This window comes from Gossypium arboreum, chromosome 10, assembly GCF_025698485.1.
Source record: "Gossypium arboreum isolate Shixiya-1 chromosome 10, ASM2569848v2, whole genome shotgun sequence".
In the NCBI taxonomy this organism is placed as follows: domain Eukaryota; kingdom Viridiplantae; phylum Streptophyta; class Magnoliopsida; order Malvales; family Malvaceae; genus Gossypium; species Gossypium arboreum.
This window is the reverse complement of record NC_069079.1, coordinates 78,510,125-78,582,213: the sequence shown is the minus strand read 5'-3', so window position 1 is coordinate 78,582,213 and position 72,089 is coordinate 78,510,125. Positions and strand designations below refer to the sequence as shown.

The 72,089-nt window shown below is 37.8% G+C and overlaps 1 non-coding gene across 1 annotated transcript; it reads left to right on the top strand.

Moving 5' to 3' along the window:
• The first annotated feature begins 36,354 nt into the window (after nucleotides 1-36,354).
• Nucleotides 36,355-36,461, top strand: LOC128283319 (small nucleolar RNA R71). Its single transcript, XR_008273660.1, has one exon. It is a non-coding gene; the product is annotated as a small nucleolar RNA R71 (small nucleolar RNA).
• The last annotated feature ends 35,628 nt before the right edge of the window (nucleotides 36,462-72,089 follow it).

Here is a 72,089-nt window from a genome sequence, read left to right as displayed (position 1 = left end):
CTCCAAGGAATGTTACGAAGTTAGGAGCTTTTTGGGGCTTGGTTACTACCGACGGTTTGTGAAAGGATTCTCGATGATAGCCACACCCATGACAAAAGCGCTTGAGAAAGATGTCAAATTTGAATGGACGGAAAAGTGTCGAAAAGTTTCGACCAATTGAAAACCCATTTGACGAAAGCTCCAATTCTAGTACTGACCGAATCGGCAAAGAGTTTGTCATCTATAGTGATGCCTCCCTACTTGGGTTAGGTTGCGTATTGATGCAAGAAGGTCGAGTTGTGGCCTATCGTCGAGACAATTAAAGCCACATGAGAAAAATTATCCAACCCATGACCTCGAATTGGCGCCATCGTATTTGCCTTAAAGATATGGCGACATTACTTATTTGGTGAGAAGTGCCAAGTGTATTCGGATCACAAAAGTCTCAAATATTTGATGACTCAAAGAGACTTAAATCTGCGACAAAGACGATGGCTCGAGTTGTTAAAAGATTATGAACTCGTTATTGATTATCACGGGAAAGGCCAATGTGGTTGCGGATGCCTTAAGTCGGAAATCACCTTTGTTTTACTGACGATGAATGTACACTTGTCTATTCTACCCGACAATGTGTTAGTAGCGAATTAAAGGCCAAACCATTGTTGGCTCATCAAATTCGGAAGCTCGAGAAAGTTGATGAGGAGTTGCTTGCAAAGCAATTTGAGTGTGTTCGAACAAGGAATCGAGTTTCAAATTGATGATGACGATTGTTTGAGGTTGAAGTCGTCTGTGTGTTCCAAAGAATTGAACTTATTTCGATAATTCTAAATGAAGCCCATTGTAGTCGAATGTCAATCCACCGGGTAGTACTAAAATGTACAATGACACAAACGCCAATTTTGGTGGCGGTGATGAAACGAGACATTTCGAATTGGTTTCAAGGTGTCCGATATGTCAACAAGTGAAAGCGGAACATCAAGTGCCATCGGGATTACTTCAGCCGATCATGATACTCGAATGGAAATGGGATCGAGTCACAATGGACTTTGTATCCGGACTGCCATTGTCAGTGAGTAAGAAGGATGCGATTTGGGTCGTTGTCGATAAACTAACTAAGTCGGCTCACTTTATCCCCGTACGTACGGATTTTTCAATGGACAAATTAGCGGAATTGTACGTTTCTCGATTGTGAGATTACACGGGTGCCTATTTCTATCGTGTCGGATAGAGACCCAAGATTTACGTCGCGATTTTGGAAGAAATTGCAAGATGCTTTGGGTACCAAGCTGCATTTTAGCACCGCTTTTCATCCCCAAACCGATGGTCAATCCGAACGGATAATTCAAATACTCGAGGATATGTTGAGATGTTGCATCCTTGAGTTTAGTGGTTCATGGGAGCGGTATTTACCTTTGATTGAATTCGCCTACAACAATAGCTTTCAATCAAGTATTAAGATGGCGCCTTACGAGGCTTTATACGGTCGTAAATGCCGTACCCCATTATTCGGTGAACTTAGTGAAGGTAAATTCTTGAGGTTGATTTGGTTAAGGATGCCGAGCAAAAAGTTCAAGTAATTCGTGAAAGTTTGAAAGTCGCCGGATCGCCAAAAGTCGTATGCGGATTTGAAAAGAAAAGATATTGAATATCGGGTTGGAGACAAGGTCTTTCTCAAAGTTTCACCTTGGAAGAAGGTGCTTAGATTTGGTCGTAAGGGCAAATTGAGTCCGAGGTTTATCGGGCCATATGAAGTATCCGAACGAGTTGGGCGATCGCATATCGATTAATTTTGCCCCCGAGCTCGAAAGGATTCTAGCGTTTTCATGTCTCGATGCTTGACGATATAGGTCTGATCCATCGCACGTAATTGCTCCATCGAGATTGAGATTCACCTAATTTGAGCTATGAAGAGGAACCGTTCGCATTATGAGGCGTGAAGTAAAAGAGTTGCAATAGGAAAATCCCGTTAGTGAAGGTGTTGTGGCATAAACACGGAATGGAAGAAGCCACTTGGGAACTTGAGGACTCTATGAAAGAGCGATACCGAGCCTATTTACGGTAAGATTTTCGGGACGAAAATTTCTAAGTGGGGAGAGTTGTGACATCCCTAAATCGACCCTAGTCGGAAAGTGGTTTCGGGACCACCAAACCGAAGTCATAATAATAATTAACCATCATAATTGATGCTCATTATATGTATATATGCATGTGTGAAAATTTAGTGTTTGGATTTTGTTAATAGTAAGTGAATTTTTATCAAATAGGACTTATGTGAGAAAATTTAGAAATGTGCTAGGCAATTGTAAGGTGGCCTATTAATACATGTGGGAAAATAGTTGTCCTTGCATGTCAAATAACCCACTTCCTAAGGTGAGTGGCGGCCATGACAAGAATATGGGCAAGGGAACATGTTTCCAACATGTTTAGTTAGTGGATTATGTAGAAAAAATAAAGAAATGAAAAAAATGAGCATGGATGCCCCCTTTGTTGCCGTGAGTAGAGGAAAAGAAAGGAAAAAAATTGTTCATCCATTCTCAAAATCTTGGCTGAAAATACTAAGGGAAAAAGGAAGGATTTTTGCTTCATGCTTGGTTTAGAGGAGAACTAGAAGGAGATTTGGTCATACTTGTGTCAAGATTAAGGTATGTTTGAGGTTGTGTCATGAGATTCATGCATGTTTTAGTTGCTAACTTGATGTTCATGTTAGCCCATGGTTCAAATCCTTGTTATGCCATGGAAATGGTATTTGGCCAAGGTTGATATTGTGTTAAAGCCATTGCATGCTAAATGTGAAGCTTGTTGATGATACATGTAATGATGGATTGACTACTCTTGAAATTTCTTTTAGCATTCTTGAGTAAGACATGGAGTTTTCTTTGTTTAACCATGACCAAAAATTGAAAGGGGGATGGTGTGGGATGTATTCGGCCATGGCATGCTCATAAGTGCGATTTATGCTTGTTGCATGATAGGTAAAATTTGTGTTTTGATATATGTGTATATGTGTTTGTACATGATGTTACAAATGGATGTGAAAATATATGCTAGATTGGGGAAATTTGATTAAATGTTCATGAAATGGAATTAGGTGATTAAAAGATGTTAGTTGACATTGTACATATATATATATTCGCCATTAAAGTGAGTATGTAGGTAATGTTGAATCAAGTTTTGGTGCATATTCGGTTAGGTGTATAATCGACCAAATGGGCGATTAGTAAGAATGGTTGCCGAATATACAAGCATACATATGCATGTGTAGTTGAATTATGAATGTTTAGCAAGATGGTTAAACTAGTGATTTATTGATTAAGCTCAAGGAGTTAAAGAAGGAGAATCAAGCAAGGGAAAGACGAAGGTCATCGAGTAGCCGACTTGGAACTATTTTACCCAACACGAGGTAAGTCATTAAGCACGTATTTGATATTGCTTAAATGATTGTAAAATTTATGCAATTGTGTTTAATGGGATGATATATATATATAAATGAAAATGTATGTGTATGGAGTGATGACAATTGTTGAATGTAAAAGAAATAGTGAAATGTGTAGAAAGTTTGCTTTCGGCACTAAGTGTCTTGGGCAATACGTGTGTGCGGTGACAAGATTGGCACTAAGTGTGCGTGCTGGAAATATATGGCACTAAGTGTGCATGCTGGAAATATATGGCACTAAGTGTGCGAGCTCGAAGGGCATGGCACTATGTGTGCGGGCTTAAATCGCATGGCACTAAGTATGCGAAATCGAGTATTAAGCACGTGTGTGCGTACACTATATATATATATAAATATCTCCAATCGAACAATTATATGGAGGGTGTGTCTCCATCGAGTGAGTATGGACAGCGGATCGGTAAGTACCTTGAGCTCATGACGAATAGGTAATACGTTCATGCTTGGGGTTGAATTTGGTAAGCCTTAAATCTATGTGATGATTGAAATTGTATGGTTGTGCTGGAAAATGAGTTAATGTGTAAAAATGCTTGATTATCTTGTTGTGTAGAATATGAAATGTGGATGTATGAATTGGTGCAGATTGGACCGAAAGGTCCGAGGTATTATGGTATAGATTCGATATGGACGAGTACCTAGCCTCATTTGTTGTACATGTAGTAGTAACTTTATCGGTGGATTGACGAATGCTTATGACTTACTGAGTTGTAAACTCACTCGGTGTTTTCTTGTCACCCATTTTAGGTCTCTTGGACTCGTATTATTACGTGCTCGGAACCGTCGTTGAAGTCATCACACCGGCTGAAATCTTGTGGTATTGTTTTTGTTGTTGAAGAACATTTGGCATGTATAGGCTATTATATTTTGTCGAATTGTGGGTTGTAAACTTTAAGCCATGTGAAAATGGCCTATGTGGTCGTCGAGTGGGATGCTAGAACCTATAGCCACGAGTCTTAGAAACTCAAATTTTGTTAAGGTGGCCATAATTTGTGTCATGTATGATGGATGATTAAGGCCAAGGAAAAATTCATGAAATTGGTATAGTCTACTGCAGTAACTGTTGCGGACAGCAGCAGTGAGATGAGATTGAAAAATCACTAAAAATAGTAGAAGTAGAATTAAATAGTGAGTAAATTATGGAACTGATCCTTGATGAATCTATTTTATATGGACGAAACGAAACGACCATATGAGCAGTATACTGGGAGATATTAAAGTTCTCGTGAGACAGGGCCAGAACGATTTCTGGGTCCCTGTCTCGACTTTGAAAATTTACCATAAATTATCCAGAAAGAATTAGGAGTCATGCCTTATATGTACAGATTCCATTTTGAGTCTAGTTTCATTAGAAACAAACGGAACCAGTATTAAAGCCCTGTACAGAAAGATATTCAAGTTGTAACGCGCGGAGGTCAGAGCAGTCGATCCCTGTAACATGGGTGACTTTAACTAATAAACTGTACCAATTGGCCCAACCAAAAATTCTAAAAATAAATCCATGGATGGGTATATGAGTCTAAATTCAGGGAAAATTTACGAAACCAGTTTCCGAGTTTTGGAACTCGAGATATGATTTTTAAGGCGACGGTGACGCAGTTTTCCAGCCTGTCCAGAAATGCCAAATTGGTCGGTACTTTAAGAGGATTTGTCTCGTTAACCCCTCGTGTCCGACACCGGCGTCGGTCACGAGTTAGGGGTGTTACATTATATTTGGTTTCATGATGTGATTATGGTTTGGAATGAGAGTGTTGGTCACATAATCAGCCATTGGAATGGCTAAGTATGATCATATGTGGACCTATGCTTGTAAAAATTATAGTTGGCCCATGGAAACCACAAGATAGGTAAAGGTTACCTTGAAACCAGATGCTGGCAGCAGCAGTGGTGTGGATTTGAAAAATCACCAAAATTTTTAGGAATTGTATTAAATAGTGAATAAGTTATGTAAACGAACCTTGACGAGTCTATTTTCATATGAAAGTAACGAAATGATCATATGAACAATATATCGAGAGATATTAAAGTTCTCGTGAGACAGGGCCAGAACAGTTTCTGGGTCCCCTGTCGCGAATTTGAAAATTTACTATAAATTATCCAGAAAGAATTATAAGTCATACCTTATATGTATAGATTCCATTTTGAGTCTAGTTTCATTAGAAACAAACGACACCAGTATTAAAGCCCTGTACAGAGAGATATTCAAGTTGTAACGCGTGAAGGTCAGCGTAGTCGACCCCTGTAACATGGGTGACTTTAACTAATAAACTGTACCAATTGGCCCGACCAAAAATTCTAGAAATAAATCCATGGATGGATATATGAGTCTAAATTCTGGGAAAATTTACGAAATCAGTTTCTGAGTTTTGAAACTCAAGATATGATTTTTAAGGCGACGGTGATGCAGTTTTCCAGCCTGTCTGGAAATGCCAAATTGGTCGGTACTTTAAGAGGATTTGTCTCGTTAACCCCTCGTGTCCGACACCGGCGATGGTCTCGGGTTCGGGGTGTTACAATTTTATTGGTATCAGAGCTACGGTTTAGTCGATTCTAGGACTACCGTGATATGTTTGGGATCTAGCTATACATGCCATTAAGTGATAATTGATAGTGTGGTGATTTCTGACATTCTGAATTTGTCTTTGTTTATAGCAATGGATCCCGATCCCAACCGAGCAATAGCTGATGATGTGGAGAGTGTGGCGCCTGCTCCCGCGCAAGGGACAGCGCCGGCGGACTCTCAACCTATGGCCAGCAATCCGAATGATGAGGCTAGGCAAGCCTTTTATAGTGTGATGAATGATTGGTTCAACCAATACATTCGAACTAACACGGCTGTTCCACAACCTCCATTCCCGACTAATGCAACCCCCGCACCTACAATACCTCCGGTAACTGACCAAATAAGGTCAAGTAAGCCCCCAGTCGACAGAATTCGAAAACATGGGGCTACTGAATTTAAAGCCACGGATAGCGACGATGCCGAGCAAGCTGAATTCTGGTTGGACAACACTATCCGGGTGCTCGATGAGCTATCTTGTACACCCGATGAATGCTTAAAGTGTACTATCTCCTTGCTACGCGATTCCGCCTACTATTGGTGGAGTACTCTGACTTCTGTTGTGCCTAGAGAGCAAGTAACTTGGGAGTTCTTCCAAACCAAATTCCGAAAGAAGTATATCAGTCAGAGATTCATCGACCAAAAACGAAAGGAATTTCTTGATCTTAAGCAAGGCTCTATGCCCGTTACTGACTATGAGCGAAAATTTGTTAGACTCAGTAGATACGCTTGGGAATGTGTTTCGTCCGAAGCTATCATGTGTAAACGCTTCGAGGATGGGCTGAATGATGATATAAGGATGTTTGTTGGCATTCTCGAAATACGAGAGTTCGTAATACTTGTTGAGCGAGCTTGTAAAGCCGAAGAGCTTAGAAAGGAGAATCAAAAAGTTGATGTGGGAACTGGAGAATTTCGAAAAAGGTCCTCGGGAAAGTCTCTTCAACATGCATCGAAGAGATTTCGAGAAGATGTGAGCCGGTCTAGAGGCGCTTCGGGCCTTTTTAGACGAGATCGCGACCGACCCCCTGTGACCACACGAGTCACTTCGATCGCCAGTGGTGGAAATGATCGTCGAGAGAGAGCGGAGTGCCAGTATTGTGGCAAATGGCATTCCGGAAGTTGTAGATTCCGTGACCGCTCCTGTTACAAGTGCGGAGCAGTTGACCACTTCATTAAAGATTGCCCAAGGTTGTCTGAACAAAATGTAGATCAGAGTGGGAAACCGGGTGCTACCACAACTCGAGGTAGGCCACCTAGAAATATGGGCAATGTTAGTGGCGGTCAGAGAGGATCTAGAGATGCTACCATCAGATCTGAGGCTCGTGCTCCTGCTAGGACTTATGCCATACGTGCACGCGAGGATGTTGCCTCACCAGATGTTATTACCGGTACTTTCACTCTTTTCGATACTAATGTGATTGCTTTAATTGACCCTGGTTCTACTCATTCTTATATATGTGAAACCTTAGCATCCTGTAACACCCCAAACCCGAGACCATCGCCGGTGTCGGACCCGAGGGTTAACAAACCAAGTTCACATGTTTTTGCCCACCAATTTGACATTTCCAGTCAGGCTGGAAAACTGCGTCACTGTCGCCTTAAAAATCATATCTCGAGTTTCAAAACTCGGAAACTGGTTTCGTAAATTTTCCTGAATTTAGACTCATATATCCATCCATGGATTTATTTCTAGGATTTTGGTCGGGCCAATTGGTACAGTTTATTAGTTAAAGTTACCCTGTTACAGGGATCGACTGCTCTGACCTTCGCGCGGTATAACTTGAATATCTCTCTGTACAGGGCTTTAATGCTGGTGTCGTTTGTTTCTAATGAAACTAGACTCAAAATGGAATCTGTAAATATAAGGTATATCTCCTAATTCTTTTTGGATAATTTATAGTGAATTTTAAAGTTGCGACAGGGAACCCAGAAACCATTCTGGCCCTGTCTCACAATGGCTTTAATATCTCTTAACCTGTAACTCCTATGACCGTTTCGTTTCTTCCATATGAAAATAGACTCATCAAGGTTCATTTACATAGCTTATTCACTATCTAATTCCATTCCTATGAATTTTGGTGATTTTTCACATTCAGGCCACTGCAGCTGGCAGCATCTGTTTTAAGATAGGACTTACCTATTTGGTGGTCTCCATGATTCAACTAGCCTTACCATACATAGGTTCATATATGATCATTTTAACCATGCCAATGGCTGATCATATGACCAACATTCCATTTCAAGCCATAGCCACATCATGACACAAAATATACACATACAACCCGAATTAGTCTAAGTTCATGCTTCCTTTTCGAGCCATTTTCGCACGGCCGTACATACTTACATTACAACATATTTAACAAACAAGGGGTAGTCCTATACATGCCATCTCAAGTTCAACCAAAAATTTATACCAAAATGGAGGCTTGATAGTGTGGATGACTTCGACTTCAAGATCCCAAATCCGATTGCCTCGAGCGAAATCTAGAAAACTAAGAGCCAAAGCAACGGGGTAAGCATTTTTATGCTTAGTAAGTCTCAAGGAATATAATGAACTATAAATTTACAGCAATACATTCACATAGCCAAATGCATCATTTCATTAATACACATTCTTACTTCATACTTCATCATTATATAAGTTCGCAAAGCATCAATCAATTCAATAACTGAAATTCATTAGTCGATTGAGCGAATGTTGCTCAAACACATCGACTTTCCAATGCACATATAACGTACCTTATCCTTTGGGCTTTCCGAGTGTACTAATTAAATTCATTTGACAACCAACACTCACCTCCAGCCCAAGATTCTTGAATGTAACGGATTTAATCACGTGCACAAATGCCTTTGGTCTTAGCCGGATAGAGTAACTTCATACGAATGCCTTGGGCCTTAGCCGGATATAGCCACTAGCACAATTGCCTTGGTCTTAACCGGATATAATTTCAGCATAGTTGTCTTGGGCTTAGCCGGATATCATTCAATTTCTCATGCACACATACATCAAAAATCATTGGACATACATATTTCATTTTCGTTACTAAGGCTCAAACACAATTATAATCATTAGCATATTCGCCTTGGGACTTAGCCGGGTGGAATTCAAATACTCATACACACATAATCAATAATCATACACATCCATATTTCATCTCACATAATTCAAGTAAGGTCACTTCTTGAGGACTTACCTCGGATGTTGTCGAACGGCTTTTTCGGCTATTCGATCACCTTTTCCTTCCCTTGTCCAATTGTGGCCCTCTTAGCTCTTGAGCTAATTCAAACAAATTCAATTTATTAAAATCTCATTGTGCTTGCTTATGGCGAATATGACAAGGATTTTAAATGGTCATATGGCCACTCTTTAGCTTGAATACACAATGGTCATGCACATTTTATACTACATCAAGCAATTCAATACAATTTATTTGAGCATCAAGGAAATGCTAAGGCCTTCAATAGGCTACCCAAGGCGAATATTCATGTACATGTTGAGGTCAATTTTGCACTTAATACCTCGCAAAAACAGCATGCAATCTACTAATTAATGCTTTGCACATTGTGGCCCAAAACTTATAATATAGCATCAAGCACTTATATGTGTGCTAGGCGAATTGTGCTTGCAATTTCACAAGCATTCTTCCACATTTTCTTCTTTAAATCAATATATTCATCACTTAGTTCATAACCAAACATAATGTGCAATCATATATATGCATATATGAGCATGGCGAATTTTCAAGGTGTCCATAGCCATCCAAAACACAAATTTTAACTAACATGCAAGAAGCATGAATCATGCTCAAGAATGCATCATGGCGAATATGACAATCATGCTCCTTTTCAACTTTAATCATGATAAAACAAAGAAAACTCAAAATCTTACTCATGAATAGAAAATCCATCATTGCATGCATCATCATCAAGCTTCACACTTAGCATGCAATGGCTTTATCACCATAACAACTTTGCCCAAATACCATTTCCATGGCATAACAAAGATTTGAGCCATGGCTAACATGCACATCAAGTTAGTAACCAAGTCATGCATGAAACTCCAAACACAACCTCATACATACCTTAATCTTGGTACAAGTATGGCCAAATCTCCTTCTAGTTCTCTTCTAAACCAAAAATGGAGCAAAAATCCTTTCTTCCTCCTTATGATTTTCGGCCAAAAGATGAGAAAGGATGAACAAATTTTTTGTTTTCTCTTCTTGGTTGCACGGCAATGGGGGAATGCTACTCTCTCACACATTTTTTTCATTCTTTTCTTACCCATGCTTATTTGTTTATGATTTCTCCTAATGCCCAACAAAACATGTTTCATGACATGTTTAGCCCATATCACTTTGTCATGGCGGCCATCATTTGTAAAAAGGAAATTTGACATGCAAGTCCATTATTTTGCATGCATGCTTTAATTAGTCATCACATATTTCCCTATCGTACTTTCAAAGTTCACTACTAAGTCCTTTCTTATAAATTAGCACCTAATTAATAAAAATCGAGACACGAAATATTTACGCATACCAATTCCACATACAATAAGCACGGAATATAACACTTAATTATTCTTGTGACTCGGTTTCGTGGTCCCGAAACCACTCTCCGACTAGGGTCACATTCGGGGTGTCACACATCCAGTAAGACTTTGCCTATTGAGTCTACTGAGTTTATAATTCGGGTGTCAAACCCCTTGGGTCATTACGTGCTTGTCAACAATGTGTGTAAGAAAAGTCCCCTAGTATTTCGAGGTTCTTGTTTTCCGGCGGACTTGATGCTTTTGCCGTTCGACGAATTCGACGTTATTCTTGGTTTGGATTGGTTGACCATGCACGATGCGGTTGTAAATTGCAAAAGCAAGACTATCGATCGAGGTCTTGCGAATAACGAGATAATTCGGGTTGAGTCTACGGACTTAAAGGGTTGCCACCGTGATATCAGCAATGTTGGCCCGAAATATGTAAGAAAAGGGTGCAAAGCGTACCTTGCGTATGTGCTCGATGACAAGGTGTAATACCCTGAAAATCTTTACAGTAATATATTATCCTTGATATAATAAAATAAGGAAATAAAGTGATAAAAAGGGAAGTTTTGAGTTATGGCAACATTGAGAAGTAAATTATGATATCTTGATTAGGAAAGGACTAAATTGTAAAAGTTAGAAAAGTTTTGTTGCCTAAGAGTAAATACTCAAGACTTAAAGGGTTAAAGTGTAAATATGAAAAGTTGAAGGACCAATAGTGTAAATATTTTAAGGGTAGAATGATCTAGAAACTAAGGAAAATGGATGAATTAGGACCAAATTGAATAAGTGAAGAACTATGAGGGACTAAATTGCAATTTTACCAAATTAAATGATGACTCAAGGATGGAATTCTAAAAGATCATGAAGGGCAAAATGGTCAATTAGTAGAGAGAGAATTCTAGAATGTAATGATTATGTTAATGATATTTTAAATTAATTAATTAGATAAATATTATTTTATTAATATTTTATGAGATATTTAATATTATTTTATTATTATTTATTTAGTATATAAGGAAAGAAAGATGAAGAATTTTATCATCTTTCCTTTCCATGCAAACTAACGTGAGAGAAAGAGAGGAAGAAAGAAAGTTTTACTTTCTTCACAATTTAGTTCTTTTACCAAAATTTACCATTTTCACCCAAAAATCAAATGAATTTCCATAGCTACCAAGAGAAAAATGTTAAGGAGAACATGGGGAGTTAGAATATCAAGTTGGATTCAAGAAATAGAAGCTGGAGGAGAGAAAATCAAGTTAAAGATTGGTATCAAGAGAATAAGGTAAGTACATCAAGATTTCAATATGTTTTTAAGTTTGTTATTGTTGATAAATCATGGAAATAATGTTATAGTAGAGTTTTATTACATAAGGTCCTATGTTCTTGATATGTTAGTGAAGAGAAAATAAGAGAAAGTGATGAGAAATGGTGTAGAAAAAGAAAATAAGGGTGTTATAACATGGTAATTAATATCTTGCACTAAAACAGTTATGGACAGCAGCAGTAGTCTAAATTTGAAAAATCACCATAAATTTTATAAATTGAATTAGAAGATGAAAAAAATATGGAATTAAATATTAATGAGTCTAGTTTCTCATAGAAGAAACAGTGTAAGCAATGAATTTGTAAATTTTGATATATAATGAATTTTGTGAGACAAGGTCAGAATGAATTCGGGTTCCCCTGTTCAGACTTTGAAAAATAATAAAAAAATTAAGAAAATAATTAGAGGCTTAAATTTATATTTATAGAATCCTGAATGAGTCTAGTTTTATTAGAAACAAACTATAACATCATTTGAATTCTGTAAAAGGAGATAACTAATTTTTAGTGAAGAAGGGTCAGAACTGTCAGACAGCAGAACAGGGGTGAATTTAATGAATAAACTGTACTAATTGGCTAAACCAAAAATTCTGAAAATTTTATGATAAGAATACATGTGAGTCTAGTTTCAGGAAAAATTAACGGATCTTAATTTCGAGTTCTGTAGCTTAATATATAAATAATTTAGTGACTATGACGCAAATGGACAGTTTTGAATGTACATATAAGTAAATAGTGAAATTATTGATAATGTTACTTGTTGTATGTTATATAAATTAAGGATGTGGAATGGAGAGGAGGAGGAGGAAAATATGTATGAATATTCATCTAGCATGGCTAATTTGCATGTTTTAGGCTCGGGGACTAAATTGAATAAAAGTAAAATTTTATGGGCAATTTTGTAAAAATGTCGAAATGACTAAATTGCATGAAATAGATTATTTTATTATGTAAATTACAAAAATTTAACGAAATTATCAATTTAGTTCAAGATCGGGAAAACATGTTTTAGGGATTAAATTGAAAAGTGTTGAAATTATGGAAAATTTTGATATTTTATAGAATTCATGGATTATTATCATTATATATGAGAATAATAGTTGGAAATAAGGATTAAATTGCAAGAATTTTACTTTCTGTCCCTAAGGATGAAATCGTCATTAATTAAAAGTTTAGGGGCAAAATGGTAATTTTGCCTAGAGCATTAATTAAATATATTAGAATATGAAATGAATGAAAATGATGATCAAATTTATTTATAAAGATCCGGACGACACAAATACGAGACTTGATCATGGAAAGAAAATATATCGAATAATAAAATAATAAACACAAGCAATCAATGAGGTAAGTTCGTGTAACTTGAATTATATTCGAAATGCTTGAGATTGTATGTTATTGATGTGAATATGATTTGAATGTTCATTGTATGAAAATTTATAAAACATTGATATATTTGATAAAATGGGAAGAAATCCGGTTGAATGAAAGGAAAATTCGATGGATTTACGAAAAGGAATTGTGGTAAAAAGGATCTAGCCGGACGGGTGATCCTATCTTGATATAGCCCTCCGAAGAATATGTGTAAAATGGATTTAGCGGACGGGTAATCCGAATTAGAGTCTGAATTTAGCTTTGGACTAGTAATTGAGATCCAAGCTCATTAGAGTAATTGTCGTTGCGAGGATTTAGCACGGGTGGTAATCCCGACAATACTCTATGAGTTTATATTGCAGGATTTAGCTGGATGGTAATCCTGCTGCAAGGATGAGGTTCGCGGGAGTGTGCTCTCTGATATGAAATGTGTAAGACCATGGTTGAAAGATACCATGGCAACCTGATATGAAATGTGTAAGACCATGGTTGAAAGATACCATGGCAACTGATATGAAATGTGTAAGACCATGGTTGAAAGATACAATGGCAACGTGATATGAAATGAACAAGACCATGGTTGAAAGATACCATGGCAACATGACGAGAAAATGAGTAAGACCATAGTTGAAAGACACTATGGCATCATGTCAAAGATAAATAAGACCGTGGATGGGAGGCGCTCTAGCATCATTGAACAATTGATATTCGGGTAATATGTATCGGATGACGAATGGTTATATGAAATAATTATGAAGATAGATAAGCGAAATAAGTACAAGTACATGAAATATAATTTATGTTAAGTTTGATATAAGCTATTAGGAATAAATATACATAAAATATATGGAAATGATGGAGCATGAAATATTGATATAATGAAATGAATGATATATGCTTATGAAGAAAGCGGTAAGAGCATGATATGTTTCATGACATGTACATATATGATTATTTTGATATGTTGATACAAGGAAATTATGTAATTGAGACTATTATTAAACTCAAGTACGATATGTCGAGAAAATAGATATATCGGTGTTGAATTTATATGAGATATGTGCAAGTATACTAACAATGTTCTTTGTTTGATGCTTATACAAGCTGTCAAGCTGTTGATTGAATGGTAATATATTTATTTATATGATGCATTGAATCGGTAAGTATTTAAATTTTTTAGCGATCTGTAAATGGTAGTAATGCTCAAACCCATTACGGCGGCGGATACGGGTTAGGGGTGTTACACAAGGAGTTAGAAAAGAAACCCGAATCTGCGGTGGTTTGCGAATACGGATGTTTTCCACGAAGAATTGCGGGTTTACCACCTGTTCGGGAAATAGAGTTTGGCATCGAATTGGTGCCTAGTACCACTCCAATTTCGATAGCTCCGTATCGTATAGCACCAACGGAATTAAAGGAGTTGAAAGCTCAGTTGCAAGAATTGGTGGATAGAGGTTTTGCTCGTCCGAGTTTTTCACCTTGGGGTGCGCCAGTGTTGTTTGTGAAAAAGAAGGATGGAACTATGAGGCTGTGCATCGACTATCGTCAACTTAATAAAGCGACGATAAAGAACAAATATCCGTTAGCGTATCGACGATTTGTTCGATCAAGCTGAAGAACCTCGGTGTTCTCGAAAATAGATTTGAGATCGGACTATTATCGATTCTTGAATTGAGATTGGACGTACCCAAAGCGCCTTCGAATGAGATATGGTCACTACGAGTTCCTAGTGATGCCGTTTGGGCTTACAAATGCCCCTGCGGTATTTATGGATTTGATGAATCGGATCTTCAGACCATATTTGGATCGGTTCGTAGTCGTGTTCATTGATGACATCTTGGTCTATTCAAGAAATGAGACCGAACATCTTGAACACGAGGTTAGTCTTTGCAAATTTTACGGGATAAGCAATTATATGCTAAGTTCAGCAAGTGTGAGTTCTGGTTAAGAGAGGTTAGCTTCTTGGGGCATGTGGTATCTGCATCGGGTATTCGAGTCGACCCGAACAAAATTTCAGCCATACTTAACTGGAAGCCTCCGAGAAATATTACCGAGGTTCGGAGCTTTTTGGGGCTTGCCGGTTATTACCGACGATTTGTAAAAGGTTTCTCAACGATAGCCACGCCAATGACGAAGCTACTCCAAAAGGATGTTAAGTTCGAATGGACGGAGAAATGTCAGAAAAGTTTCGATCAATGAAAACTTATTTGGTGAAGCCCCAATTCTAGTGCAACCCGAATCGGCAAAGAGTTTGTCATCTTTAGTGGCGCCTCCCTACTTGGGTTAGGTTGCGTATTGATGCAAGAAGGTCGAGTTGTGGCTTATGCGTCGAGACAATTAAAGCCACATGAGAAAAATTACCCGACCCATGATCTCGAATTGGCTGCCATCGTATTCGCCTTAAAGATATGGCGACATTACTTATTTGGTGAGAAGTGCCATGTGTATTCGGATCACAAAAGTCTCAAATATTTGATGACCCAAAGAGACTTAAATCTGCGACAAAGACGTTGGCTCGAGTTGTTAAAAGATTATGAGCTCGTCATTGATTATCACCCAGGAAAGGCTAATGTGGTTGCGGATGCCTTAAGCGAAATCCTTTGTTTGCTTTACAAGCGATGAATGTACACTTGTCTATCTTACCCGATAATGTGTTAGTAGCCGAATTAAAGGCCAAACCATTGTTGGCTCATCAAATTCGGGAAGCTCAGAAAGTTGATGAGGAGTTGCTTACAAAAGCGAAGTGAGTGTGTTCGAACAAGGAATCGGAGTTTCAAATTGATGATGACGATTGTTTGAGGTTGAAGTCGTCTATGTGTTCCAAAGAATTGAACTTATTTCGATAATTTCGAGCGAAGCCCATTGTAGCCGAATGGCAATCCACCGAGAGTACGAAGATGTACAACGATTTGAAAGCGTCGATTTTGGTGGCATGGTATGAAACGAGACATCTCGACTTTGTTTGAGATGTTTAATATGTCAACAAGTGAAAGCGAAACATCAAGTGCCTTCAGGATTACTTCAGCCGATCACGATACCCGAGTGGAAATGGGATCGAGTCACAATGGACTTTGTATCCGGACTGCCATTGTCAGCGAGTAAGAAGGATGCGATTTGGGTCATTGTAGATAGATTGACTAAGTCGGCTCACTTTGTCCCCGTACGTACGGATTTTTCAATGGACAAACTAGCCGAACTGTACGTTTCTCAGATTGTGAGATTACACGGGGTGCCTAATTCCATCGTGTCGGATAGAGATCCGAGATTTACCTCGCGATTTTGGAAGAAGTTGCAAGAAGCTTTGGGTACCAAGTTGCATTTCAGCACCGCCTTTCACCCCCAAACCGATGGTCAATCCGAGCGGATAATTCAGATACTTAAGGATATGTTGAGATGTTGCGTCCTCGAGTTCAGTGGTTTATGGGAACGGTATTTGTCTTTGATTGAATTCGCTTATAACAATAGTTTTCAATCAAGTATTAGGATGGCACCTTACGAGGCTTTGTACGGTCGTAAATGCCGTACACCATTGTTTTGGTGAGCTCGGTGAAAGTAAAATTTTCGGGTGGATTTGATTAGAGATCTTTGAGCAGAAAGTGAAAGTAATCCGTGAAAGTCCGAAGTTAGCCTCGATCGCCGAAGAAGTGTGCAGCGGATCTGAAGCGTAAAGACATCGAGTATCGGTGGGAGATAAAGTGTTTCTCAAGGTTTCACCTTGGAAAAGATACTCGATTCGGTAGTAAGGGCAAGTTGAGCCGAGGTTCATTGAGCCATATGAGATATCTGGCGAGTCGATCCGGTGGCATATCGTTTGATTTTGCCCCCGAACTCGAAAAGATTCACGATGTCTTTCATGTTTCGATGCTTGACGCTATAGATCTGATCCATCGCACGTGATTAGTCCATCGAGGTTGAAATTCAAGCCAATATGAGTTATGAGGAAGAACCGATTCGTATCCTGGCACGTGAAGTGAAAGAGTTACGAAATAAGCGGGTTCTGCTAGTGAAAGTGTTATGGCTCAAACACGGGATGGAAGAAGCTACTTGGGAAAGCGATAACTCTATGAAGGAGCGATACCCAACCCTATTTACGGTAAGATTTTCGGGACAAAAATTTCTTAAGTGGGGAGAGTTGTGACCCAAAATTGACCCTAGCCGGAAGTGGTTTGAGACCGCTAAACCGAAGTCACCGAAATGTTTGAATGTAAAATTTATTGTCTAGAATATGTAATTATGAATGTGTGAAAATTTCAAGTTCGATTTAGCCGATTGCATGTGAATTGAGTTAGTAGGACTTGTGTGACACTTTTGAAAAGTGAAAGGCTAATCTATAAGGACCTAATAGTGCATGTAGTCAAGGGAGGACTTGCATGTCAAATTTCCCCCAAGATGTAGTGGCCGGCCATGACAAGGAATCATGGGCTAAACATGTCATGAAACATGTTTTGTTGGGCATTAGGGAGAAATGATAAACAAATAAGCATGGGTAATAAAAAAGAAAAAAAATGTGAGTGTGAGTGTGAAACCCCATTGCTGTGTATTGTAGATGAAAAAAGAAAAAATTGTTCATCCAACCTTGCATTCTCTCTTGACCGAAAATACTAGAGGAAGGAAGAAATTTTGCTTCATGTTTGTTTTGGAAGAGGATTAGGGAGAGGTTGGCTAAACTTGCATCAAGATTAAGGTATGTTTGAGATTGTGCCATGAAATTCATGCATGTTTTAGTTGATAGCTTGATGTTCTTGGTATCCCATGGTTCAAATCTTTGCAATGTCATGGGAATGAAATTGACCAAAGTAAATGTGGTGTAAATGCCATTGCATGCTAAATATCAAGCTTGATAATGATACATGTGATGGGGGATTGAGGACTCTTAGATTTTCTTTTAGCATTTTGAATGAGATGCTAAGTTCTTTGCTTAATCATGACCAAAATTATGGTGTTGTGATGTATTCGCCATGGTACATCCATAATTGTGATTTATGCTCATTGCATGGAAAGTAAGATTTGTGTTTTGAAATTTTGTTCGTGTTTAGTTACAATCAACTTGAGATTCGGCTCTAGCATATATATATGTATATATGTTGTACATGATGTATTGGTATGACATATATACTATTTCAAGGTGTATATTTGCTTGTGATGATGTTTCGATCATGAAGGAAATGATAGATGTGTATTGAGTTACATTATGGAATGCATTACTTAGTAAAATGTATGCTGTTTTTTTTTTGGTGTGGTATAAAGTGTATAATTGGCCTCAACATGGACATGCATATTCGGCCACATGAGGGGAAATTGGTGTGCATGCACTCGGTTAGAGGCAAGCATATTGATGCCTATTCTTGGCTTAGAAAATTCAGCTAAGAGGAATATTAACTAATGTGTTGAGTTCGATTCATGATTTTGTGCATATGCGACTTTGATGCCTAATGAGTATATATATATATTGGCTAGGCATCTTGAATTCCTCTTTCGATGCTCAAATGATAAAACCAATTTATTTGTTAAATTAAGCTCAAGAGCAAAGGGAGCTAAATCCGATAAGGGAAGGAAAAAGTCGTCGAATAGCCGTCGAAATCGTTCGACCACGTCCGAGGTAAGTTCTTGAGTAATAGAGCTTAAATTCGAATTGATTAGATCATGTTTAAAGCAAATTAAAATCATGCTATTTGTGTGTGGCTATTGAGCGAAATGGCAAGTGTAAAAGTGCCTTGTGTTTGAGCTTCGCTATTGAAAATGAAATCTGAATGTGTCATAATTTATTGACAATTGTGCTCGGTTATTGAATGATGTCCGGGCTAAGTCCCGAAGGCTTTGTGCTAAGTGACTATATCCGGACTAGGATCCGAAGGCATTAAATGCGAGTTAATAAATCTGGGCTAATCCAGAAGGCTTTGTGCAAGTTACTAAACCGGGTTAAGTCCGAAGGCATTCGTGCAAGTCGCTATAACCGGGGCCGTCCGAAGGCATTTAAGCGAGTCGTTATATCCGGTTAAATTCGATGGTGCGTGATTCTAGAATAAGCAATCTTGCTGTAAAATTTCAGTTAATGCGCTTGAGAAAAATTCCAGCAATGAGGTATGTTCATATGAGCTTGAATCAGTTGATTCCTTGAATAATATTCGCTCGATCGAGTAATGAGTTTCGGTATGTGACTAAGGTGATCCCTTATGTATGATCATAGGGGTTGAAATGTGAAATGAGTATGATATTGAGAGTTTGTACATATGAAATTATCCGTTAGCTTTATGAATGCTAAGTTTTTGTTGTGCTGGAATTTCTTGCTCAAACTTACTAAGCATAAATTGCTTACTCCGTTTCTCTGTTTCTCTGTCTTATAGATTTTGCTCGTTAGCTATCGGATTCGGGATCCTTGAAGTCGAAGTCATCCACACTATCAAAGCCTCCATTTTGGTATAATTTTGGTTGAACTTTGAAATGGCATGTATAGGACTACCCTCGGTTGTTTTTAAGTACTTGTGATGTATATGTGTACGGCCATGCGAAAATGGTTCGTAAAAGTGGATTATGAATTTGACCATTTGTGCTTGTAATTATATTTGGTTTCATGATGTGATTATGGTTTGGAATGAGAGTGTTGGTCACATAATCAGCCATTGGAATGGCTAAGTATGATCATATGTGGACCTATGCTTGTAAAAATTATAGTTGGCCCATGGAAACCACAAGATAGGTAAAGGTTACCTTGAAAACAGATGCTGCCAGCAGCAGTGGTGTGGTTTTGAAAAATCACCAAAATTTGTAGGAATGGTATTAAATAGTGAATAAGTTATTTAAACGAACCTTGATGAGTCTATTTTCATATGAAAGTAACGAAACGATCATATGAACAGTATATCGAGAGATATTAAAGTTCTTGTGAGACAGGGCCAGAACAGTTTCTGGGTCCCCTGTCACGACTTTGAAAATTTACTATACATTATCCAGAAAGAACTAGAAGTCATGCCTTATATGTACTGATTCCATTTTGAGTCTAGTTTCATTAGAAACAAACGGAACCAGTATTAAAGCCCTGTACAGAGAGATATTCAAGTTGTAACACGCGAAGGTCAGCGTAGTCGACCCCTGTAACATGGGTGACTTTAACTAATAAAATATACCAATTGGCCCAACCAAAAATTGTAGAAATAAATCCATGGATGGATATATGAGTCTAAATTCAGGGAAAATTTACAAAATCAGTTTCTGAGTTTTGAAACTCAAGATATGATTTTTAAGACGACGGTGATGCAGTTTTCCAGCCTGTCTGGAAATGCCAAATTGGTCGGTACTTTAAGAGGATTTGTCTCGTTAACCCCTCGTGTCCGACACCGGCGATGGTCTCGGGTTCAGGGTGTTACAACTATGGACTAGAATGGAAGTGTTGGGCAAATGATCAGCCATTGGAATGGCTAAATATGATCATATGTGGACCTATGTATGACAAAACTCTAGTTGGTCCATGGAAACCACGAAATAGGTAAAGTTTACCTTGAAAACAGATGCTGACAGCAGCAGTGGTGTGGATTTGAAAAATCACTAAAATTTGTAGGAATGTAATTAAATAGTGAATAAATTATGTAATCGAACCTTGATGAATCTATTTTCATATGAAAGTAACGAAACGATCATATGAACATTATATTAAGAGACATTAAAGTTCTCGTGAAACAGGGCCAGAATGGTTTCTGGATCCCCTGTTTCGACTTTGAAAATTTACCATAAATTATCCAGAGACAATTAGAAGTCATGCCTTATATTTATAGATTTCCCTTTGAGTCTAGTTTCATTAGAAACAAACGGCATGAGTATTGAAGCTCTGTACTGGGAGATATCCAAGTCGTAATACATGAAGGTCAGAGTAGTCGAACCCAGAATCAGGGCAGACTTTAACTAATAAACTGTACCAATTGGCCTGACCAAAAATTCTAGAAATAAATCCACAGATGGATATATGAGTCTAATTTCAGGGAAAATTTACGGAATCAGTTTTCGAGTTTTGGAACTCGAGATATGATTTTTAAGGCGACAGTGACGCAGTTAGCCAGCCTGTCTGGAAATTTTTTTTTAAATGGACTGTGAGAACAAAGTAATCAAGTCTGTTAGCACCTCGCGTTCGACTCTGGCAACTGTATCGGGTACGGGGTGTTACATATTTTGACTAGTTATAATATTAAAATAAAAACAAAACGCTTCATCTTTTATTTCTTCTCTTCCATTGAAAATAGCAGCCATTAGAGGGATTTTTGAAGCTTGAAATTTCAGCCACTTAGTCTCACTACAAGTAAGTGATCTTGATGGTTTTTCTTGATGATTTTTGTACTTTTAGAACCCTTGTAGCATGAGCTTTCAAATAAGAGGACTATTTTGCAAAATGGTTGAAAGTCTATGGTTTTACCATGAGAGTGTTCATGTTGTTTTCTGAAATTTTATGGAAGAAAATGAATTATGGTTGTGAAATAAACAACTTTTGTGAAGTAGTTTTCATGGAAATCCTGACTAAGGACCATTCTGCATAAGTTGTAAAAATAGTTGATAAATGTGTGAAATAATGAGAATTGTGGGCTGCTCCTAATATGAAAAGTATTCGAATAGGCTTGATTAATGAGAAAATGTAATAAAAAAAAATTTTTGGACCTAGGGGTAAAATAGTCATTTTGTGAAAGTCTAAAGGAAAAATGGTTAATTTGCCCAATTATGAATTTTCGAGTGTCTAGATTAACATACTAGTGAAATGAATAAATTTCTATCATTTTAGATCAAGAATTACAAAATCCAGGCCTAGACTAGGGAAAAGCAAAACAAGTGGACTAAGCCGAACTAGCCGTCTACATTTTGTATACCGAGGTTGTAACACCCCAAAAATCCTGAAACCCAAAAATCTCGAAATCTTGAATTTTTTTTTTGTGCTTAGTAATTCCAATTAAGTGTTAATTACGCGATAGTAGGTCTTGGTCAAGGTTTGAGTTCGAATCTAGGGGTAGAAGAAATTATAGTTTAATAATTAAAAGGACCTTGTTGGCAAGTAGTTGGGCTTTTAAATAAAGATAAGGGAAAATGGCATCAAAAAGCCTTGTGGAAGAGTGGCTAGGTGACGCCACTTAGAGTGTAGGGAGGAGGCGTTAGTAGCTAGCAAGGACATCCAAGGTTCGAATCCTAGCTTAGTGTTTTTAGAAGATTAATTTTGGCCTTTTAGAAGGTTGGAAGTGGCGTGAAGATAGACTCCAAAGGGGGTGTTTAGAAGAGAAAAAATTAAGGAAAGGATCAAGAGATTATCAGGGAGAAAAATGAGGAGATGAGAAGGGGGAAGAGATGGAGCCGAATGGGGAATTGAGGGCCAGGCAATTCGGATATAGGGGCTATAAATAAGTGTCGAATGTAGGGTTGCCAGGCTAATGCGGAAATTTCTTCACCCTGTTACCAGAAACCTTTTTCCCTAAAAGTTGAAAACTATTTTGTTTTACTCTCTTTTCTTTGTGCCGATTTCTATTCTTTCTCTACACAATTTTCTTTATTTTGCTTAGCCGATTCCTTCTTCTACTCTTCTTCTTTAATTTGTACCAAATAAGCCTTATTCACCATACTAAGTTTAAAAGCCGAAAAGCCGAATCTTCCAAGGGCCAAATACTCTTCGACTGAATCTAGTGTAAGTGTTTATTCCTCCAATCAGTTTTGCTAAGAATCTATTACGCTGTTCTTTCCTCACTCTTTCTAATCAACTGTGGTAGGGAATTAGTATTGGATCTCGGATCTTAGCTCTCTGCCGAAATTACTCTTTAGGTGTTTGTGGTTTTGGTAAGTATACCTCTCCCATTGGCCAAGGTGGCCGAATGTTCGTAGTTAAGGTAAGGGGACTTGTGTTGGATACAAGTCACCTATTATTCTAGTTTTAATAGTTAAGGTAAGGTTAATGTGAGATTTTGGTTTTAGTAAAGACATGTATTAAGCATACGATTAATTGATGGGTGATATCATTTGTAGGTTAGTGACTAAGGGAATCGCAGTACGCTTGCTTACCAGGTGTGTACATACACTGCACACAAGTAGATCGGCAAAAGCCGAAATGCCGAAAAGCCGAAGTGCCAAAAAGCTGAAAGTTTGGCTGCGGTAGTCTTACGAGTGCGCGAACACACATGAGGAGGAAACCGATAAGTTGTCTGAGACCCATGGGTGATTCCATGGACTTGGGCTATGATCTAGCCAATCGGACCAAAATGGGCTTAATGAGCCAAATGGGCTGTTGGGCCCATAATAGACAAAATTTGATAATTGATGCTATGTGATAGAAAATTTGTGTGTGAGCATGTATATAAAGTGAATTGGGCCTAACGGGCCATATAAAGGTGATTTGGACCTAATGGGCCATATGAATGTGAATTGGGCCTGATGCGCCATATAAATGAGATTCGACCAAGTGGGCCATATGCATGTATGTAGGGGTTTTGGGCCTAGTATATGATAACTACATAAAACCTAATTAATATATTGCGACCGTGGGGTTAAGGTGTAGCAACGGGCATATGCATGTCTAGGATTGGATCTAGGGAGAGTTTGGTACTTAAGCGGTCTTAATGACTCACCTCCTTTTCTTTAGAATCCTACCTTATGCATAGTATTCGTTCATCTTAGCTTGCGAGATTTGTTAATGGGCCGAGGCAAATGAAAATCGTATTAGAGAGAAAATTATCGAAATGACCCTAAAGGTAAAAATGACCAAAATACCCCTAGGTGTTGAATGTAAGTTTATGGATGTGAGACGCATATCTGCTGCATACATATGATATTGTACTTAGGTTGCATGTGGGTTGGGAATTATGGAATGGAGGTAGTATATGAGGGTCGCATGGTTGCTTGATAATCGTGGATCTACCGACGGATTTTAAGCCCAATATGTGAATGAAGGTAGTTTCGCAACCGGGCTACCATTGATGTGGTGGTTGGGTGGGACGATATTTATATCCCTACATGTTGTGACGGGGGACAGAGCTAGTGTGTAGTGGATGGATTATTGGGATGGGATTACATTGCATTGCATGTTTGATGTATGGTGTTTATTAAATGCTTGTTGCTCGTCGAGGGTTGTACACACTGAGTTTGTGAAAACTCACCCCCTCTTTTATTTTATTTTCAGGTGATGCTCAGTAGAAGGTTCGATGTTTGGAAGGACTCTGGGTGGCTAGCTAGCAAGACAACATGGACTTGTGTTTGTTTTGTTTGTTTTTTTTATAAGCATACAAGATTCTATTTTATTAAGTACTTTTCAGTCCAGATTGTAATAAGGCTTCCTTTTTATTATTATTGGGTTATTATTTTTATTCGATGTAATTATGAGAAGTTAAACATGGTTTCTTAAATTATATCATGTTATTCTACGTTTCCACAACTAAATTTTTAATCAAATGTTTTAAAGAAAGCTTTCGCTACTGGAAGAGAGTTTTCATAAGTTAACTAAGGTTCCATATCTTGAGGAAGGGTTTTCAATGAAAACAAGGTTTTGGCTAAAACATTTCAATGTGACACGCCAAATTCGACCATAACGTCTGGGTAGGGTTTGGGGTGTTACTTTTAGTGGTATCAGAGCCAATGTTGCATAACTTGGGCTGTGAGGTGGGCCTTATTACTTGATTTATTTTTTGTATTTTAAAAAATATATATATCTACATTTTTTAGTGAATTACAGTGTTTTAAAAAGGAAGTCTTGTTGAGCGGCACACTGAGTCTTCGACGTCGAACCAAGTAAGTTCTTTTATTCTTAAACCTGTTTAAATTGTTGTACAGTTGGTAGTTAGAGGGCTACTCTAGACGATTAGGTAGAATGAAACTGAAGCCCATAGAATCTTGAAACTGAAGCCCGTAGAATCTTGAAACTGTAGAGAATTTTCAAAAACAATCTTCTTTTTAATTATTTCATAAAACATCGGGTTAATTATTGAACTAGCTAAAACTTCATAAAAAAAATTTAATCCAGAAAATACATGAATCGATGATAAGTGCTAGAAGAGGTGCGAGAGGCCATGGCTGAGGTCGCGGAAGTGTTAGGGCTGAATCGTCGGCATCAGGCCATATGCCCGATGTTGGAGTAGAAGAGGCTCTGGCTTCACTCATAGTTAGGACTGGGCCGTATGATCGGGCCGCGGGAGAAGATGCATTGTCGCAGGCAATGCTAAGGATTTTGGAGAGGGTTACTGGGCCCAACAATGGCACTGGAAATCGGGGATCCATTCCGGAGCGGCTTCGAGCAAATAAGGCTAAGATTTTTAATGGCGTGGCTGGTGTGGCTCCTAACGTGGCTGAATATTGGTTGGAGGCCACGGAAAGGATAATGGATGATCTAGACTGCTCACCTGAACAAAAGCAGAAAGGGGCAGTGTCACTACTAAGGGAAGAAGCCTACCAGTGCTGGCTGACGGTGAAAGAGGGCACCCAACATGAGTAGGTCACTTGGGAGTTTTTCAAAGCTGCATTCCAAGGGAAGTATGTGGGTGCAAGCTATGTGGATGCTAGAAGGAAGGAGTTCCTGAACTTGAACCAAGGAAACAAATTGGTGGCGGAGTATGAAGCGGAGTTTCTACGCCTTAATAGGTATGCAAGAGTAACGGTGGCAACGGACTATGAGTGTTGCTTTAGATTTGAGGATGGACTTAGAGATAGCCTCAGGGTACTGATAGCTCCACAAAGGGAGCGAGTTTTCTAAGAGTTGGTGGAGAAAGCATAGATAGCGGTGGAGGTTAAGCGCACTGAGCGCTTAAATCGGGAAAAAGAAAGGGTAGGAATAAAAGGGAGGTTGAGACTCTTGGTGTTGGATAGAGGCCTAGGGCTAGGGCCAGAGTTAATGGGTTAGTTAGAGTAGGGCCCCCTACTGCTAATCCTGGGGTGCCACCTTGTGCTTATTGTGGGAGAAGCCACAAAGGTGAGTGTTGGAAGAGGATGGGAGCTTGTTTCGCTTGTGGGTCTATGGAGCATAGGATCAAGGATTGCCCCCGAATGCTAGGTCGATACCAGTAGTGGGTCAAGGTGGTGCTCAGCCACCATGGGGTGGTCAGCTACCGCTAAGGTGTCGTGGGCAGGCCAGAGGCGGTAACAGCAATGGACCTGGTCGTGGAGCACTAGGCAAAAATGCAGGCCATGCTGAGGCGCGACAGCCAACTTTTGTTTATGCTGCTTGTCACCGAGAATGAGGGGATGCCCCAGATGTGATAATGGGTATTCTCTTTATATATGAGTCACCTTACACTACATTGATTGATATTGGCTCGACACATTCATATGTTGCATGCAATAGGATTGAACTTTTGGGTGATATGTTTGAAATTACTTCGAATGAGATGACTGTGATAAGTCTGTTAGGGTAGTCGGTAGGAGTGAATAAGTTGTTTAGGAAGGTAACCTTAGTAGTCCAAGGGGTTACCTTTTTAGGGATTTGATGGAGCTGATGTTTAGCGAATTTGACTTAATCTTAGATATGGATTGGCTGGTGAAGCACCGAGCCACCTTGGATTGTGCTGCAAAGTGAACAGTGTTAAGAACGGAGGAGGATAAGGAAGTAGTGGTAATCGGTGAACGCCAGAATTATCTGACAAATGTAATTTTGAAATTAAGAGCGGAGAAGTTGGTTCGAAAGGGATGCGAAGCCTATTTGGCTTACATTAGCAATACAGAGGTTAAGAGCCCTATTGTTAAGGAGTTGAGAACGGTTAAGGAATTTCCTAATGTCTTTCCCGAGGAGCTGCCTGGGTTGCCGCCCAGTAGGGAAGTAGAATTTGGAATCTAGTTGTTACTTGGTACGACTCCAGTGTCTATCACTCCTTATCGGATAACACCAAAGGAGTTGGTGGAACTTAAGGCACAAATTCAGGAATTGTTGGATCGAGGATTCATCCGACCAAGTGTGTCTCCGTGGGGAGCCCTGATGTTATTTGTGACGAAGAAAGATGGGACGTTGTGAATGTTCATTGACTACCGACAGTTAAACAAGATAACTATTAAAAACAAGTACCCTCTGCCAATAATCGATGATCCTTTTTATTAGTAGGGGAGCTTCCATTTTCTCGAAGATTGATCTGCGTTAGGGGTATCACTAATTGAAAGTTAAAGAGGTAGATGTTCATAAGATAGCTTTCAAGACTCGTTACGGGCACTACGAGTTCTTGGTGATGCTATTCGAGCTGACGAACACACCTGCCACTTTCATGGATCTCATGAATCAGGTTTTCCAACCCTAGTTGGATCAGTTCGTAGTAGTCTTTATAGATAACATGTCGGTGTACTGAAGGGATGAGGATGAGCATGATGCGCACTTAAGGATTGTGTTGCAGACTTTGAAGGAGAAACAATTGTATGCAAAATTTAGTAAGTGTGAATTTTGGCCAAGGGAGGTTACTTTTCTAGGACATGTGGTGTCAGCCGAGGGGATTAAAGTGGAACCCCAGAAAATTGAAGCGGTGTTAGATGGAAAACACCCAAGTCGGTATCAAAAATCTGAAGTTTTCTGGGCTTGAGAGGATACTATAGGCAGCTCATTGAGGGCTTTTTAGTAATTGCTGCACCGTTAACTAAGTTGTTAAGGAAGGGAGTACCGTTTGTTTGGACGGACAAGCAGCAAGAGAGTTTTGGGAAACTTAAGAAGGTTTTAACTGAGGCCCCTATGTTGATTCAGTTAGTGCCTAGGAAGGAGTTTATGGTTTATAGTGACGCGTCGCAGGTGGGCTTAGGATATGTATTGATGCAAGAAGGAAAAGTGGTTATGTATGCGTCACAGCAACTTAAGACTCACGAGGTGAACTTCCCAACCCATGATTTGGAGCTAGCTGCAGTGGTTTTCGCACTAAAGATATGGAGGCATTACTTATGCGGAGAGAAGTGCGTAATTTATTCGGACCATAAGAGTTTGAAGTACCTCCTTACCCAGAAGGAGCTCAACCTTAGGCAGCGTAGGTGGGTGGAATTATGGAAGGATTACGATTGTATAATTGAATACCACCCTGGCAAAGCAAATGTGGTAGCCAACGTATTGAGTCGTAGGGCTAAGTTAGACTTGAGGGCTATGCTCACCCGTTTAAGCTTGTTGGATGATGGTAGCTTGTTAGCTGAGCTTCAAGTAAAGCCAATGTGGGTCCAGCAGATGAGGAGTAAGCAGTTGATGGATGAGACCTTGGGTGCTTGTCTTGGACAAGTAGAGAATGGGGAGACATCGGACTTTGGGATAACTAGTGAAGGAGTGTTGTGTTTTTCGTGGGAGAATGTGTATACATAAGGACAATGATCTACGACAGTCTATTATGTGGGAAGCACATAGCAGCCTCTATACTATTCATCCTGGCAGGAACAAGATGTATCAAAATTTGTGGGAGCTTTATTGGTGGCCTGGACTTAAAAGCGAGGTTATGGAGTTTGTAAGTAAGTGTTTGGTCTGTCAAAAGGTGAAGGTGAAACATCAGCTACCTTTTGGATTTCTTCAGCCAGTGAAGATTCCACTCTATAAGTGGGAAAGGATCACTACGGACTTTGTTAGTGGCCTACCCTTAAAGCCTACTAAGAAAGACTCGATATGGGTCATAGTGGATCAGTTAACCAAGTTTGCCCATTTCGTATCGATTCGTACCGACTACTCGTTGCAAAAGCTGGCTAGGCTATATGTGGCAGAGATTGTAAGATTGCATGGGGTGCCGGTATCCATAATATTTGATAGGGACCCATGTTTCACTTCGCGATTTTAGAAGAAGCTACACGAGGCGTTGGGTATTAGGTTGATGGTCGCTTTATTTCGTGATAGGTTTTAAATATTTATAATTAATCGTTCTCGAAACTAACTATTATCGCGATGTAGCAAGTGTACCTATTGAATAGTAGTATAGTTTTAGCAAGACTGGATTGTGGAACCCAAAGGAACTAAAAGTACTAGTAATGACTGTCTTTTTATTATCTAGCCTAAGAATAAAGAGGTTTTTGGTTTAATTAACTGATTATCTAAACTAAGAACGCACAGAGAATGGAATTGGAGAATTGCTTTTGGAAAAATTGATTGAATGAAGACAATACCTAAGGAAAAATCCACCTATACTGTACTTGTTATTCTGGCTCTGAATCAGACGATTTATTCATTTAACTTGTTCCATAGAGATCCCTAAGTTATGTTATTATCCCTATTCAAGACTAATAACGTCTAATCCCTAGATTGAATAACCGAAACTTTTCTCTAATTAACACTCTAGGGTTGCATTAACTCGATCTACGGATCCACTTATTAGGTTTCACCCTAATCCGACAAAATCTTGTCACCCTATGTCTAGGCGCGCAATCAACTCCGCTTAATTATGATAAATGTACTCTTATACAGAGTCTATTCCTCCTATGAATAAGAGCTTATCTTGAATCAGTATCCTGGGATATCAAAACAAGTATTAAGAACACATAATTAAGAACAAGTTAAATATTTATCATACAATTCAGAAAATAATAACAAGATTTGTCTTAGGTTTCATTCACCTTAGGTATTTAGGGGATTTAGTTCATAACTAAATAAGAAAACAACTCAGAGTAATAAAGAATACAAAACATAAAGAAAACCTAAAACTCCTGAAGGGGAATTGAGGAGATATCTTCAGTCTTGATAATGAATCCGGCTTCTAAGATGAATCAATTGGCTTCCTTGGAGTAATTCCTTACTTCCTATTCTATGTGTCCCCCTTTTCTCCTCTTTTAGGGTGTATTTATAGGCTTTGGAATGCCTATGAGCCCTCAAAATTAGCCTTTTCCGAATTGGACTCAACTTGGGCTCGGCAAGGACACGCTCGTGTGACACACCCCTGTGCGATTACTTCAGGCCGTGCTCGAGCCTATTAGAATGGTACGAGCTTGTGGGATGCCTGTGTGAGGAAGTCTAGGCCGTGTTGAGTTCGTACTTTGGCCCAATTTCTCCATTTTTGGCCTGTTTCTCATTCCTTTCGCTCTCCTATGCTTTCCAAAGTATAAAACATGAAATTAAAGCATTAGGAGCATTGAATTCACCAATTCTAATGGAAAATCATCCATAAAATGCTTTAAACATGGGGTAAAAATATGTATAAATTAGGGTTTATCAAATACCCCCACACTTAAGCATTTGCTTGTCCTCAAGCAAAGTTCTTAACTCATAATCAAAATAAATTCTTCTCAACTTATAATTTCTATCGATAATATCTCAAATTAATCTGTAAGTAATCATACATTGAGAATTTCAACTAAAAGAACATAAAAGTTTCAAACATTCTGAGTTGAATATTTAATCATGCAAACAGAGGTGTCTCTCCTCATCTGAGTAATTGCCTTTGATTCAAAATATCACAGAGTTTCACATCCTCACTGAAGATTCACTCAAATCAATCGAGATGTTTAAGGACAATAAATGAAGCACTCAATAGTCAACAATGAAAAGTCATTACCATAGGCTTGTATGAAAATCAAATCTCCACCACTATAGTTTAAGAAGATACATTAATCAAAAGGTCTTTAGAGGGTTGTAGTGAGGCTTGGTTGGGGGGTGTGGTCGCAAGCTGAAAGAAAGGGTTAGAATCGAGATTGAATTGAAAAATTGCCTAACTAGAAAAAGAGTTAATCTTCACTTGCGTACAACAGAGCTTCTTTTCAAAATATGAAATTACAAGTAAGTATACATAGTTTTTTTGTTTTTTAAGAACAAGTTAAAATATTTATAGACTAACTTATTACAAACAAGACATAGCTAAGCAATTTCTTCAACTCAATTCTCAACAAAAATAGGAATCAAATTAATTTAAGAAATTTCAACAATAATGGGTTAAGGGTTAATATTGAGGTTAATACAAGGAATGGCTTGTTAGGCTCAAGGGGGTTTACTAGGGGTTAATCATGGAGGTAGGCTTTTCATGGCATGAGTAGGTTAATCCTAAGTTCCTTAATCATTTTGATATATCAAATCAAATGGTGTGGTCTCGACATGCATAATCAAGCAAGTTCTAGAATAACAGTTCAATACTGACGCACTCAAAGCAATAATAAAAGTGAGCATGAAAGGATTAATAGATGCTCAAAAGCTAAAAAATCTCAGAAAAAATTATGGCTTTTTGATGTTTAGACTCGTGAATTCTAATTCAAAGTAATACCCAGACTTGGGGAAACAACCTATAATTTTAAATTCTTAAAAATCAACTTATCATGCTTGATTCTCTAATGCCTTAAAGTTTAAACAATCAATGCATAAATCCCTATGTTTTAATTCAAGATATATAAATCAAAATCATAAATCAATTAAAATTTATCCTAAATATGATATGAGAGCTTTTCAAGAGAGCAAGGTAATCATTCAGGGATTTTTCTAATAATGACATGAATGCCCCCCCACACTTAAGATGTACATTGCCCTCAATGTACAAAGATATGTATTATAGAATATAAAAATAAGATAGGGAGAGAAGTCAAACTTCCTGTATGATGAATTCCTCGAACTAGAGTTTTGGAGAGTAATCGGTTCGAGAGTGGAGGAGGATACTCCGGCAGTCGTAGAGGTTCATTAGTCCTTAAGTCCTACACCAAAAGAATATTATATCTAGTGCTAGCTATGGTCGTGGTCGATCAGGACATGGCAGTCATGGAGAACCTTTCCCGGTGGAGTTTTAGCTCCTATGTGACGATGAGCTCTATATAACTGTGATAAAATCAGGAACTTTTTAGGGGATATTAGGAAGAATAATTACTCAAAAAGAAATAACCGAAATTAATACTTAAAAAATAAAATTTCTAAAATCTAATAAAAATAAAAGTAGTTTCAATAAAAATTAAAATAATAAAATAATAAATAAATATTTTTAAACATCTTCATTGCTGGATGGTTCGCGAGGTGGGGCTGGAGATGAGATGTGGAGGTGCTGACAAATCTGCTGTAGAGTAGCATCAACATTGTCAAATCGTGGAAAACACTGCTACTCGAATCGATTGAGGCGCTCAGAGATGTCAGCATATGAAGTCGTCGCATGAACTGAACGAGAGGGTGGTGGTGGCTGGGTCGGTGGGTCCTCGTGCTATGGGGGGACATCATCAGGAATGTCCTCATAGGCCTCCTCCTCAGTAGATTGGGTGAGACGATACTGGGGAGGGTAAGTTCCTTGGCGCCTCTCGATCATCCTCATGCTAAGCATGCTGGAGATGCTTTGTGGAGACATCTGGCCGATGAGGATGAGGGATAATTCTTGGGTCGCGGTGTTGAGGAGCCCGAAGTGTCGAACCAGTCGAGTCACGTAGGAGCCAATGGAGATGACCCCCTTTCGATGCCGCTCCGTCTGGTGCTGAATCGCAAGGGCAATGAAATAGGCAAGGTTGATGACGTGCCCTTGCGACATACACCATAAGAAGTAGGCGTCGTAAGTGTTGACGATGCCTGTGCCCTCTCACCTCCCTGTGATCGTGTGAGCCAAAATGGCGTATAGGTACCTCAGGGATGGTGGGAGAACTGATGCCTTGGAGCGGCTAGGATTTTAGGAGGCTACGCCAGGGGCCAAAGTGTGCCAGCACTTCGAGGGATGTGGCGAGTGAGAGCATGTAGTTCATTTTCCTCCCTGAACTCCTCCGTATATAAGCCTAGTGCGGCACCGAACTCTGGGACGCTTAGTTGGCAGACTAACCCACCTAGGCGAAACTGGACCGTACTGGGATCATCGTAATTTGTCATTATAGTCTGAAGATGGAACGTTAATCATAGTTCCATCGTGAACTTAAGATACGTCGGCTCGATAATCCCAAAGAACAGCTCCCAAAGGTCGGTGGCTAGGAGGGCCCGAATCGCATCAGCCATTTGAACTTGTTCTACGGCAGCCTAATTGATATAGCAGCCCGCAATTAAGGGTTCGGCCCGAAAGATTTGGAAAATCTCTTCTTGGGGCCCTCGGGGTAACTGCAGGAGAGGGTGACGAATTTTCATGGTTGGACCCGCGAAAATGACGCTCCCTTCCTCTTCTTCGAGGCAGGTACGACAGTCTTTTTACCACGTGAAGATGACATGGTACCTGCATTTAGAATCATCAATATGACTTGATGAGTGGTCAAAGTAAAGGGAATACAATTTTCAAATAAAAAGTAAATTTCAGCCACAACCAAACATAACTAATTTAATAATTTTGTGACCATATCATTGTATGAAAATGGGCGTAGTAATGATATGTGTAGGAATAAAGAGTGAGGCTTTTCTAACAACATGATTGAAAAATGCAAATTAAATGATAGACATTGGCATGAAAATATCATGAGAATGAGCATGGTAAAGTCATGGGTATGAGGTTTCCCTAATAACATGATTTAACACGCAATGTATAATAACTAACCTATGAATGCAAACTAAATGATAAAATAATGAGTAAAATGAAAAATAATTCAAAAGCAATGAAGATTATGCTAATAATAAGCATTAGTAATAAGTAAAATAGAAGTGAAAGGAGTAAACAAACGCTAAGGGAGAGGGATTGAGCATTAAAAACGAAGTTGGAAGCGGCGCACGGGCGTGGTAGGGAGGCCGTGTGGAGTTGCAGTGGCTGGGGTTAGGGTTTTTTGAATGGGGAAGAAAGTGAATAGTGCAGGATATTTACAGGTTTTGGGGTACATGTCCATGGCACACGCCCGTGTTCCCCAATTTTAGCCCGTGTGATTTGTGAATTTCAAATTTGGGCGCGTCTGACATTTAGTACACGCCCGTGTTCCTTGAGCTTGTGGGTTTACACGGTTGTGTCGCACGACTGTGTCTAGCTTCGTTCGCTTCTCCTATGCCAGTGTGTGCAAGCCCCACGCCAATATTAATTTAACAGGTTTAACCACGGGTGTTCCACATGGGCGTATCGAACACCCGAGCTATTTTGGCAGGCTCTACCATGGTTCTTCCACACGGGCGTGTGACACGCCCGTGTTGTTTTGGCAGGCCGTGGCGTTTAATCATAGCCTGTGTTGGAGAAATCTTTTGCCCTGTTCTCACAAGGCATTAAGCATGCCCGTGTGCTTGGCCGTGTCTCTGAGGAAACACCTGTATTCAAGATTTCTATTAGTAAGTTAGGAGTTAAATACCAAAATTTAAAGAAATTAATATTGTTAATGCTCGGGTTGCCTCCCGAGAAGTGCTTATTAATAGTCTAAGCTCAACTTACCTCTCCAGTGAATGGTCATGGTGGTTTGAGGAGTTTATACTCCTCATTCCTGTTATCAATCTCATTAAAATAAGGTTTTAATCGGGTGTTGTTTACCTTAAAAGTGTCGAACTTGGGATGACTCACCTTCACCATACCGAATGGAAAAATACTGAGTACCGTAAGAGGGATTTCCTCATTCGGTGTGGTATTGAAAATGTGGGGATCTGCAGCATCTAATAAGACCTTATTACCAACCTTAAGTTGATTTAAAGAGGTATCAGGCTCGTTTTGGCGTAGTTTCGATTTGTCGGGTGTTCTTAGTTTGTGTGTCCGCCATTCATTGAGTTCATCGATTTGTAATCTTCGATCTTCATGAACAGGTCCTCTACTAGTGCTTGAGAATGACTCTTGTGCTTCCTTCAGCCTCATTTTTTGCAAAGTAGGTTACACCATATTGTTAGTTTTAGTAGAATGGTTTAAATGATCACTTTCAATTACTGATGTGTTGCCAGAATTGCGAGCTTGAAGGGTGATTGTTTTGTCTCCTACCCGGAGTGTGAGTTCACCTGTGCCAGCATCAAATATGGTTTTAGCAGTTGGTAAAAAGGGCCTTCCTAGAATTAAGGGAGTGTTGCTATCCTTTTCTATGTTTAGAACACTAAAGTCAACGGAAAATATAAATTTATCGATTTTTGCTAACACATCTTCAATAATACGTTTAGGGAATCTTATAGTTTTATCTAGTAATTGAATGCTCATCCTAGTTTGTTTGGGTTTCCTGAGACCTAGTTGCTTAAACATTTTGTAAGGCATGACGTTGATATTAGCCCTTAGATCAACTAATACATGATTAACATCTAAACTACCAATTAAGCAAGGAATAGTAAAGCTCCCTCGGTCTTTTAGTTTGTTGGGTAGTTTATTTTGGAGAATGGCCAAGCAATCTGCGTTCACCTCCACATGCGATGCCTCGTCCAACTTTCTCTTATTTGCTAAAAGTTCCTTTAAAAATTTTATAGTGTTTGGCATCTGCGATAGAGCTTCAATAAACTGTAAGTTAATATGTAATTTTTTTAAGAGTTTAAGGAATTTACCAAATTGTTCATCTGAGCGGTCTTTCCTTGTCGCATTGGGGTATGGCACACGAGGTTTATATTCGATAGTCACTGGTTTGTTTGTATTTTGATCTACCTCACATTGACCTTTGCTTACCACATTTTCTTGCCTTGATTCTAGTTCAGGCTCAATGATTCCTTTGTCATCTTGAATATTAATTGCGTTTAGTTGTTCCCTTGGGTTAGGTTCGGTATTACTTGGAAAACTACCTTGAGGTTGTTCGGAGATTAGTTTGGAAAGTTGGTCTATCTGAGTTTCGAGCCCTTGGATCGACGCTTGTTGATTTTTAAGTGCTGTCCTGATGTTCTGAAAACGATTTTCTGACACTGATATAAACTTTGAGAGCATCTCTTCAAGGTTTGGCTTCTTTTCCTGTTGGTAGGGTGGTTGTTGGTAGCCCGGAGGATGTTGTGGTATTTGATTTCCTTGACAGCCCTATGAGAAATTGGGCTGGTTCCTCCAACCTACATTATAAGTGTAACTATATGGATTGTTTCGAGGTTGAGGATTCTTACCCATGTAGTTTAAGTGCTCGTTATCCATGTTGGAGCCATAGGGTTGGTATTCTAAATGGTTTGCTCCACCTCCACTTGTTTCAGACTGCATTACTGGGTGAACTTGTGAAGAATTAAGAAAACCATCAATCTTTTTATTCAAGAGTTCTACCTGATTAAAGAGCATGGTGACCAAATTGACGTTGTAAACGCTGGTTTTTTTCGTTGGCTTTGTCCTCATGACTTGCCACTGATAGTTATTTAGTGACATCTCCTCTATAAACTCATAGGCATCTTTTGGTGTTTTATTGTTGATGGTTCCGCCAGCAGCTGCGTCAACCATTTGCCGAGTCGAAGGATTCAGACCATTGTGAAATGCTTGTCCTTAGAGCCAAAGCGATAACCCATGGTGGGGACATCTTCTCAAAAGGTCTTTGTATCTCTCCCATGCATCGTAGAGTGTTTCTAAATCCATCTGCACAAAAGAAGAGATATCATTACGTAATTTAGCCATTTTAGTCGGCAAAAAATATTTTAGTAAAAATTTTTCGGTTATTTGTTCCCAAGTAGTAATTGACCCTTGTGGTAACGAGTTCAACCACTGTTTAGCTTTGTTCCTCAATGAAAAGGGAAACAACCGAATACGTATGGCATCATCAGAAACACCATTAATTTTAAATGTATCGCATAGTTCTAAGAAGTTGGCTAAATAAGCGTTGGGATCCTTATCCTGCAAACCATCAAACTGAACAAATTGTTGTATCATTTGAATAGTGTTAGGTTTTAATTCAAAAGTATTTGCAGCTACTGATGGGTCTAACTATGCTTGATTAGGTTCTGTTAAAGAAGGTTTAGCATAATCATACATAGTGCGTGGGCAGGATTTTGATTAAGCGCAATTCTGAGAGGTAGTGATTGCCTTGGTTTTCAGCCATCTATTCGGTTGGGGGTTGAGTATCGTCTTCTTGCTCGTTCTCTGTGTATCTTAAGCTTTGACTTACTTCTCTTTGGTTTCTATGAACTATGCGATCAATTTCTTCGTCAAAAAGTAGTGGCCCTGACAGGTTTCTTCTACTCATAAACTATAAAAACCTGCCAAAAGAAGGAAAAAGTAAATCAGTAAGTAATAATAATAATAATATAAAATTAAATTGCAAGAAAAACAAATGGATAAAGTAATAAAAAATGAGCGTTCCTAAGATCTTAGTTCCCCGAAAACGGCGCCAAAAACTTGATCGTGTTATTTCGTGATAGATTTTAAATATTTATAATTAATCGTTCTTGAAACTAACTATTATCAAGATGTAGGCAAGTGTACCTATTGAACAGTAGTATAGTTTTAACAAGACCGGATTGTTGAACCCAAAGGAACTAAAAGTACTAGTAATGACTGTCTTTTTATTATCTAGCCTAAGAATAAAGAGGTTTTTGTTTTAATTAACTAATTATCTAAACTAAGAACGCATAGAGAATGGAATTGGAGAATTGCTTTTGGAAAAATTGATTGAATGAAGACAATACCTAAGGAAAAATCCACCTAGACTGTACTTGTTATTCTGGCTCCGAATCAGACGATTTATTCATTTAACTTGTTCCGTAGAGATCCCTAAGTTATGTTATTATCCCTATTCAAGACTAATAATGTCTAATCCCTAGATTGAATAACTGAGACTTTTCTCTAATTAACATTCTAGGGTTGCATTAACTCGATCTATGGATCCCTTTATTAGGTTTCACCCTAATCCGGCAAAATCTTGTCACCCTATGTCTAGGCACGTAATCAACTCCGCTTAATTATGATAAATGTATCTTAGACAGGGTCTATTCCTCCTCTAAATAAGAGCTTATCTTGAATCAGTATCCTAGGATATCAAAACAAGAATTAAGAACACATAATTAAGAACAAGTTAAATATTTATCATACAATTCAGAAAATAATAACAAGATTCGTCTTAGGTTTCATTCCCCTTAGGTATTTAGGGGATTTAGTTTATAACTAAATAAGAAAACAATTCAGAATAATAAAGAATACAAAACATAAAGAAAACCCAAAACTCCTGAAGGGGAATTGAGGTGAGATCATCAGTCTTGATGATGAATCCGGCTTCAGAGATGAATCAATTGACTTTCTTGGAGTAATTCCTTACTCCCTATTCTGTGCGTCCCCCTTTTCTCCTCTTCTAGGGTGTATTTATAGGCTTTGGAATGCCTATGAGCCCTCAAAATTAGCCTTTTCCAAATTGGACTCAACTTGGGCTCGGCAGGGACATACCCATGTGACACGCCCGTGTGCGATTACTTTGGAATGCCTATGAGCCCTCAAAATTAGCCTTTTCCAAATTGGAATCAACTTGGGCTCGAGCCTGTTAGAATGGCACAGGCGTGTGGGATGCCTGTGTGAGGAAGTCTAGGCCGTGTTGAGTTTGTACTTTGGCCCATTTTCTCTGTTTTTGGCCCGTTTCTCGTTTCTTTTGCTCCCCTATGCTCTCCTAAGTATAAAACATGAAATTAAAGCATTAGGAGCATCGAATTCACCAATTCTAATGGAAAATCATCCATAAAATGCTTTAACATCGGGTAAAAATATGTATAAATTACGGTTTATCAGTTGAACTTCAGTACGGCTTTCCACCCTCAAACTGATGGACAGTCGGAAAGGGTGATCCAAATATTGGAAGATATGTTAAGGGGATGCGTTATTGACTTTCGAGGTAGCTGGGAGGACTATTTACCATTAGTCGAATTCGTGTACAATAATAGCTAGCAAGCAAGCATTGGGATGGCTCCATACGAAGCACTGTATGGACGAAGGTGTCAATCTCCAACATGTTCGATGGAGTTGGGTGAACAAAGAGTTTTGGGCCCTGAGTTAGTAGCTGATACTGAGGATAAGGTAAAATTGATTTGGGATCGGTTAAAGGAGGCCTCAGATAGGCAGAAGTCGTATGCTGACCTTAAACGACGAGAGATAGAGTATGAAGTGGGAGACTTAGTTTTTCTTAAGGTCTCTCCGTAGAAGATGGTATTAAGTTTTGGACGGAAGGGGAAGCTAAGCCCAAGGTTCATTGGGCCATATCATGTTGTAAGGCGGATTGGGCTAGTCGCTTACCAGCTGGAGTTACCTCCTGAACTAAGCCAGATCCATGATGTGTTTCATGTTTCCATGCTAAGATGGTATCACTCTGATCCTTCACATGTCATGGCGGTTGAAGAAATCGAGGTCACACCAGACCTAACTTTCGAGGAAGAGCCCATACAAATAATTGGTTAAGATGTCAAAGAACTGAGAAGGAAGTCCGTTCTATTAGTCAAAGTGCTTTGGCAGAATCACAAGGCTGAGGAGGCTACTTGGGAACCTGAGGAAGTGATGCAACATCAATATCCTTGACTGTTTGAATCAGGTAAAATTTCAAGGAAGAAATTTCTTTTATGGGGTAGAGTTGTAATGCCCTAAAAACCCCGAAACCCAAAAATCCTAAAATCTTGAATTTTTTTTCTTTTTGTACTTAGCAATTCCGGTTAAGTGTTAATTACACGATAGTAGGTCTTGGTCAAGGTTTGAGTTTGAATCTAGAGGTAGAAGGAATTATAGTTTAATAATTAAAAGGACCTTGTTGGCAATTAGTTGGGCTTTTAAATAAAGATAAGGGAAAATGGCTTGTGGAAGAGTGGCTAGGTAACGCCACTTAGAGTGAAGGAAGGTGGCGTTAGTAGCTAGCAAGGAGATCCAAGGTTCGAATCCTAGCTTAGTGTTTTTAAAAGTTTAATTTTGGCCTTCTAGAAGGTTGGAAGTGGCGTGAAGATGGGCTCCAAAAGGGGTGTTCAAAAGATAAAATTAAGGAAAAGATCAAGGGGTTATCAGGGAGAAAAAGGAGGAGATGAGAAGGGGGAAGAGATGGAGTCGAATGGGGAATTCAGGGCCAGGCAATTCGGCTATAGGGGCTATAAATAAGTGCCGAATGTAGGGTTGCCAGGCTAATGCTGCTTCACCCTGTTACCTGAAACCCCTTTCCATAAAAATCGAAAATCCTTTTGTTTTACTCTCTTTTCTTTGTGCCGATTTCTATGTAACGCCCCGTACCCGAGACCGTTGCCGGAGTCGAATACAAGGTGTTAACGGATTTAATTCATTTACTTACACAGTTCATTTTAAAATTTCCAGACAAGCTGGCTAACTGCATCACAGTTACTTTAAAAATCATATCTCGAGTTCCAAAACTTGAAAACTGATTCCGTAAATTTTTCCCGAAACTAGACTCATATGTCCATCTACAAATTGTTTTCTAGAATTTTTGGTCAAGCTAATTAGTACAGTTTATTAGTTAAAGTCTCCCCTATTTCAGGGTTCGACTACTCTGACCTTCATGCATTACGACTTAGATATCTCCCTGTACAAGGCTTCAAAACTTATTCCATTTATTTCTAATGAAACTAGACTCAAAAATGAATCTGTACATATAGAGAATGACTTCTAATTATCTCTGGTTAATTTATAGTGAATTTCCAAAGTCAGGACAGGGGATCCAGAAATCGCTCTAGCCCTGTTTCACGAAAACTTAAACATCTCATAAAATACGGCTCATATGGTCGTTCTGTTTCTTTCATATGAAAATAGACTCATCAAGATTCGATTACATAATTTATTCACTATTGAATTTCATTCGTACTATTTTTAGTGATTTTTCCAACTTATGTCACTGCTGCTGTCAGCATCTATTTTAAGGTAAATTTTACCTATTTCATAATTTTCCATGAATCAAATAGCAAATTGACAAACATTATTATCAAGGGTAATCCCGATTAGCCATGACATATGTAGCACCAATAGGACCATGATTGGCCATTCCAATGGCTAGTCGTTACCACCACTTAATAACCGTATCACAAGACCATAATGTTATACTTCGAAATATACGAGCCATTTTCGCATGGCTATACGAATACACATTACCAAATGGTACTTAATTAACAACAAGGGTCAGCCCTATACATGCCATTTTCAAAATTGAACTAAAAGAGTACCGAAAAGTGGCTTAGATAGTGTGGATGACTTCGACTTTGAGACTCCCGAGTCCGATAGTTGACGAACAAAATCTATAAAACAGAGTAAGCATTTTAATGCTTAGTAAGTTCAAGTAATGAAATCATTTACGACTAAAGTACAGTGTTCATATGACTAAATGAATAGTTGCATATACGCATATTCCCAAAATCACACTTACTTCACACCTCAACCAGTATATTCATACACAGGGGATCAAACCTAACTAAAACCCGGAAGTTGTTAATCAATAGAGCGCATACTATCTAAAAAGGAATTATCTTTTCCGATGCATATACGAACATACCTTATCGTTTGGATTTTATGAGCGTAATAATTGAAATTATTACAGCAAGATCGCTCATTTCAAACCCAAGTACCTTCGGATTTAGCGGATATAGCAACTCGCACAAATGCCTTGGTCTTAGCCGGATATAGTCAATAGCACAAATGCCTTGGGACTTAGCCGGATATAGTCACTAGCAAAAATGCCTTGGGACTTAGCCGGATATAGTCAATAGCACAAATGCCTTGGGACTTAGCCGGATATAGTCACTAGCACAAATGCCTTGGGACTTAGCCGGATATCATTCGAATAATCATGCACATATATCAATAAATCATGACACATCCATATTTCATCTTCATTGTTAAAGCTCAAACACAAGACACTTATCAAACCTTACCAATTTGGCTCAATAGCCACATACAAAGAGCATGATTTTGATTGGCTTTATAACGTGATCTCTATGCACATTCGGTTACCGTCATAGGTATAAACTAATCACCTCAATATATAATTCAAGTAGAATCATTATATCACCGTTTATTTGTTATGCTTATATGTCATGACTTAATCAAATCATAAACTAAGTTTCATTACTCAAGACTTACCTCGGATATTTGGTACGATTCTTGGTGGCTACTCGGTTACTTTCTCTTTTCCTTATCTGAAATTGCCCCCTATGCTCTTGAGCTTAAGTTCAACAAATTTTAACTAGTCATTAATCGACTATTCAAGTATTACTTTCAGAATATAATACATATGGATTATAGTAAGCTTTATAAAAATCAATAAATAATTCATTAGCAAATTTTCATTAATGTTTACAATATATTTACAATTTTCCTATAAGCTGACTTCCTGAGCAACAGTCACTAAAGTTTTTATAACTAGAGCTACGAAACTCCAAATCAATTACCGTAAATTTTTCTCGACAGAAGACTCATTTATCTATTATCCTTAAAATTTTCAAAATTTTTAGTTTAGCCCAACAATACCAGATTTTTCTTAAAGTTCACCTTGTTTCACTATTTGAGTAAACTGACTACTCTTCACTACAAATCAAATTTCTCATTGTACAGAATTCAAAACATGTTCTTGTTTATTTCATTTGAAACTAGACTCATTAAGGAGTCTAAGCATATAAATTTTATCTTAGGGTCATTCTTTTACAATTTATACTGATTTTATAAAAACAGAACAGGGAATCTAGTAGTCATTTTGACTCAGCCCCACAATACTTCAAATATCTCAAGATCGGCAACTCTTTTGTTTTTATAGTTTCTTTTGTAAGAAACTAGACTCTTCAAGCTTTAATGACATAATTTATTCAGCTTCTAACTCAACTCCTACAAATTATGGTAATTTTCCAAAATCACCTTAATAGCTAGCTTAGCAAACCTTAATTTAACATATAATTGTTCATAACACAATTAAAGCATCCTCTCCACTCCATCAATTCAAAACACATACATTACCCAATAATATCCAAAATCATATTCGGCCTTAGTACACAACTTGTTAGCCGATTTTTCTCCATTTAGCAACTAATGCACATATGTGCTCATTTGTTAGACTCTACTTCACCTAACTACCATTTTTTTTTCATCCAAATAACATGAACAACAACCATTTCTTGAACATTTTCTCTTAACCGATTACTCATGTTACCAACAAGATTCAAAATTTGGACATGGGCTAACTAAGGGACTTAGTAACTAGCTTAATACATTCAACAATTTCAAAAGCTACCATGAATTATATACCTTATTCAAGACTAGAAGGAGTGGTCGAATGTTTGTTTCCCCTTCCCCTTTCTTCTTAGAATTTTCGGCCAAAGATGTTAAAAGATGAACACTTATTTCCTTTCTTCTTCCTTCCTCAAGTTAAGGCAAAATGGGGGAGCAAGGATGAAACAACTTTGGTTTCTCCTCCCACTCCCCTCATATTTTATTATTCTTCACACAACATATTAACACAAAATGTTTATAATATGTTTTACCCCATAGCATGGCCGGCCACTACCTAAAATTTTGGGTAATTTGACATGCAAGTACAAGCATTTTCTAACATGCATTAATAGATCCTTATAGATTAACCTATCACATTTCAAAAGTGTCACACATAAGTCCTATTAACTAAATTCACATGCAATCGACTAAATCGAAGCTTAAAACTTTCACACAATCATATTCACATATTTTAGACAATAAATATCATATTCAAATACTTTGGTGACTCGGTTTAGCGGTCCCGAAACCACTTTCCGACTAGGGTCAATTTAGGGCTGTCACAACTCTCCCCCACTTTAAGAAATTTTCGTCCTCGAAAATCTTATCGGTAAATAGGTTTGGGTATCGTTCTTTCATAGAGTTCTCGGTTTCCCAAGTAGCTTCTTCGATCCCGTGCTTGTGCCATAACACTTTTACTAAAGGAACCTTTTTATTTCGTAATTCTTTCACTTCACGAGCTAGGATACGAATCGGTTCTTCTTCATAACTCATATCGGATTGAATTTCAACCTCGGAGGGATTAATTATGTGCGAAGGATCAGACCTGTAACGTCGAAGCATCGAAACATGAAAAACGTTGTGAATCTTTTCGAGATCAGGGGGAAAAATCAATCTATATGCCACTGGACCAACTCGTTCGGATATTTCATACGGCCCTATGAACCTCGGACTCAGTTTGCCCTTACGGCCAAATCGAGTATCTTTTTCAAGGTGAAACTTTAAGAAACACTTTGTCTCCCACGATACTCAATATCTCTTCGTTTTAAATCCGCGTCGACGACTCTCGACAATCGATGTCGCCTTGGACTTTCACGAATTATCTTTACTTTCTTTCAAAGCATTTTTAATCAAATCACCTCCGAAAATTTTACTTTCACTGAGCTCGGTCCAAAACAATGGTGTACGGCATTTATGACCGTACAAAGCCTCGTAAGGTGCCATCTTAATGCTTGACTGAAAACTATTGTTGTAAGCGAATTCAATCAAAGGTAAATACCGTTCCCATGAACCACCAAACTCAAGAATGCAACACCTCAACATATCTTCGAGTATCTGAATTATCCGTTCAGATTGGCCATCAGTCTGAGGATGAAAAGCGGTGCTAAAATGCAACTTGGTACCCAAAGCTTCTTGCAATTTCTTCCAAAATCGCAATGTGAATCTCGGATCTCTATCTGACACAAGGGAAATAGGTACTCCATGTAACCTTACAATCTGAGATACATACATTTCAGCTAGCTTGTCAAGGGAATAATCCGTACGTACAGGAATAAAATGAGCCGACTTTGTCAGTCTATAACAACAACCCAGGTTGCATCTTTCTTGCTTGATGACAATGGTAATCCAGATACAAAATCCATCGTGACTCGATCCCACTTCCACTAGGGTATCATGATCGGCTGAAGTAATCCTGTAGGCACTTGATGTTCCGCTCTCACTTGTTGACATATTAAACACTTCGAAACAAAATCGGAAATGTCTCGTTTCATACCATGCCACCAAAATTGACGTCTCAGATCGTTGTACATTTTCGTACTCCCCGGGTGAATTGATATTCGGTTACAATGAGCTTCGTTCAGAATTGTCGAAATAAGTTCTGAATTTCTTGGAACACACAAACGACTTCTGAACCTCAAACAATCATCATCATCAATTTGAAACTCTGATTCCTTATTCGAAACACATTAAGCCCGTTTTGCAACCAATTCATCATCGACTTTCTGAGCTTCACGAATTTGATGAATCAACAATGGTTTGGCCTTTATTTCTACTACTAACACATTATCGGATAGAATCGACAAATGTACATTCATCGCTCGTAAAACAAACAATGATTTACGACTTAAGGCATCCGCAACCACATTAGCCTTTCCCGGGTGATAGTCAATGACAAGCTCATAATCTTTTAACAACTCGAGCCAACGTCTTTGTCGCAGATTCAAATCTCTTTGAGTCATCAAATATTTGAGACTTTTGTGATCCAAAAATACATGGCACTTCTCACCAAATAAGTAGTGTCTCCATATTTTCAAAGCGAATACTATGGCAGCTAATTCGAGATCATGGGTTGGATAATTTTTTCTCATGTGCCTTCAATTGCCTCGACGCATACGCTACAACTCGACCTTCTTGCTTCAATTTTTTCTCATGCGTCACTGTAAATGACAAACTATTTGCCTGATTCAGGCTGCACTAGCACTGGAGCTTCAGTCAAGTAAGTTTTTAGTTGATCGAAACTTTTCGACATTTTTCGACCATTCGAACTTAACATCTTTACAAGTAGCTACGTCATTGGTGTGGCTATCATTGAGAAACCCTTTACAAACCGTCAGTAGTAACCGCAAGTCCCAAAAGCTCGAACCTCGGTAATATTTCTGGGGCTTCCAGGTTAAGTATGGCTGAAATTTTGCTCGGATCAACTCGAATACCGATGCAGATACCACATGACCCAAGAAGCTAACCTCTCTTAACCAGAACTCACACTTACTGAACTTAGCATATAACTGCTTATCTCGTAAAATCTGCAACACTAATCCCAGGTGTTCAACATGATCGGTTTCATTTCTCGAATAGACCAAAATATCATCGATAAACACAACTACAAACCGATCCAAAAATGGTCTAAAGATCCGATTCATCAAATCCATAAATATCGCAGGGGCATTAGTGAGCCCAAACGGCATCACTAAGAACTCGTAGTGACCGTATCTCGTTCTGAAAGTAGTTTTGGGTATATCCGAATCCCGAATTCACAACTGATAATAGTCCGATCTCAAATCTATCTTTGAAAACACTGAGGCTCCCTTTAGTTGATCAAACAAATCACCAATAAGTGGTAACAGATATTTATTCTTTATTGTCACTTTATTCAGCTGACGATAGTCGATGCACAACCTCATGGTTCTGTCTTTCTTTTTCACAAACAATACTGGTGCACCCCATGATGAGAAACTTGGTCGAGCGAAACCTCTATCCGTCAACTCTTGCAACTGAGCTTTCAATTCCTTTAATTCCGTTGGTGCCATACGATACGGAGCTATCGAAATCGGTGTAGTCCCAGGTACAAGTTCGATGCCAAACTCTACCTCCCGAACAGGTGGTAACCCTGCTAATTCTTCGGGAAAAACATCCGAATATTCACAAACCACTGGTACCGACTCAAGTTTCTTTCCTGATTCTTTATTATCAAGTACGTACGCAAGATACGCTTCACACCCCTTACTCATATATTTTTGAGCTAACATCGAGGATATTATTGTTGGCAATCCATTCAAGACAGTAGACTCAACTCGGATTATCTCATTATTTGCACACCTCAAATCAATAGTCTTACTTTTGCAATTAACAACCGCATCATGTACGGTCAACCAATCCAAACCGAGAATAACATCAAATTCATCAAACGGTAAAAGCATCAAGTCAACCGGGAAACAGGAACCTCGAATTACTAGGGGGCATTTCTTACACACCTTATCAACAAGCACATAATGACCCAAGGGATTCGACACTCTAATAACGAACTCGATGAGACTCAACGGTAAAGTCTTCTTTGGATGCTAAAGTCTCACATATATAAGAATGAGTAGAACCGGGGTCAATCAATGCAATCACATTAGTATCAAGGAGAGTGAAAGTACCGGTAATAACATCAGGCGAAGAAGTATCCTCGCGTGCACATATAGCATAAGCTCTAGCAGGAGCACGAGCCTCAGATCTGGTAGTAACATCTCTAGATCCTCTCTGACCGCCACTAGCATTCCCCGCATTTTTAGATGGTCTACCTCGAGCAGTAGTAGCACCCGGTTTCACACTCTGATTTACATTCTGTTCAGACAGTCTCGGCAATTCTTGATAAAGTGGTCAGCTGCTCCGCACTTATAACAGGAGCGGTCATGGAATCTACAACTCCCCGAATGCCATTTACCATAATACTGGCACTCTGTCCTGTCCCGACGATCATTTCCAACACTGGCAACCGAAGTGACTCGTGTACTCACAGGGGGTCGATCACGATCTCGTCTAGAAAAGCCCGAAGTGTCTTTAGATCGGCCTAAATCATCTCTAAATTTCTTCGATGACTGTTGAAAGGGCTTCCCCGAAGATCTCTTATGAAACTCCTTTGCTCCCATATTAGCTTTTCTTTTCTCCTTACTGAGCTCTTCGGCTTTGCAAGCTCGCTCGACAAGTACCACAAATTCTCTGATTTCTAAAATGCCAACACACAGTTTTATATCTTCGTTCAGTCCATCTTCGAAACGTTTGCACATTACGGCTTCTGAGGAAATGCATTCTCAAGCGTACCGGCTAAGCCTTACAAACTTTTGTTCATAATCGATGAACCGACATGGAACCTTGTTTAAGTTCAAGAAATTCTTTCCGTTTTGATCAATGAATCTCTGGTCGATATACTTTTTTCAAACTTCGGTTTGGAAAAACTCCCAAGTTACTTGCTCTGGGCAACAGAAATCAACGTATTCCACCAATAATAGGCGAATCTCGTAGCAAGGAGAAAGTACACTTAAGGCATTCATCGGTGTGCAAGATAGTTCATCAAGTACCGAATAGTGTTGTCAACCAAAATTCACTTGCTCGGCATCATCATTGTCTGTAGCCTTAAATTGAGAGCCCGTGTTTTGATTACATCAACTAGGGCTTATTTAACCTTATCTCGTCGATTCGGAGGTATCGCAGTCTTGAGGTTGTATTGGTCGGGAATGGGGTTCGGAGCAGTAGTATTAGTTCGAATGTCTTGATTGAACCATTCATTCATTACGCTATAAAAAGCTGTCTAGCTTCATCATTCGATTACTAGCAATAGGTTGAGAGTCCCGGCATTGTCCCTTGCGCGGGAGCAGGTGCTACACTCTCAACATCATCAGCTACCACTCGGTTGGGATCAGGATCCATTACTATAAGTAAACACATTTTTTTAACCGTCAGAAATCACCACACTATCAATAAACACATAATGGCATGTATAGCAAAACCCGAATGTATTACGGTAGTCCTAGAATCGACTAAACCGTAGCTCTGATACCAATTTAATTGTAACGCCCCGTACCCGAGACCGTTTCCGGAGTCGAACACGAGGTGTTAACGGACTTAATTCATTTACTTACACAGTTCATTTTAAAATTTCCAGACAAGCTGGCTAACTGCATCACAGTTACTTTAAAAATCATATCTCGAGTTCCAAAACTTGAAAACTGATTCTGTAAATTTTTCCCGAAACTAGACTCATATTTCCATCTAAAATTTGTTTTCTAGAATTTTTTGTCCAGCCAATTAGTACAGTTTATTAGTTAAAGTCTCCCCTGTTTCAGGGTTCGACTACTCTGACCTTCACGTATTACGACTTAGATATCTCCCTGTACAGGGCTTCAATACTTATTCCATTTGTTTCTAATGAAACTAAACTCAAAAACGAATCTGTACATATAGATAATGACTTCTAATTATCTCTGGTTAATTTATAGTGAATTTCCAAAGTCAGGACAGGGGATCCAGAAATTGCTCTGGCCCTGTTTCACAAAAACTTAAACATCTCATAAAATACGGCTCATATGGTGGTTCCGTTTCTTTCATATGAAAATAGACTCATCAAGATTCGATTACATAATTTATTCACTATTTAATTCCATTCCTACTAATTTTAGTGATTTTTCCAACTTACGTCACTGCTGCTGTCAGCATCTATTTTAAGGTAAATTTTACCTATTTCATAATTTTCCATGAATCAAATAGCAAATTGACAAACATTATTATCAAGGGTAATCCCGATTAGCCATGATGTACGTTGTAACACCCCGTACCCGAGACCGTGGCCGGAGTCGAACACGAGGTGCTAACAGACATAATATATTTATTTTCACAGTCCATTTAAAAATTTCTAGACAGCTGGCTAACTATGTCACTGTCACCTTAAAAATCATATCTTGAGTTCCACAACTCGAAAATCAGTTTCGTGATTTTTCCCTGAAACTAGACTCATATATGCATCTACAAACTTTTTTCTATAATTTTTGGTCAGGCCAATTAGTACAGTTTATTAGTTAAAGTCTCCCATGTTACAGGGATCGACTACACTGACCTTCACGCATTACGACTTGGATATCTCCCTGTACAGGGCTTCAATACTGATTCCGTTTGTTTCTATAGAAACTAGACTCAAAGAGGAATCTATACATGTATAGAATGACTCCTAATTATCTCTGGTTAATTTATAATGAATTTCCAAAGTCGGAATAGGGAATCCAGAAACCGTTCTGGCCCGGTTTCACGAAAACCTAAATATCTCTTAACATACAACTCATATGACAGTTTCGTTTCTTCCATATGAAATTAGATTCATCAAGGTTCATTTAAATAATTTATTCACTATTTAATTCCATTCCTACTATTTTTAGTGATTTTTCACGTCCACATCACTGCTGCTGTCAGCATCTGCCTTTGAGGTAGACTTTACCTAGTTCATAATTTCCATGATTCAATTAGCCCTTTTTGCATACATAGCACAAAGTATAATCATGATTAACCATTCCAATGGCTAATCGTTTCCAAACATTTCCATACCTCTTAATGATCAACATACAAAACGATTATAGTACTATGCTAAAACGTATATAAGCCATTTTCGCATGGCTATCCAAATTTACACAAAATCCATGGGTACATGACCAACAACAAAAAGGGAAGTCCTATACATGCCATTTCAAAGTTCAACCAAAATTGTACCAAAAGGGGGCTTTGATAGTGTGGGAGACTTCGACTTCCAAAAATCCCGAGTCCGATAGCTGACGAGCCAAAATCTATAAAACAAAGAAACAAAGAAACGGAGTAAGCAATTTATGCTTAGTAAGTTTTGAGCAAGGGATTCCAGCACAACAAAAGCATAGCATTCATATAGCTAAACGGATAATTTCATATGCACAAATTCTCAATATCATACTTACTTCACATTACCAATCCTTATGTTCATACACAAAAGATCAACTTAGCCAAAGGCCGGTAGCTCGTTTATCAACTGAGCGAATACTTATTTGTAAGGGCTCAACTAATTCAAAGCACATACGAAACATACCTCATTGTTGGGATTTCACAAGCGTATTAACTGAAATTTTTACAGCAAGTTCATTCATTCCCGAATCACGTACATTTGGAGTTTAACTGGATATAGCTACTCTGTAACACCCCAAACCCGAGACCATCGCCGGTGTCGGACCCGAGGGTTAACAAACCAAGTTCACATGTTTTTGCCCACCAATTTGACATTTCCAGTCAGGCTGGAAAACTGCGTCACTGTCGCCTTAAAAATCATATCTCGAGTTTCAAAACTCGGAAACTGGTTTCGTAAATTTTCCCTGAATTTAGACTCATATATACATCCATGGATTTATTTCTAGGATTTTGGTCGGGCCAATTGGTACAGTTTATTAGTTAAAGTTACCCAAGTTACAGGGATCGACTGCTCTGACCTTCGCGCGGTATAACTTGAATATCTCTCTGCACAGGGCTTTAATGCTGGTGTCGTTTGTTTCTAATGAAACTAGACTCAAAATGGAATCTGTACATATAAGGTATATCTCCTAATTATTTTTGGATAATTTATAGTGAATTTTTAAAGTTGCGACAGGGAACCCAGAAACCATTCTGGCCCTGTCTCACAATAGCTTTAATATCTCTTAACCTGTAACTTCTATGACCGTTTCGTTTCTTCCATATGAAAATAGACTCATCAAGGTTCATTTACATAGCTTATTCACTATTTGATTCCATTTCTATGAATTATGGTGATTTTTCACATTCACGCCACTGCAGCTGGCAGCATCTGTTTTTAAGGTAGGACTTACCTATTTGGTAGTCTCCATGATTCAACTAATCTTGCCATACATAGGTTCATATATGATCATTTTAACCATGCCAATGGCTGATCATATGACCAACATTCCCATTTCCAAACCATAGCCACATCATGACCCCAAATATATAATACAACCCACAATAAGTCTAAGTTCATGCTCCCTTTTGAGCCATTTTCGCATGGCCATACATACTTACATTACAACGTATTTAACAAACAAGAGGTAGTCCTATACATGCCATCTCAAGTTCAACCAAAATTTATACCAAAATGGAGGCTTGATAGTGTGGATGACTTGACTTCAACGATCCCAAATCCGATTGCCTCGAGCGAAATCTAGAAAACTAAGAGCCAAAGCAACGGGTAAGCATTTTTATGCTTAGTAAGTCTCAAGGAATATAATGAACTATAATTTACAGCAATACATTCACATAGCCAAATGCATCATTTCATTAATACACATTCTTACTTCATACTTCATCATTGTATAAGTTCGCAAAGCATCAATCAATTCAATAACTGAAATTCATTAGTCGATTGAGCGAATGTTGCTCAAACACGTCGACTTTCCAATGCACATATAACGTACCTTGTCCTTTGGGCTGTCCGAGTGTACTAATTAAATTCATTTCAGCAACCAACACTCACCTCCAGCCCAAGATTCTTCGAATATAACCGGATATAATCACGTGCACAAATGCCTTGGTCTTAGCCGGATAGAATAACTCGCACGAATGCCTTCGGCCTTAGCCCGGATATAACCACTAGCACAATTGCCTTGGTCTTAACCCGGATATAATTTCAGCATAATTGTCTTGGGCTTAGCCCGGATATCATTCAATTTCTCATGCACACATACATCAATAATCATTGGACATACATATTTCATTTTCGTTACTAAGGCTCAAACACAATTAATATCATTAGCATATTCGCCTTGGGACTTAGCCCGGTGGAATTCAAATACTCATACACACATAATCAATAATCATACACATCCATATTTCATCTCACATAATTCAAGTAAGGTCACTTCTTGAGGACTTACCTCGGATGTTGTCGAACGGCTTTTTCGGCTATTCGATCACCTTTTCCTTCCCTTGTCCAATTGTGGCCCTCTTAGCTCTTGAGCTAATTCAAACAAATTCAATTTATTAAAACCTCATTGTGCTTGCTTATGGCGAATATGACAAGGATTTTAAATGGTCATATGGCCACTCTTTAGCTTGAATACACAATGGTCATGCACATTTTATACTACATCAAGCAATTCAATACAATTTATTTGAGCATCAAGGAAATGCTAAGGCCTTCAATAGGCTACCCAAGGCCGAATATTCATGTACATGTTGAGGTCAATTTTGCACTTAATACCTCACAAAAACAGCATGCAATCTACTAATTTATGCTTTGCACATTGTGGCCCAAAACTTATAATATAGCATCAAGCACTTATATGTGTGCTAGGCGAATTGTGCTTGCAATTTCACAAGCATTCTTCCACATTTTCTTCTTTAAATCAATATATTCATCACTTAGTTCATAACCAAACATAATGTGCAATCATATATATGCATATATGAGCATGGCGAATTTTCAAGGTGTCCATAGCCATCCAAAACACAAACTTTTAACTAACATGCAAGAAGCATGAATCATGCTCAAGAATGCATCATGGCCAAGTATGACAATCATGCTCCTTTTCAACTTTAATCATGATAAAACAAAGAGAAAACTCAAAATCTTACTCATGAGTAGAAAATCCATCATTGCATGCATCATCATCAAGCTTCACACTTAGCATGCAATGGCTTTATCACTATAACAACTTTGGCCAAATACCATTTCCATGGCATACCAAAGATTTGAGCCATGGCTAACATGCACATCAAGTTAGCAACCAAAACATGCATGAAACTCCCAACACAACCTCATACATACCTTAATCTTGATGCAAATTTAGCCAAATCACCTTCTAGATCTCTTCTAAACAAAGGAAATGAAGCAAAATCCTTCTTCCTCTTAGTATTTTCGCCAAAAGGAGAGAGCAAGCATGAACAAATTTTTTTTTTTTTTTGTTTCTCTCTTCTTGGTTGCACTGCAATGGGGTATGCCACTCTCTCACACACATTTTTTTTTTCATTCTTTTCTTACCCATGCTTATTTGTTTACTATTTCTCCCTAATGCCCAACAAAACATGTTTCATGACATGTTTGACCCATATTCTTTGTCATGGCGGCCATTACTTGTAGAAAGGGGAATTTGACATGCAAGTCCATTATTTTGCATGCATGCTTTAATTAGTCATCACCTATTTCCCTATCGTACTTTCAAAGTTCACTACTAAGTCCTTTCTTATAAATTAGCACCTAATTAATAAAAATCGAGACACGAAATATTTACGCATACCAATTCCACATACAATAAGTACGGAATATAACACTTAATTATTCTTGTGACTCGGTTTCGTGGTCCCGAAACCACTCTCCGACTAGGGTCACATTCGGGGTGTCACATACTCGTTAAAATACCTTCGGGACATAGCCCGGTTATAGTAGCTCATACAAATGCCTTCGGGACTTAACCCGGATTTAGTAACTCGCACAAATGCCTTCGGATCTTAGTCCGGATTTAGTACCTCGCACAAATGCCTTCGGATCTTAGTCCGGATATAGTCACTTAGCACAAAGCCTTCGGGACTTAGCCCGGACATCATTCGAAGAACCATGCACACATATATCAATAAATCATGACACATCCATATTTCATTTTCATTACCAAAGCTCAACACAAGACACTTATCATATTTACAATTTCGCTCAATAGCCACATACAAAGAGCATGATTTTGATTTACTTAAGACATAATCTAATCGAATCATAATTTAAGTTCCATTACTCAAAACTTACCTCGGATGTTGTCGAACGGCTTCAATGGCTATTCGATCACTTTTTCCTTTCCCTTATCCAACTGTGGTCCCTAAGCTCTTGAGCTAATTCAAACAAATTTAACTTATCAAAGTCTCATTTTGCTAGCTTATGGCGAATATGACAAGGAGTTTGATAGGTCATATGGCCACCTTTTTAGCTCAAATACACAATGATCATACGCATTTTTAATCACATCAACAATTTAATACAATTCATTCGAACATCAAAAGAGAAGCTCAAGGTACTTAGCCCATATATATACATTAGACATTAGAGTCACATATGTGCGAAATCACGAATCAAATTCAACATACTAGCTAATATTTCCCTTAGCGAATTTTCTAAGTCAAGCTAAAGCCATCAATAGGCTACCAATGGCCGAACATACACATCTATGCTAAGGCCGATTGCAACACTTAATACATTCTACAAGTATGGTCACTTGTGTTGACTAAACACCATTTGTTTCAAGTTCAAAACTTGGCTAATACACATATATACACTATTAAAGCATCCTCTCCGTTTACACTAATTCAACACATGCATTACCCATAATATATTACATTCGGCCTTAGCACACAACTTGCTAGCCGATTCTTCTCCATCTAGCAACTAATGCACATACGAGCTCATTTGTTAGACTCTACTTCATCTAACAACAACCTTATTTCTCTTCTATTTCCTACCATGGCCGAATGCATCACAACACCTTACCATTTCAATTTTGGTCATGGTTGAACAAGGAACTTAATGTCTCACTCAAGGATGCTAAAAAGGAGATTCAAGAGTTATCAATCCACCATCACATGCATCATTAACAAGCTTCACATTTAGCATGCAATGATATCAACACAAAATCCACCTTGGCCGAATACCATCCCCATGACATAGCAAAGATTTGAACCATGGGCTAATAAGAACATCAAGCTAGCAACTAAAAAAAACATGCATGAATCTCATGGCACAACATCAAACATACCTTAATCTTGATACAAGTATGGCCGAACCTCCTCCTAATCCTCTTCTAAACCAAACATGGAGCAAGAACTCCTTCTTTCTTCCTTAGAATTTTCGGCCAAAAGAAATGAAAAGGATGAACACACTTTTTTTTTTTGTTTCCTTTCCCTCAACTCACGGCAATGGGGGATCACACACCTTCTTTCCTTTTTCCATTTCTTTATTACCCATACTCCTTATTTTATTTATTCCAACATAACCCATTTACACAACATGTTTTATGACATGTTTTGCCTATCACCCTTTGTCATGGCCGGCCACTAGGATTTAATTTAGGGAAATTTGACATGCAAGCCCATCATTTTCACAACATGCATTAACAGGCCACTTTACATTTGCCTAGCACATTTCTAAATTTTCTCACATAAGTCCTATTTGATAAAATTCACTTACAATTAACAAAATTCAAACATGAAATTTTCACACATGCATATGTACATATAATGAGCATCCACTATGACGGCTAATTATTTTTATGACTTGGTTTAGTGGTCCCGAAACCACTTTCCGACTAGGGTCAATTTAGGCTGTCACATACGTAGCACCAATAGGACCATGATTGGCCATTCCAATGGCTAGTCGTTACCAAACATTTCCACACCACTTAATAACCGTATCACAAGACCATAATGTTATACTTCGAAATATACGAGCCATTTTCGCATGGCTATACGAATACCCATTACCAAAGGGTACTTAATTAACAACAAGGGTCAGCCCTATACATGCCATTCTCAAAATTGAACTAAAAGAGTACCGAAAAGTGGCTTAGATAGTGTGGATGACTTGACTTTGACACTCCGAGTCCGATGGTGACGAACAAAATCTATAAAACAGAGAATCAAAGTAACAGAGTAAGCATTTTAATGCTTAGTAAGTTCAAGTAATGAAATCATTTACGACTAAAGTACAGCGTTCATATGACTAAATGAAGAGTTGCATATATGCATATTCCCAAAATCACACTTACTTCACACCTCAACCAGTATATTCATACACAGGGGATCAAACCTAACTAAAACCCGGAAGTTGTTAATCAATAGAGCGCATACTATCTAAAAAGGAATTAACTTTTCCGATGCATATACGAACATACCTTATTGTTTGGATTTTATGAGAGTATTAATTGCAATTATTACAGCAAGATCGCTCATTTCCAAACCCAAGTACCTTCGGGATTTAGCCGGATATAGCAACTCGCACAAATGCCTTCGGGTCTTAGCCCGGATATAGTCAACAGCACAAATGCCTTCGGGACTTAGCCCAGATATAGTCACTAGCACAAATGCCTTCGGGACTTAGCCCGGATATAGTCAATAGCACAAATGCCTTCGGGACTTAGCCCGGATATAGTCACTAGCACAAATGCCTTCGGGACTTAGCCGGATATCATTGAATAATCATGCACATATATCAATAAATCATGACACATTCATATTTCATCTTCATTATTAAAGCTCAAACACAAGACACTTATCAAACCTTACCAATTTCGCTCAATAGCCACATACAAAGAGCATGATTTTGATTGGCTTTATAACGTGATCTCTATGCACATTCGGTTACCCGTCATAGGTATAAACTAATCACCTCAATATATAATTCAAGTAGAATCATTATATCACCGTTTATTTGTTATGCTTATATGTCATGACTTAATCAAATCATAAACTAAGTTTCATTACTCAAGACTTACCTCGGATATTTGGTACAGATTCTTGGGTGGCTACTCGATTACTTTCTCTTTTCCCTTATCCGAAATTGCCCCCTATGCTCTTGAGCTTAAGTTCAACAAATTTTAACTAGTCATTAATCGACTATTCAAGTATTACTTTCAGAATATAATACATATGGATTATAGTAAGCTTTATAAAAATCAATAAATAATTCATTAGCAAATTTTCATTAATGTTTACAATATATTTACAATTTTCCTATAAGTGACTTCCGAGCAACAGTCACTAAAGTTTTTATAACTGGAGCTACGAAACTCCAAATCAATTGCCGTAAATTTTTCTTGATAGAAGACTCATTTATCTATTATCCTTAAAATTTTCAAAATTTTTAGTTTAGCCCAACAATACCAGATTTTTCTTAAAGTTCACCTTGTTTCACTGTTTGACTAAACTGACTACTCTTCACTACGAATCAAATTTCTCATTGTACAGAATTCAAAATATGTTCTTGTTTATTTCATTTGAAACTAGACTCATTAAGGAGTCTAAGTATAGAAATTTTATCTTAGGGCCATTTTTGTACAATTTATACTGATTTTATAAAAACAGAACAGGGAATCTAGTAGTCATTTTGACTCAGCCCCACAATACTTCAAATATCTCAAGATCGGTAACTCTTTTGTTTTTATAGTTTCTTTTGTAAGAAACTAGACTCTTCAAGATTTAATGACATAATTTATTCAGCTTCTAACTCAACTCCTACAAATTATGGCAATTTTCCAAAATCACCTTAATAGCTAGCTTAGCAAACCTTAATTTAACATATAATTGTTCATAACACAATTAAAGCATCCTCTCCACTACATCAATTCAAAACACATACATTACCCAATAATATCCAAAATCATATTCGGCCTTAGTACACAACTTGTTAGCCGATTTTTCTCCATTTAGCAACTAATGCACATATGTGCTCATTTGTTAGACTCTACTTCACCTAACTACCATTTTTTTTTCATCCAAATAACATGAACAACAACCATTTCTTGAACATTTTCTCTTAACCGATTACTCATGTTACCAACAAGATTCAAAATTTGGACATGGGCTAACTAAGGGACTTAGTAACTAGCTTAATACATTCAACAATTTCAAAAGCTACCATGAGTTACATACCTTATTCAAGACTAGAAGGAGTGGCCGAATGTTTGTTTCCCCTTCCCCTTTCTTCTTAGAATTTTTACCAAAGATGTTAAAAGATGAACACTTATTTCCTTTCTTCTTCCTTCCTCAAGTTACGGCAAAATGGGGGAGCAAGGATGAAACAACTTTGGTTTCTCCTCCCACTCCCCTCATATTTTATTATTCTTCACACAATATATTAACACAAAATGTTTATAATATGTTTTACCCCATAGCATGGCCGGCCACTACCTAAAATTTTGGGTAATTTGACATGCAAGTAGAAGCATTTTCTAACATGCATTAATAGATCCTTATAGATTAACCTATCACATTTCAAAAGTGTCCCACATAAGTCCTATTAACTAAATTCACATGCAATCGACTAAATCAAAGCTTAAAACTTTTACACAATCATATTCACATATTTTAGACAATAAATATCATATTCAAATACTTTGGTGACTCGGTTTAGCGGTCCCAAAACCACTTTCCGACTAGGGTGAATTTAGGTCTGTCACATTCTATTTTTCTCTACACAAATTTTTTTGTTTCCCTTAGTCGATTCCTTCTTCTACTCTTCTTCTTTAATCTGTACCAAATAAACCTTATTCACCATACTAAGTTTAAAAGCCGAAAAGTCGAATCTTACAAGGCCCAAATACTCTTCGACCGAATCTAGTGTAAGTGTTTGTTCTTCCAATCGATTTTGCTAAGAATCTATTACGTTGTTCTTTCCTCACTCTTTCTAATCAACTTAAGTAGGGAGTTAGTATCGAATCTTAGATCTTATCTTTCTACCGAAATTGCTCTTTAGGTGTTTGCAGTTTTGGTAAGTGTTCCTCTCCCATTGGCTAAGGTGGCCGAATGTTCATAGTTAAGGTAAGGGGACTTGTGTTGGATACGAGTCACCTACTATTCTTGTTTTAATAGTTAGTGATTTAAAAAGGGACTGTTATACTTATCGCGCAAGGTAAGGTTAAGGTGAGATTTCGGTTTTAGTAAAGATATGTATTAAGCATGCAATTAATTGAAGGGTGATATCGTTTGTAGGTTGGTGACTAAGGGAATCGCAGCACGCTTGCTTACCAAGTGTGTACATACACTGCACATACAAGTAGATCGTTAAAAGCCAAAATGCTAAAAAGCTGAAGTGCCAAAAAGCCGAAAGTTTGGCTGCGGTAGTCTTGCGAGTGCGCGAACACTCTTGAGGAGGAAATTGATATGTTGTCTGAGGCCCATGGGTGATTCCATGGACTTGTGCTGTGTTCTGGCCAACCGGACCAGAATAGGCTTAATGGGCCAAATGGCCTGTTTGGCCCATAATAGGCAAAATTTGATAATTGATGCTATATGATAGAAAATTTGTGTGTGAGCATGTATATAAGGTGATTTGGGCCTAACGGGCCATATAAAGGTGATTTGGGCTTGATGGGCCATATGAATGTGAATTGGGCCTGATGGGCCATATAAATGAGATTGGGGCAAGTGGGCCATATGCCTGTATGTAGGGGTTTTGGGCCTAGTATATGATAACTACATAAAACCTAATTAATATATTATGACCGTGGACAAGTCTTAGGGTTAAGTTGTGGCAACGGGTATATGCATGTCTAGGATTGGATCTAGGGAGAGCTTGGTACTTAAGTGGTCTTAATGACTCACCTCCTCTTCTTTGGAATCCTACCTAGTGCATAGTATTCGTTCATCTTAGCTTGCATGATTTGTTAACGGGCCGAGGTAAGTGAAAACCGTATTAAAGAGAAAATTACTGAAATGCCCCTAAAGGTGAAAATAACCAAAATACCTGTAGGTGTTGAATGTAAGTTTATGGATGTTAGACGAATATTTACTGCATACATATGATATTCTGCTTAGGTTGCATATGGGTTGGGAATTATTGAATGGAGGAATTATATGAGGGTCACATGGTTGCTTGACAATTGTGGATCCACCGATGGCTTTTAAGCCCAATATGTGAATGAAGGTAGTTCTGCAACCGAGTTACCATTGATGTGCCGGTTGGGTGGGTCGATATTTATATCCCCACCTGTTGTGACGGGGGACGGAGCTGGTGTGTAGTGGATGGATTATTGGGATGGGATTGCATTGCATTGCATTGTATTGTATGTTTGATGTATGGTGTTTATTAAATGCTTGTTGCTCGTCGAGGGTTGTACACATTGAGTTTACGAAAACTCACCCCCTCTTTTATTTTAGTTTTAGGTAATGCTTAGTAGAAGGTTCGATGTTTGGAGGGACTCTGGGTGGCCAACTAGCAAGACAACATGGACTTGTGTTAGTTTTTTTTATAAGCATACGAGAGTCTATTTTATTAAGTACTTTTCAATCCATATTGTAATCAGGCTTCATTTTTATTATTATTGGGTTATTATTTTTATGCAATGTAATTATGAGAGGTTAAACATGGTTTCTTAAATTATAGCATGTTATTCTATGTTTCCGCAACTAAAGTGTTAAATAAAATTTTTTAAACAAAGCTTTCGCAACTGGAAGAGAGTTTTCATAAGTTAACTAAGGTTTCATATCTTGAGGAATAGTTTTCAATGAAAACAATGTTTTTGCTAAAACACTTCAATGTGACATGCCAGGTTCGACAATAAAATCTGGGCTAGGTTTGGGGTGTTTCAGATGTAAGTTGTATGTAAATAATACAACTACATTTTTATTATATGTGTTTGAATTGATATAGCATAAATTGTTTGTTTGTGGAAATGATTATGTATGATAAATATTGAAATAGTAGAACACCCGTTTGGACCTTAGAAAATAAATCGGATATTCATGCTATGACATTCGGGTTATTTGTGTGCTAGTGTAAGACATGTCTAGGAAATGCATCGGCCACATTATGAGAGCCAGTGTAAAACCATGTCTGGGACATGGCATCAGCATTGAGACGAGAGCTAGTGTAAGACATGTTTGGGACATGCATCGGCCTCACAATGTAAGCCAGTGTAAGACATGTCGGGGACATGTCATCAGTATTGAGATGAGAGCTAGTGTAAGACATGTCTAGGACATGCATCGGCGTCGCGATGTAAGCCAGTGTAAGACATGTCTGGGAAATGCATTGGCTACGAGATGTGTCAGTGTAAGACCATGCCTGGGACAAGGAATCAGCACGTATAGAGGTGTGAGTGTAAGACCATGTATGGGACATGGCGTTGGCCTCGATTACGATAGTCAGTATAAGATCACATCTAGGACATGGCATCAGCACGAATAGAGGTGTGAGTGAAAGACCATGTATGGGACATGGCATCGGCCTCGATTTCGATAGTCAGTATAAGACCACATCTGGGAAATGGCATCAACTTGATGGATGAGCCAGTGTAAGACCGTGTCTGGGACATGGCATCGGTATCATACCCTATATTTGAGGTCTAATGATTATCTGATAGCATTCCAAATAGTTCAACGGTGAGTGTTACAGTTGAAGTTAAGCGAGGACAGTGTAACCATGTTGTAAGTGGTACAGGTACCGAGTTCAAATGTATGAGATGTGAGCTTAATATATGCTACGTGAATTGTATTGGATGGTGATGAGGAAGTTGTGCTTATGTCTACTTTTGTACTATGAGCATCATGATGAATGGTAAAGTTGTTGTTATATTTATTTGCATGCAACTTACTAAGCTTAATGCTTACTTCCTCTCCTTTCCATTTTCTTATAGTGCCGCCTAATTAGCTCAAGGACCATTGGACGTTGGAGGTATCGATCACACTATCACCCTAGCACTTGGTATAGTTAGATCTTTTATTTTGATTATGGCATGTATAGGACCCTGACTTTTGAGTTTTGTGTCATTGTTAATTGGCCAAATGTGTTGGCTTACTTTAGCATTTGATTCATTTTGTATAAGGTCATGGAAAATGGCTAATATTGAAAGTTATTATGTGAATGCAAGCTAGTCTTTCATGAATGTTTAATTGTTGGCATGGTTGAATACATGTAATGTATATAAGTATTAGCTATGGTTGTTTGGTTAAGAAATCATATTAAGTTAATCTTTGATATGTTGGTTGATGTTAGATTATGTTTTAGGGTGGCAAAGGCTTGGTAGATAGCTTTATATTCTCCACAAGGGTAGACCCAAGGGCGTGTGTCCAGGATGTGTCTGACACACGGTCAACCCCATGTGCGTGTTGTTCAGCCGTATATCCCCTTCGCGTAAAATTGGCGAGTAAAAATACATGGTAGTAAACACATAGGCAGAGACACGGTCATGTGTCTCAAGCGTGTGGAGGACACGGCCTCTGGCCACGAGCGTGTGCCATAAATTGGATACTGACGTCAGAAATAGAATGTTAAGGTTTTTAGACACGGGCTAAGACACGGGCGTGTCATGGCCGTGTGAGAGACATGGGCAATGGACATGGGCGTGTGTCAGGCCATGTGAAAACCCCTCTAGGTCTGAATTTAGGATTTCATTCACACGGGCATGGGGCACAAGCGTGTCCCTAGATACTTAGGCCGTGTGTGTCACACGAGCCATCAGCACAGCCATGTTATAATGACCACATGGGCGTGTACCCAGTTTCAAGGGTCATCTTTATTAAGTCAATTTAAGGACCCGAGTTGGTTTCGAATGGCTTCCAATAAATGTTTGAGGCCTCGTAGGCCCATATTAAGGAGTTTTATTAAAGTTTGAAAAAGTTTTAAATTCGATCATTTATTGGTGACTTGAAAACGTTTAAATGCATGTGTTTAAGTTTAGTAACGCCTCTTATTCCTCCCGGCGTAGGGCACGGGTGTGGGGTGTTACATAAAGATTTGAGGATGCTTTGAATGAAGATATCCATTTGCTAGTCAGGATTCTAGAACTAAAAGAGTTTGTTGTGCTTGTTGAGTGAGCTTGTAAAGCTGAAGAACTCGGGAAAGAGAAAAGAAAAGCCGACTCAGAAGCTAGAGATGTGAGAAAGAGATTTGCAAGTAAATCATTTCAGTTTATATCAAAGAAATTCCGAGACGATGATAGTCGTTCAAAGGCTAATGTGGGACATTCGAGTAGAGATCGTACAAAATCACATTCGAGCTTCAAAGCTCCAGCTACTTCTGTTGCTAGTGTTGGAAATATCCAATCTGATTGACCTAAGTGTAAACACTACGGTAAAATACATCCTAGCAATTGTAGATTGTATGATTGGGCTTGTTTCAAATGTGGATCTTCAGATCATTTTGTAAGAGATTGTCCTGAGTCAGTTGAACAAGAGATAGTGTAACATCCTGATTTCGAGCTTAGTCAGAACAGTGGTTTCGGGACCACAAATTCGATGAGGAAAATTTCATTTTTATTATATTTTTATGGTATATGATTTCACGGAATGATTTCGTGAAAATTTTGTTTGAAAATTTTGACGTTTGGGCACTCAAATTAGTAAAAAGGACTAAATTATAAAAAGTGCAAAAGTTGAGTTTATATGTTAGAGGTGTCTAATTTTCATGAAATTTTAAATGGGAGGTCCTTAAATGATAATTAAACCATTTTATAACTTGTTGGACAAAAATGGCCTTGGTTGGGTAAAATTTAAAAGAATAGTAAAAGAGGCATTTTGGTCATTTAAGGGTAAAATTAATTAAAAGACAAATTTTAAACCCCAAATGTGTCCATTTCTTATTGCTACAGTAGAATGTACCAAGGGCAGCCACGGTTAGGGTTTGGCCAAGCTTCCAAGCTTAATAGTAAGTGATTCTAAGCTCCGTTTTTATGTTCTATGTATTTTTGAAATCCCGGTAACATAATCTGCTCATTTCTACCATTATTTTGAGCTAGGATTTATGTTTAAAAATTTACCCATGAATGATATGCATGTATTTTGATGTTTAATGGTAGAATATGAAGCTTGAAATTGTCTTAAACAACTTTTGCTAAGCGATTTTATGTGAAAACGAGTAAAACAGTATAATCAGTAAAAATACCTAATGTTCATAAGTACATGTTAGAGTGAGAATTGATGTTGCCACAGAAGGGAAAAATGATCAGAATGTCATAAAACATAAGAAAATAGGAGGAAGTTTAATTTCCGAACCTTGGTGCAAAAGTGAAAATATGCAAAAGTTTAGGGGTCAAAATACAAATTTGTAAAAAATATACTTTTTAGACCCATATGAATAGTGTGACTAATTAGTAGGATAAATGTGATATTATAGATCAAGGAAATCGAGATTTGGGCTTAAATCGGGAAAATATAAGGTTATGGACTAAAATGGTAAATTGCCATTTCTGGATCCCAGGTGAGTTTGTACATAAATAATTTATCGATTCTTTTTATTTTATTATATTTTGTTATCATATGAAACGTGGCTGCCTATAGAATGATTATTTGTTATAAATTACAAATTGAAAAAGGACTATGAATAAATTGTAAAATGTTGGAAAGTGAGGAATTTCCTGGTTGAGCCTTCGGAATAGAAACGATATGAATGATCTATTGTGAGGTCACGTGTGTAGTACTAAGTGTAGGCTACTACGTGTACTAGATAATTGGTCGCACGTGTAGTACTAAGTGCAGGCTACTATGCGTACTCGATAACTTCGATCACGTGTGTAGTACTAAGTGCAGGCTACTACGTGTATTAGATGGTTAGGTCACGTGTGTAGTACTAAGTGTAGGCTACTACGTGTACCAGATAATTGGTCGCATGTGTATTACTAAGTGCAGGCTACTATGCGTACTAGATAGCTTTGGCTACAAGTGTGAAAATATGTGCAGGCAACTGAGCATCAGTTATTATTCCGAATAGTTCAACGGGAAAATCAATTAAGTAAAAATACATGTGAACATGATTATATGATGAATAAGTGTAGGTATATGTTTAAGAAAATTTTGAGCAATATGCTCGATATTTGATTGAACTTCGATAAGACAAAATGGATTAAGTGAAATTATGTAAGAGTGAATTTTAGTAGTAAAACAATGTTGGACAGCAGCAGTTGTGTGATTTTGAAAATTCACTAAAAATTCTGTAAGTTGAATAAAATTTCAAATAAATTATGGAATTAAAGTTTAATGAGTGTATTTTATATAAAACAAACAGAGGGAGCAAAAGAGTTGTATATTATGTGATATTCTAGTTTTTGTGAGAAAGTGTCAGAATGAATTCGAGATCCCCTGTTTTGACTTGGAAAAATTGTTAAAAATTGTAGAAAAAAAATTATGGGTTATAATTTATATTCCTAGAATCTTTGATTAGTCTAATTTTGATAGAAACAAACATGAACATTATCCAAGTCTCGTACTATGAGATAAATAAATTTTAGTGAAGAAAGGTCGAAGCTACAGCAAAACAGGGGAGACTTTGAATAATAAAATATTATTATTGGCTAGTTCAAAAATTATGAAAATTTTATGGTGGAAAGATATATGTGTCTAGTTTCTGATACAATTTATAGATCTTAATTTTAAGTACTGTAACTCCAAATATAAATGATATAGTGATTGTGACTCAAGAAAGCATCTTAACCAGAACATGTGTAAATGTACAATTGGGTTAGTTTTACTATGGAAAGCATGTTAGTAAATTGGTTATTATTATTTCATGTGAGCTTACTAAGCGTAAAGCTTACCCCCTCCTTTCCATTTCTTTTAGTGTTGTCAGGTTAGCTTCGGGCTGGAGATCGTCGGAGGCAGCATCACACTATCAAGCCAACACCTTGACAGTATAAACACATATGCTAGAATTATCAAGTGAGTGGCATGTATAGGGACCTAGTTTTATAACTATAGGGACCTAGTTTTATAACATGTGTTATTATAATTTGGCCAAATATATTAATCTTTAGTGAGATAATGATTTTGACTCATAAATCTAGCTATTTATATTATGTTTGATATTGATGATGTGTATATGCTTGTTTGCCATGCATGGTTGGTAATATGTTATGTATTGTTGTGAATGTTTAAGTCCATTAACGTTTTGAACCCTGTCCCGACATTGGGTACGGGTGAGGGGTGTTACATTTAGTGGTATCAAAGCTATGGTTTAGTCGGTTCTTGGACTAACCTAACATGTGTAAAAGTCCAACTATACATGCCACTGATCCGTGATAGTCTGATGTCTCCCGATGCATATGAGAGCCACTTTGTTTAGACAAAGGTACTCTCCAACCAAGCTACACCGACCATGTTGAATATGATGCTAAAATATTTGAGTAAAGTATAGTCATGACGAACTGAAACTTGGAAAGGTACGAATGAGGATTCATGAAATATGTACATGGTGAAATGAGCTTATCTATGATTAATAGTTAATTCCATGATGTATATAATCGATTTATTTGAACAAATGCATGTGTTTGAGTAACTTATCAAAAATATTGATAAGATGAATATTCATGTATATTGTTTGGGATAATTATGATTGGTAAGCTCGTATAACTTGAGTAAATGTATTAAATTACTTGGACTGATATATATGATTGTAATGATATGTATATGATGATGTGTAAGATGAAAGTTTAGACTGTGATATACTTATCCATGTTTTTTTGGCCCTTATATGATATTATGTGCTTGACTTGTCTGATTTAATGAATGGATAAGTAATATTATCTAGGAAACATTGAAATACATGTATAAGTACACTTGTTTAAATGAGATAACTAGAAAGTGAGTGTAAAATCAATATGAATGTTAGTTGCTCGAAATGAACTACATGATTGAGATATGATTTCTATGATGAAAACTGTGTTACATATATATGTATATTAGAGTTGAGTCAGAGGCTCTACGACCCTCTTCCCCTTACCAAAGTGGTGTTTTATAATGGAAATTCCTAAGATTTATATTGAATGAGTTTCCAGGTGAGAAACCAAAGAGTTCAATGATGGAATGGTCATCAATGGTTATAAGCGTGATTAGAGATTGAGAATGGGTTGATAAGTACAGACGTGAGCTAGAAAGATATCGGATTGATTGAAAGATTGTTTATGATGTCGAGAAATGTATTGATTGAAATTCCCTCATGAATTGGTTTTCTTAGTAAAGGGAATATTATGGAATTTGGGACGACAGAGATAGTTAAAGAAATAATGTTCGAAATATGAAATGTCCAAGCATGGTAATTACAGTGAACAGTTTGTGATTGTCTCTATTGAGATATGGTATGAGATTATCTGACACCGGAAATATTATTGGGGCTATCTAATCCCTGATGAATTCTTTTATTACGAAAATGTTCCCTGGTCTTAAAGTTAGACGAATGTGTTGTCAGTCTGATTAGATTATAATCTGTATGGTTCTATTTTTCTCTAGTATTTTGTTATGTTCTGCCTGTTGGGAATCGATAAGAAATTGTGTATGGTGCCCTGATTCTATTTCTACCGATCATTACTATGATTGATTTTATATATATATGAGAAGCATATAGTTCCGATCGTCTTTGTTGTTGGTGGTTTGGAATGATGTTATTCTGGATTTCTTTTCTTTGAAAAAAAAAACATTGGGGTCTTTCATGTTTTTATGAGACTGGTTCTCGGTCTTTTGATACAGTGCTGTAAATGGTATTTCCTTTTGATATTCTAATTTTTTTGAGACAGGGGGAGCAAAAGAGTTTTATATTATGTGATATTCTAATTTTTTTGAGACAGTGTCAGAATGAATTCGAGATCACCTGTTCTGACTTGGAAAAATTGTTAAAAATTATAGAAACCTAATTATGGGTTATAATTTATATGATTAGAATCTTTGATTAGTCTACTTTTAATATAAACAAATGTGAACATTATCCAAGTCTCATACTATGAGATAAATATATTTTAGTGAAGCAAGGTCGAAGCTGTCAAATAGAAAAATAGTGGAGACTTGGAATAATAAAATGTAATTATTTGCTAAACTAAAAATTCATAAAATTTTATGGTGAAAAGATATATGAGTCTAGTTTCTAGAAAAAATTACAGATCGTAATTCGGAGTTCTGTAACTCCAGATATAAATGTTTTAGTGACTGTGGCTCAAGAAAGCAGCTTAACCAGAACATGTGTAAATGTACAATTGGGTTAGTTTTACTATGGAAAGCATGTTAGTAAATTGCTTATTATTATTTCATGTGAGCTTACTAAGCGTAAAGCTTACCCCCTCCTTTCCGTTTCTTTTAGTGTTGTCAGGTTAGCTCAGGGCTAGAGATCGTCAGAGGCAGCATCACACTATCAAGCCAACACCTTGACAGTATAAACACATATGCTAGAATTATCAAGTGAGTGGCATGTATAGGGACCTAGTTTTATAACATGTGTTATTATAATTTGGCCAAATATATTGGTCTTTAGGAGCTAATGATTTTGACATATAAATCTAGCTATTTATGTTATGTTTGACAATGATGATGTGCATATGCTTGTTTGCCATGCATGGTTGGTAATATGTTATGAGTTGTTGTGAATGTTTAAGTCCGTTAACACCTCGAACCCTGTCCCAATGTTGGATACAGGTGAGGGGTGTTACATTTACACAAAATTCAAGACCGAGTAACACCTCAACTCGAGGAAGACCACCCAAAAATACAAGAAATGTGAGTGGCAGCTAGAGGGGAACAAAAGATACGACTGTTAAATTTGTGGCTCGCGCACCTGCCAGAGCCTACACCATTCGAGCTCTGAGGAAGCTTCATCTCTAGATGTTATAACTAGTACTTTTACTCTTTACGATACTTCTGTGATTGCGTTGATAGATCTAGGATTGACACATTCGTATATATGCATGAATTTAGTATCCAATAAGACTTTGCCTGTAGTGTCTACTGAATTTGTGATTAGAGTATCGAACCCCCTAGGTAGATGTGTTTTGGTTGATAAAGTTTGCAAGAATTGTCCGTTAATGTTTCGAGACATTTGTTTTCTGGTTGATTTGATGGTATTACCCTTTGATGATTTTGATATAATTCTGGGTATGGATTGGCTAACTTTGCATGATACTGTTGTCAATTGCAAACGAAAAACTATTGATTTGAGATGCAAGAATGGTGAAATAATCTGAATTGAATCTAGTGATTTGAATGGGTTACCAGTTGTGATTTTGACAATGAAAGCTTTTAGTATTGTGAGAAAAGGTTGTGAAGCTTATTTTGCTTATATGATTGATTTGAAAGTAACATAAAATAAATTTGAATCAGTGCTTGTTGTCTATGAATTCCCTGATGTGTTTCCTGAAGAACTTCTGGGATTACCTCCGATTCGAGAAGTAGAATTTGGCATTGAGTTAGTACTAGGAACTACTACAATTTCGATAGCTCCATAAAGAATGGCTCCAACAGAGTTAAAAGAGTTAAAGTCTCTATTGCAAGAACTGACTGATAGAGGATTCGCAAGACCGAGTTTTTCACCTTGGGGTGTTCCTATTCTGCTTGTGAAAAAAAAAAGATGGCGTAATGAGAATGTGCATTGATTATCATCAGTTGAACAAAGTGACTATCAAGAACAAATATCCTTTGCCTCGAATTGATGATTTGTTTGATCAGTTGAAAGGAGATATGTGTCTTCAAAGATAGATCTTAGATCATGTTACTATCAGTTGCAAGTAAAAGATTCAGACATTTTGAAAATTGCATTCAAAACAAGGTACGGACACTATGAGTTTTTAGATATGCCTTTCGGATTAACGAATGTACCTGCTATTTTTATGGACTTGATGAACAGAATTTTCAGACCATACCTAGATCGATTTGTTGTTGTATTTATTGATGACATTTTGATTTACCCTCGTAATGAATCTAAGCATGTTGAACATCTGAGAATAGTGCTATAGACTTTGCGTGATAAGCAACTGTATGTGAAGTTTAGTAAATGTGAGTTCTAGTTGCACGAAGTTGGTTTTCTGGGCCATATTTTGTCAGCATCAGGTATCCGAGTTGATCCGAGCAAAATTTCAGCTATTTTGGATTGGAAACCTCCAAGAAATGTTTTTGATGTCCGCAGACTTGTAGGTTATTATAGACGGTTCGTAAAAGGTTTTTCGATAATTTGGACTCCGTTGACAAAATTTCTTTAGAAAGATGTGATTGAGTGGTCAGAAAAGTGTCAAAAAAGCTTTGATCAGTTGAAAGCCTTATTGACTGAAGCTTCGGTGTTAGTACAACCAGAATCGGGTAAAGAATTTGTGATCTACAGTGATGCTTCGTTGAACGTTCTAGGTTGCATTTTGATTCAGGAAGGAAAAGTCATTACTTATGCTTCGAGATAGTTAAAGCCACACGAAAAGAACTATCCGATGCACGACCTTGAATTAGCTACAGTTGTGCTTGCTTTGAAGATTTGGCACCATTATCTATTCGGTGAAAAGTGTCAAATGTTTTCAGATCATGAAAGTTTGAAATATCTAATGACTCAGAAAGATTTGAATCTGCGACAGAGAAGATGGTTAGAGTTATTGAAAGACTACATGCTTGTTATTGATTATCATCCGGGAAAAGCAAATGTTGTTGCTGATGCTTTGAGTCAAAAGTCACTGTTTGCATTACGTGCGATGAATACTCATTTGGTTCTGTCTGATGATGGTTTGATTTTAGCTTAATTGAAAGCGAGATCATTATTTTTACAACAGATTATTGATGCTCAGAAAGTGATAATGAGATAATAGCAAAATGAGCTCAGTATGATTTGGATTCTGATTCTGAATATTGAATTGATAATGACAATTGTTTGAGATTTTGAGCTCAGATTTCTGTTCCAAGAAATCCAAAATTGATTCAGAGGATTTTGAACGAAGCTCATAACAATCGATTATCTGTGCATCCGGGTAGTACGAAAATGTATAATGATTTGAAAAAACATTACTGGTGGTCTAGAATGGAAAAAGATATGTCCGACTTTGTTTCAAAATTTTTGATCGGTCAACAAGTTAAAGCTGAACATCAGGTGCCATCTAGTTTGTTACAATAAATTATGATTTCTAAGTGGAAATGGGATAGAGTGATGATGGATTTTGTTTCGGGTTTGCCCCTATCTCTGCAAAAGAAAGATGCTATCTGGGTTGTGATTGATAGATTGATGAAATTAATTTATTTTATTCCGGTGCGATCTGGCTACTCGCTTGATAAATTAGTTGAGTTATACATTTCTAATATTGTGAGATTACACAGAGTGCCATTGTCTATTGTGTTAGATAGAGATCCGAGATTTAATTCGCGATTTAGGAAGAAATTGGAAGAGACTTTAGGTACAAAATTCCATTTCAGTACTGCTTTTTATCCGCAGATGGATAGTCAATCCGAGTAGATTATTCAGATTCTCGAGGATATGTTTAGATGTTGCATTCCTGAGTTTGAAGGTATGTGGGAACAATATTTGCCATTGACTGAATTCGCCTACAATAATAGTTTTCAATCAAGCATTAAAATGGCACTGTAAAAAGCCCTATATGGTAGAAAATGTCGTACACCATTGTATTGGACTGAACTCATTGAGAATAAGATACATGGGGTTGACTCGATAAAAGTGACTGAACAGGAAGTAAAAATGATATGAAATAGTCTGAAAGTAGCTTCCGATCGTCAGAAATCTTATGTAGATTTGAAACGAAAAGATATTGAATTTGAGACCGGCGGCAAACTGTTTCTGAAAGTATCCTCATGGAAGAAAGTACTTCGGTTCGATAAAAAAGGCTAATTGAGTCCGAGTTTTATCGAGTCATATGAGGTTATCAAGCTATCCTGCTGGTTGCTTATCGATTGTTATTGCCACCTGAGCTAGAAAAGATTCATAATGTGTTTCATGTATCGATGCTTAGACGATACAGATCTGATCCCTCACATGTGATTTCCCAGTCCGAGATTGATATTCAATTCGATATGACCCACGATGAAGAACCAATACGTATTTTAGCTCGTGAGGTTAAAGAATTACGAAATAAGAAAATTTCGTTAGTAAAAGTGATGTGGCATCGACAAGGTGTTGAAGAGGCTATGTGTGAGCCTAAAGATGCTATGAAACAACAATATTCGAATCTGTTTAGCAGTAAAATTTTTAGGGAAAAAAATCCCTAAGGGGGGAGAGTTGTAACTGTCCGGTTTAGACCCTAGTTGAAATAGTGGTTTCAAGACCACAAATTTTGAGTCAAAAAAATATTTAATATTATTTTGTGTGTTTACAGTATGTGACTAAGCATGTGTGAAAGT